Source organism: Macrobrachium nipponense, chromosome 7, assembly GCF_015104395.2.
Source record: "Macrobrachium nipponense isolate FS-2020 chromosome 7, ASM1510439v2, whole genome shotgun sequence".
Taxonomy (NCBI): domain Eukaryota; kingdom Metazoa; phylum Arthropoda; class Malacostraca; order Decapoda; family Palaemonidae; genus Macrobrachium; species Macrobrachium nipponense.
In genome coordinates, this window is record NC_061109.1 from 40,543,775 (window position 1) to 40,608,512 (window position 64,738).

General features: G+C 36.6%; 1 protein-coding gene across 3 annotated transcripts; it reads left to right on the forward strand.

The window, feature by feature from the left end:
• Positions 1-15,556: 15,556 nt before the first annotated feature.
• LOC135217336 (7SK snRNA methylphosphate capping enzyme-like) lies at positions 15,557-60,563 on the forward strand. Of its 3 annotated transcripts, XM_064253144.1 has the most exons (10): positions 15,586-15,705; positions 23,378-23,457; positions 27,834-27,983; positions 29,925-30,104; positions 42,731-42,902; positions 43,940-44,151; positions 49,003-49,606; positions 53,910-54,128; positions 57,708-57,863; positions 59,438-60,563. In XM_064253144.1, the coding sequence occupies exons 3-10, from the start codon at positions 27,847-27,849 to the stop codon at positions 60,233-60,235; spliced, it is 2,478 nt and encodes an 825-aa protein (XP_064109214.1). In that variant the 5' UTR covers positions 15,586-15,705; positions 23,378-23,457; positions 27,834-27,846; the 3' UTR covers positions 60,236-60,563. The 3 variants fall into 3 exon arrangements, with proteins under 3 accessions (XP_064109211.1, XP_064109214.1, XP_064109213.1); XM_064253141.1 differs by lacking the exon at positions 23,378-23,457 and having other exon boundaries at positions 15,557-15,705; XM_064253143.1 differs by lacking the exons at positions 15,586-15,705; positions 23,378-23,457 and adding an exon at positions 16,321-16,436.
• Positions 60,564-64,738: the final 4,175 nt, after the last annotated feature.

Below are 64,738 nucleotides of genomic sequence, written 5' to 3' on the forward strand. Positions count from 1 at the left end.
ATTCCTGTCTTGTAAACAGAAAAAAACTGTCTTGTTATTTGAATCGATAAAGAAAAAAAAAAAAAAAAAACAGAACGGAAATGGTTTTGAAATTCGAACGATTTTCTGCGCGCCTCCTACCGACAAGAATGTGCGAAGGGAAACGTCGATAATCGAGAGAAAATAGATAGTGCAGTTTTGCTCCAAAATCAGGTTTGAAAAAAATATGTTTTCTTACGAAATCAACAAATGATATGATGATTTTTCGTTTAAAACTGGCAGTTGAAGAGACAAGTCACCACAAATAGCAGCCAATGTAGTGGCAAGTTTCTCCAAAAAATAAACAATCGAAGCCAAGAATCGCCTTAAAAAAATTATATTCTAAAATGGGACGTTTGCTTGATTATTAGCCACCGAAGTTACAAATATTCCAACAAAATTAACTATTGAATGACAAGATTCCCCGCAGAATTAGGTATTAAAATGACATGTATCCCCACAGAATTAGCAACTGAAATGATGCATCTTCACCGAATTAGACAGAAATGACAAGTATTCCCCCAAAGCATTAGTTATTATAGACACACTACTATGAAAAAATAAGCTATTGAAATTATAAGTAGTCCTACAAATTTAGTAATCTAAATGGTAAATACCCAATAAAACTAGCTGCGACACGTTTTCTCCAAAGTTAGTTATCGGAGTGGTATGAGTCTCTAGTAGATGATTAGGCGAACAAGTGTTATGTTTAAACAAGTGCTGTTTCCTCACAAAATTACCATTCGGGCATGGCAATGAGTCACAAGCACGGGACTAGCATCCTCCTCGTAAAATCAACGCGCACAAACATGCAACAGGCATGAGGTGTGTGGTATGAGAGGGAATAGTTCTTTACATCCATAAAGCCACAAGATAGCAGGTAGGCCTGTGATTTAACCTCCCTCCTCAGCGTATGCACGGATGCCGGTCCCATTTGCAGTTGTTCTAATATTCTGTCTCTCTGAGGAACGCAGTTTCAGACAATGCAGTGATACGTGGTCAGCTGATGGCACCTGATCGCTGTAGAGGAAAAGGCCTAATCACTTCAGCACTGAGGGGCATAGTACTAAGCGAAAAAAAATTAAGTTACTACACTGTTCATTCCTACCAAATGCAGTCCATGAAAATATTGCGAGAGCTTGTCAGGTTGGGCTAGGGAAGCTGAAGGCCACTGTGAACAGTTAAACGCAAACGCGACTGTTGTCGTTACTGATTGATCGGTACGTCTTGATCTAACGGAGAACTTAGTGAGGTTGAAAAGCCACGTTACTGAGAGAGAAAGAGAGAGTCTGAACTTTACTAAGCTGTTAGTACGTGTTCATCGTTTTTATATTAAAAGAAAACAAAACATAGTTGTGGCAAAGAAACATTTTTCCTATTTGTGAGGTTAGACTCCCAAGAACATGGTCTCATGAACCATAATTATGAAATTGTTCTGAAGCGTTTCAGTAGTATTTTTTTTTTTTTTTCATAGTTACCAAATTCTTGTGAGTGTTTATTTAGAAAATATCTGAAGAATTATCATTGTAGGAATATGCCCTGGATACAGATACTCTACCACGGACTTTAAAAAAAAAAAAAAAAAAAAAAACAAAACTGAATATCTTCAAACTACTCTTATAACACTCATTTCTTTAGTGGAGGTGCTATATACTGATACTATAGCTGCAGAATAAAATGCAAGTGTGTCGCTTTGTATAGCTAAAAAGAAAAGAAAAGAAAAATAAAATGTTCCCATCTGTTTCTTGATTATGAACATCGGTTTTATGTATATATTATGACGTAGTCTTTCCCCTTTTTTAACTCTTCAACCTAGAAATATATTAGCCACTTTTCGCTTATATGATGATAATTTACTAGATTTTTATAACTGGTATTATTTCTCATAACGTCTTCCTTTCTCCCTCTCTATAACAATGTCTATACACATATTCCATTTCGGCATCTTCCACTTTCGCGTTCATATACGAACCATGAATGATACGAACTACATTCCACTCCTCGGTAATCTATCCTTACATAAGGTATTTCAGTTCCCATTCACACTTTTCTCGTTCTCCAGAACTTCTGCAGAACTCTTGTCGCCTTTTTTACCCATGCATACTCAGTGACCCATCTCTCCCCTCATTCTACAGTCATATTTTAATAGTTTGAGAGTAAATGGCGATATTAGTACTACTGGGTTTCGTTGGCACCCTAATGAATGACCAGCAATGAGAGCAGACGCCATAGGCGCACTACAACCTCTCGTAACTATCTGTGGACGAAGTGGGACACAGTAAGACCCTCGGGAAGCCAACAGAGAGAGAGAGAGAGAGAGTTAGGGCGACACTTCCATCCATCCTTCTCTCGTCCCTACAACATCCTATCTACCGGCATCCTGACCAGGACTTCCTCTTGCGATCGCTTTCAAAGTCTTTCGTTGGGTGCCTGTGAGCTCTGTAACCTGTCTACGGTTTTGCTAACCAGTGCTCTCCATTGTTTATAGTCTAGCATCTGTAGTTTATGCTCTTTCTCCAATCTTTCTCTTTACACACATTATATATTATATAATAATATATATATTATCTATATATATTATATTATAATAATAATATACATTATCTATAATATTATATATATATATATTTATATATATATGTGTGTGTGTGTTCATGTATGTATGTATAAATGTAATATTGTTACATTTATACATATATGCATGTGAAATGGATTTTCTTATAGTTTTTAACTATTCAAAACACAAAGGCACATTTTAGTTTTGCAAGTCACGTGATTCAAAAAGTAATAATGCAAAGGTTATTTATTCACTAATCCATTTATTTAACAGTGAACTGGCTGTGGTAACTACACTGGAGAGTGAGAATGAAGTGGCTTTTACATAGAAAGACAAGCGCCAAGAGAGGCTACAGGCAACAAGACAGAGAACATGTTCACAAAGACGTGGAATCGTAGATTTGATGCAAGAGGCAACTGGTCATATAAGGCCAAAAATTCACTCCAGTACTCATCAATTCTGGTGGCACGTATTTCGGTTCGTCAAGTTTGGTCGAATATTATTGCGGTGGCAACCGATCTAAGAAATCAAATGTTCTTTTGACAGGTAGCCTGCCAAGGAACCAATGGTGAACCCCTCAGATTCTTAGGCCACAACTCTGGCCGTTGCTATAAAGAACTTAACTACTGACACTTTATTCTTCATTATGAATTCCTTTCTAATCTCTCACGATTTTGGTTTAACAGAGACATATCCGCAAACTTTTACTCATTTAAGATTTCGGAGGCGACATTGCGAAAATAGTCTCCTATCCTTAAGTAGTGTTTTAAAAGGTATTCAACCCGATATACATCCACCTGCAAGTCACGGGGATGTCGTGTTTGGTACACGCACCTCAGGAATCAAAGATATCGTTTATTAATATAATTTGTCGACCACACAATATAGAAATGGGTGTATATAATACTTTGATCGCCGAGGGAGCTATTATTAAACACGGCGTCCCATTGAGCTTCTGTCATGTTTAGTATTAGTACTTTGGAGGTGACTCGTAGGTGGATACTACATACCGAGTTAATATCGTCTTTTAACTATAGTAGTTACATTAACTAGACTCATGGGTTAATACCGTGTATTAACTAGTAGTTACATTAACTAGATTCATATCTCTGAAAAGTATGACATCTAGTATTAATTAATATGAAATTACAAAGTTAGAATTCTCTCTAAAAAAAAAAAATTTGTAAGTGTATAATCTTTGAATCGATTTCTTTAATTATATCTGTTGTGTCATAATGAATCTACCTTGCTAATTAACTATCATTTATTAACATTCTGTGCCTGTATTATTTGCACAGGAAATCACTCAAGGCTTTTGGAAAGTCATGACGAATATAAAACCTTCACATTTTTGCTTGCTCATCAAGTCTGTGACGAGCACTTCAAGATAATTTTGCTGGAAGAATTAAAGTCTGCTCACACGCTATATGAACAGTGTAATATTCTCTTGCTTTCTTCGCAGTCATAAATCTTATTTATTCATTTATTTATTCGTGTATCTAATTATTTATCATTACTCTTCATATTTCACCTTGTCTGTGTGTGTGTGTGTGTGTGTGTATGAGGGTTGGTGCATATATTCTCGTTATGCGTGTCTACCCAGAGAAAGTAAAACCATAAAATTTGAAAATTATTATCCCCAGTGTGACAGATTCTGTTGCAAGTTCATATATCAAGTAAATGCACTACGGAAACTGTGTTTAATGCTGTGAACTAAGTCAGAGGCTGTATTGAGAACTGTGACATGAGAAAGCCTGAAGCTCTACCAATGACTGTGAAATTGTTTCACCCTTACAGTGAAGTGGCCATGGAAGTCCCAGGAATTTTAAGCCATCAAAATTCTGTAAGTGCTTGATAGCGTGCAAGAGTTACATGCATATATAGGTTTTAATTACGAATGATATTATCCATTTGACAATACTGTGGGAAATCTAGATCTAGGCTTACTGTCTCTTTCCTCTGGAACAATTGTTACAACATGCGACATTCATGAAGATGGACCGAGCCATAACATATCTTTACAAGTTGTACTGCAGATTAGATGTTACAACAACTTCCTACAATTTGTAGTTAATATAGATATGAGAGAGAGAGAGAGAGAGAGAGAGAGAGAGAGAATGGGTAAAATCAAGCTAAGTCAGTCTTGTTCATCGGAAGGGAAAAATGAAAAATGTAAAGGCGTCTGAAAAACCAATCTACTTACATTCGATAATGATCCATCCTCCTTCCACTTGTTCGAAGAAACGTCAGAGAACGTTGGAGCCATAGAGAGACAGATAACGACTAACAGGCCTCAAAGATAAAAAGACGATAGCGAGAAAGATAACGCGAGAGGCATACCACCAACAGCGAATGGAAGGCTGAGGTCTGGGTGAAAGTCTGTACGGGACAAATGTAACGAGCTCTGGGACCTTCCCTGAAAAAAAGGCGGGACGCCATATCTTAAAAACTAACCATAGAATCTTCTTGAAAATAATCTCCTTTTGGTTCCCTTACTGATTTCATCGATAATTTGTAAACTTAGCTCTAACCTTAATTAGGGGTAAGGCAAGAAAAACCAGGGCTTGTGCAATACTATAGTAGATTCACATCAACCGTGCTTTGATGTCTAGGCCAGTCCTTTACGACGCTCTTGGTTGGCTGTTGATGAACCAATCATAGGGTTGGAAACTCAGGCTCTCTCGAGAGTTCACATAGGTAGGATATATTTTCCACCTCTGAAAGACGTATCTCTCAGGAGAAGTGGAACATAGATCATACCCATGTGAACTCTCGAGAGAGACTAAGAGATTTCAGCCCTGTGATTGGGTTATCAACAGCCAATCAGGAGCGTCGTGAGGGACTGGCCTAGACGTCAAATGCACGGCTGATGGGAATCTAGTATAGTACACATCTCGGGAATGTGCAGTTTTACTTTATAAAGAAATTGATAGCCAAGACTGACTGAGTTCGGTGGATGCCAAGGCGATGCAGACCGAGGCACTGAATGGAAACTGATGAAAGGAAGGATAGAAAGTTGATGTTACTAACGGAAAAAGACTACAGTAGAAGAAGGCAGTGTAAGGGCTTAAACGAAAACAGCCACTCGGCATAATTTTCTAACGAAAATAAAGTCGAATAAGGCCAAAGTAAGACCGTAAAAGAGAAATTCATTGAGTAGAAATTTCTAACGAAGGTAGACATTTTCAGAACCGGAGGGATAAGTGGTGCTAACAGACATGATAATAATAAAAAGAGTAGCCATTGTAAGACCATGAAACAAAAGGCCATAAAACGTAACTGATGCAACATGAGCCTCTAACAGAATAGCACATCCGGATGAGAGAAGTGATGTTGCCATAAGTGTCTTGTAAGATATACAAAGGAATTCTCAAGAAAAGGAAATGGTCGTTAGTTTTCTAGTCAATCGTTCTCCTAATTCTGTAAATTAAGGATGCACTGTAATTCTCGATCGTAAAAACGCTATTAATATAATTGGGATTTTGCGTAAGGCAGAAAATGTAAGGTAAAAAGATTTTTAAATAATTAAATTTTTGTACAAAATTTTAAAGAAGTTTTTTTTCTAAATTTTTTATGACAGATTTTTGTTTTAAAATCTTTTAAACTTGGTTTAAAAATCTTTTTAACTTGGAGATCTGGTTTCAGTGGCCTTCCGAATGATGTTATAAGAATTTGAAGTGTTAATGAAATAAAAGAAACATTTATGGATAAATTTCTTCTGAGAAGTTTTTGAGAGGTACACAAAAATTCTCTAGAACCTATTTAATAAACAAAACATTAAAAACAGAGAAAAAGGGAACATCGGGTGTTCTAAGATCTAAAAAAGATAAACAAGACGAAGGCACTATCGAGCCAAACAATGTGGGGGAATATTGGCTACCAGGACTACGCCTAGCGGCAGATTTTTTTTTACGATCGTTTGTTGTGCTACTGTTGTTCTGCGCTGGTCGACGTTGTTGTGTTATCGCTTGAATTATGTTGACTGGTGTTGTTCTGAATTTACTGTAACTGAAATATGCCAATCTCTTATGAAAAACATGATGATTAGTTTTTCTATAAATTCGATGTTCCAGTGTTCACTAGGTGTGGAAATTAAATAGTCTGCCTCTATATATATATATATATATATATATATATATATATATATATATATATATATATATATATATGTGTGTTGTGTGTGTGTGTGTGTGTGTGTGTGTGTGTTGTGTGTGTGTGTGTGTGTGTGTGTGTGTCATTCACTACTAAAACCATTACGGATAATCATAAATGATAATACTCCATCGCTCCGGCCAGGATCAGATGCAATTATCAGTTCCAGCTGATAATTGCAAGTTACATTCCGCTTTGGCATTAAGTTAATCCTTCAGGTGTCAGCAGTATCAAAAGGGATTTAAAATTTCAGGAACTTTAACCGATTAAATATTTTATAAATTCTGAATTGAGGGTTTTGGCATCTTTAAAGAACGTGAGTTCAAACTTTGCAGTTTTGAACTATAAAGTAAATAGCTTCCCAGTTTGTAAAACTTAACCGATCAAAATACCTTGAAGTTGACATCCGAAGAAAGGAAAAATTCAAATGAGGGACAATACTCGATGATGCGAAGGGACTTATATTGATATTTGAACTTTACCACTGATTCCTCGGTTACTTCTTGGATAGTACTCTGAAAGATTTATAAGATGTAAGTCCACCAGTCATCATTATTTCCGATTATAAACACATACAGTCACGTTCACAAGGTCGCCACTGCTGGACGCCGCGTTTTTCATCTCCCCACTACGTTCTAATTCCTCACGTGAAAAATGACGCCCAAAACAAGAGTGGTCCTCGTGCACTGTGTGAACAAGGCTATGAAGGGAAAATAATCGTAAAATATGGGTGCATTAAATATACAACAGCAGATAACCACAAGATACATTTTACACTGTGTGCAAACTGAAAGTTGATGCGAAGTTCTTCAACTATTTAAAAAAAACAATTATCTAAGCTATTCTTCCTGAATAGACAAAATGAAGTGGCTAAACAAAACGTTTTGCTACTACTCTTTTGGGAGTATTCAAAGGGTTCGTCAATGTTTTCCTCGTATTAGTGAACATATTGTGAATTATGGACACCATCTAAAAACATTAATCAAACTAGATGAGTACATATGAGGCTCAAAAAACAGATTATTGGGTTTTATAACATAAACATAACCATCTTTTCAAAATAGCACCAGCTTCAAACAATGTGAGGGAAAGTAGACTGAGATGGTATAGACATATAAAGAGTCGAGAGGAAGACCATCCGATAAGGAAGAAGATGGAGATGGGACTACCAGGTGGGAGAAGGTTAGGTAGACCAAAATTGCGATGGATTGACTGTGTGAAGAGAGATATGAGGGAGTTGATATTGAGCGAGGAGGATGCACTGGTCCGAGGGAGATGGAAGTGTGTTGAGGAACCATTACAGAGACCCCAAATAGGGATAAGCTTGTAGAGAAAGAAGATCTTATGAAAAAATATATATTAACTTCTGCATAATGCAATGACAACTATAAATGCCTACGATTAACAATTTTTGGGATATATACAAAAAAATTGAACTCCTTCTCTGTTGGTAAATATGCTGATGTAGTACAATTGCAATGTATGAAAAATATATTATCCTTTCTGGGATTGAACAGTCGTAACTGTGAATGCTATATATACAACAATATTTGATTACAACAGACTTTGCAACATACTGAAATACATTTTTGCATATTGAAAACAAGGGGAGGAACTAGAATTGCAATCAACAATTACCCAATGGCGCTAATTGGAAATTAATCGTTCAAATGTGACCTTTAAATTTCTTAACTTGACAAGAGAAAAAGACTATTACAAATATTGATTTGGCTTCATAGTCCCTTTCTTTTTTAATGGTCATAAGGGCTGACAAGCCAAAAATAGGTCAAATCTGAGTCGATTTCGCTCAAAAGTTAATCATGTCAAGGGGATCACCTAATGAATATATTTGTCAAGTTTCATCTAAATCCATCAACCCGTTCTTGAGATATCCTGCACATACAAACACACGCACACGTACACACAAGAGGGTAACTCTCGCAAAATATCGCCGACGGAAGGAATTGCGGAATACATAAACCAAACTTTAAATAAGCAGTGCTGTGTCTATTTCAAATCTTTTATAGATAATTGTGTTCGTGAAAAGCATAAGTCCTTGAGGTGTGTGTGTGTGTGTAGTGGGGTTATAATATATATATATAATAATATAGATATAATATAGTACATATACATATATATAATATATAATAATATATCTATATATATATATATCATATATATATATATATTCTTCGGAGGTCCTTGAAGTATATATAAACACCATCCTTTGTGCAGTCTCAATTATGAACACGAAACACAAAAGATACAAACAGAGTGGAATAATGGTAAAAGATACTGAAACGGAATTCTCGGGAATTAACAATCAAACGGGACAATCATCAGGAAATTACATATAACAATTAGCAAACTTGGGAACTTCAGTGACGAAAGGCAGTTGCTAGGTATATTTAACATTCGAGTGGCAGAAATAAATGAAAGGGACTGGCAAAGGAGTGGCGTGATCTGTATGAACAGCGAGATATGATATAAGAAAAAATGTATGAAGAAAATATAATAGCAATCTAGGAAAGGTGTGAAATAAAACATAAACTAGGCATGACCCAATTTCCAGCTTATTTGGGACGTGTTCAACATTTGCCAAGACGCATAAGTTGTAAACATATTCCTAACTTAACGTGAAGTGGTCTTTGTAATTAATACTCACATTTAGTACTACTCATAATAACACCACCTATCAAATAATAAAAAAGGACACAAATTGAACATGTTCATATATTTTCAGTTATAAGTGGAAACACAAAATAATGAACAGAAATATAGCCTCTAAATTCAGTGCATCAAATAAATTAAAATGTGCTAAAATCTATGGACAGATAGCCCGTTGTTTCGCCAACGAAAATGAAAAAAAATTGATATTTTATTAGAAATAACTTTTCTGTACTTTTAATATGTACGTTATTCATTTATCTACATTTTAATTTTAATAAATAAATCATAAATATCCTATCCTAAAACTCATGCATTTAACTCATGCAAAACACCTTTTTTCTGGCCTTTATAGACCCTTCTTAACGTTTCCCCCCCACCACCAACAACAGAAAAAGTAATTTGTAGGTTTACTCCCCGAGTAAGCGAAAAGCACAACGAACAAGGAGCATACGTATGCTGCGTTTCATGGCATGATTTTTATTACATCATGCATGCAGGAAATTTCTTGTGATAAGCGCATACGCAAATTGAACCTCAGTATCCTGCTTATTACGGTACGTTTTTGTACAAACATCATTAGTTCTTTAATGAATGTAGACAATTCCATTAGAAAATATTTTGGAAATGTTTTCCCTTCTGTCTTTATTCGATAAAATACACAGAAAATTATCTTCTTTATTTATTTATTTCATTATTTTGAAATGCACCTCAGATGAACTCCGCCTTATTAACGTGTAAACGTCCATTTTATTGTTAGACTTAATTAAAGGATTTTTGAAATAGTTTCTCGCAGACATGCAAACTAATCATATCGTCGATATAACTGTACGGACGCGGTTAGTGTCTGTATTTGATACAAAACGCATCGTCAAAGGAAACATAAGTATGATGCCTTGTAGTACGTGGTGCTATTTTTACCTCACAACGGCTCATGAGTCGCCTTCTTCAAACAGAACGCAGCTGGACTCACTTGTACAAACATGTAAGAAAGCAACCGCACGCAGTGAACAGCATTGACTTCTCGATTACCTAATGTTTAATTATTAAAAAAATGTACACTGAAAACATTGAATCTGTGTGATTCTGGAAACGAAATTCAACAGAAGATAGATAGGGAGTCAAGACTCCATTTCGTGTGGCTGACTTGTAAAACTCTGATGGGTGTCACGTGAAGATTGAACGCGCACACATAGATATCAGGGAATGTGGTTCTTCTGTGAGAGTATTACAGAAGCCAAAATGCAGAATACAATTATTTCCAAGTTTGTTCCAAACTTCCACTGAGATTTCTAGCTCTGAAACGTTAATCAGGAAGGTTCAGTAGGACAAAACACATTGAATCCAGATGAGAGTGTACTACTGCTTGCATGTTGCGATGCATTTTCACATGTATTTACAAGGAAATGTGGCAGATTAATGAAAACAAAAAAGTCCTGAAAAGGATGAGTTACGAATACTTATTTTTGTCTGCATAGCGGAAGGCAAATTATGAGATGAATCAGATGATACGAATGAAGAATGAATTATTGAAATCACCAAAGGATGCTACGAAGTGCCGGTCAAACGACCAACGAGTTTACATTGACAAGACAACGTATGTACAACGTTGCGCCGCTTATGTTGAAACTTTAACCTATGATTACGAGCTGTGAGTTAAAAACGCTGTAGGTGCAACATTAAAAAGTTGATATGCATTTCACAGATACCTATGTAAGACATAGCTTTTAGGCTGTGATAATGTTTACTCCAGAGAGAGAGAGAGAGAGAGAATTTCATAGTACAGTACAGAATCCTTTCCATACTTAAATAACTTGAGTCTCAACGCCAGTAAATACACACACACACACACACACACACACACACACACACACACATATATATTATATATATATTATTATATATATATAATATATCTATATATATTGTTTTTTTAGTTTTATATATATATAGATATAGATATTGATATATACAATATATTTACATAAATCAATTGAATGTTGACCTTCCTATCATGCAACTTCCTTTTCTAGTTATCAGTGACCTTGTGTTTGTGTGCGTGTATGGCATTCCAGTAGAAAATGAGAGAATAGAACGCTTTATGTAAATATGTTTGGAATTTAGTTTAATTGCTGGATATAGTAGCTACATAGTTTCTGAAGACTAATATTCATATGCATACCTGGCAAAAGAGGAAAAAGGGTGTATATAACGGTGAAAAGAGAAGAGAGGTCGGAAGTATATCTGATCATCATTTAGTTGAGCCAAACTCAAGGTGAATATAAGTTTGGGAGGTTTCTGTGAAAAAGACAAGTAAGATGGACAAAGGGAAGTGAGGGGAGCATTCCAGGAGAAAACAAGTAACGGTTGACTGGAATTAAAGACACGGAGATGGAGGGGATATATGAGTAGGTCTAGTCTAAAATTAGTACTACAGGATGGCAGGAAGAGAGAATAAATTCATAAAGCGGTGGGATGGTGAAATAAAGGGTTTTTATAAAGAAAAACAATAAATGGTCTGATGTACAGAGTTACATGACAGCAGATTGCATCATCAGCAGTCAAGAATGATAGGGGGAAAAGAAGGCAAGTAATACATATGTAGAGAATGAGAATGGGAAGTTGTTCTGCATGAAATTAAGCACAAAGTTAAAATAAAAATGAGTGCGCAAAAATATCTTAGGACGAAAGTTGCAAATGGAGTGATTGTAGGAATTGCAAAACAATACTTGGTACACCAAGGAACGTGCCTAGAAGTATTATGACTGATTATGGCGGAGAGAGAGAGACTTACAAAAGTTAAAAGGTAGAGAAAAAAAAAAGCTGGTATGTGACATACATGGACAAAGAAATATAATATGATAAATTCTGTAATCAATGTGGAGGTTACTGATAATGCATGGTATGGAAGATAAGTTACTTAGAGCAATTATAAAGGGTTTTATGATGAAAGTGAAGTGTCTGTTACAGTGTGCAGGCAGGAGTGACTCGTTGGTTGTCAAAGTGGACCTGAGACATTGGGGTATCATATATCCATGGCTGCTAAATATCTTTATGGATGGAGGGAGGAAAGAAGTCAGAAGGGGAGAACAGTAGATTTATATGTGTAAAGTGTTGAGATAGAAAAAAAATCCATGAACAGGGTGTTTAATGGTAGTTGTTTAAAGGTGACAAAGAACCAGCTGGGAATAGTAGAGAGAAGCCCTAGAAACTAGTAAAGGAGCTTTAAAGCGCAAAAAGAAAGTTCAGTGAAAGTGAGCAAAAGTAAGGTCATACATGTAAATGAGATCTAGGAAGATGGAGCACAGAATTTCAATATGGGCACCTTAGAAATGAAATTACTTTATTCGTACAGTTTTTTGAGAGTGTAGATAATAGATGCAGTGGCGGATCACCCAATAGGCTAATCCTAAGTTCCCCCAAGCCGTGGGTGGCCCTGTCTCCCTCGATCTAGCCATAATATTAAAAATTGTATAACTGCAAAAAAGAGCGGCAGGCCAGGAAGGAACTAGAGGCCAATTTTGTGGAAATTTTTGTGTCAGGGTATTTGCATTACACAAGGTTAGGTTAATCTGCAAAGTACTATATAATCTCAAAATAAGCATAATTAACCGATAAGAGAGGTAACGACCAAAAATAAAGGCTTAGATAACTCCTCAGGGAAACTTAATTCTCGTGATATTCCTCACCAAAAGAAGTAAATAAACTAAATTGCATTCGAACAGAAATTAAACGAGATTAAAGTTCAAGGCACCTCAGCCATCAATAAAATTACAATAGTATTTTAATTTAAAAGAAGTTAAGAGAGGCTTGAAAAAGAATGACATAGATAACCTTTTTTTTTTTTAGAAAACTTAATACGAAAACGTTTACTAAAAAAGGGAATTCGAAATCAGTAGATGCAGTTAACACCAGAACCACACCTTTTAGGGTCAGAGTTCACGATGTAGGTCGTCCGATTAAGGGAGAGGCCATGGTCACAAATTTGCACGCTTGTGCCGAGGCCAAGGAGCCCAGGAGAACTAGACCAGTTGCTTAGACGATACCCCTGTACCGTAAAAACAAAAAAGAAAATGTAGGCCTATCCCCCGTTTACCCAAATTAAGAGGGAACCTGTCAGGAGGGTTATATCTGAAGATGACCATAGGGATATTTCCTAAAGTAAATAGGAGATACCTTACTGCATCTAGTATGACACTTCCGTTGAATGCTAACCCAAGAATTCTACAGGAATAAACTGGATAGGAATAAGGCCGTTAGTGCACCATGGACTTTGCAAGAGAAGATTGTAGGCAAGTAAAACAACATGTGCACGGAGAAATGTTTGAACTTCGCCTTTGTCTATACGTATGGAATTGTCTAAAAGGAAGAATTAAGATGGAAGTGGAAAAAGTAAAAATGTTCCGCAAGCATAATAAAAAGGATGACGAGAGATCGGTGAAAAGTGTATAATTCAGACGTATTAGCGGGTAGGAGGAGAGGAAGATTAAGGAAGGACTGGATAGATAGACTGTGTGAGACAGGTATTGGAAAGTAGGGGTCTTAATATCCAGGAAGTGCCAAGATTGCCTACAAGATCAAGGTAAATGGTGCAGGGTGTTTGTTTGTACGGTGTTTTTACGTTGCATGGAACCAGTGGTTTTCAGCAACGGGACCAACGGCTTTATGTGACTTCCGAACCACGTCGAGAATGAACTTCTATCACCAGAAATACACATCTCTAACACCTCAGGCAGGTCAAGACCATACCGATCACGCCACTGAGGCGCTTGGTGCAAGGTGTGTATAGCGTTTTATGCACAATGATGAGCCTTATATGTAGGTGGATGAAGCTAATAATGTAGTAGAAGTTTTATTGCACAGAGGATTCATCCATGATCCAGCAGTCTTAGTTCAAATATGGCAGTGAAAGTTGTGTATTTTATTCTTAGTAGCCACTTGTAATTATCGTCATCTCATACTGATACACCATATCCAAGATCGAAACTCGTCCGGGCATCAGAATATATTCATTTATTGCTTCATTTGAATTTAGGTTTAGTGGTGACAAGCGTTTCCAAAATGCGAAGAAATCGAGAAGTCAGGATGGAGTTGTTATCAATTAAAACTACATTCGTACGTAGTACCTGGCAAATAGTGACCAGTAGATTCTAAGTAATATAGATATATATATATATATATATAATATATCTATATATATATTATATTATTATATATATATGTGTGTGTGTGTGTCTATGATTCCATGGAAAGGATAGTGATCAGTGCCACATATGTAGCCTAACTCAACTGCTGAATTTAGGATGATAATGTCTTTGAGAAAACTTCCACAGCAATCACTACTTCATACACCTAACAAGGCAGGCTCATTAGCAGCGCGTCGAACCTCACTACGCGCACGCACACACACACACTCTCCATCCGCTCACCTCTATACTTACATTTTCAATCTTCCCGGTTATGAAGGACCTTTCACGACTCCTCTCTATTTCAATGTCATCCGCTCTTTCGGCACCTTGAAACTTTTTATCAGCCTATCGTCTTTCATTGTGTTACGCTTTGCGTTTGCATACACCTCATGATGCTCTTTGCAAGTTATATCAAGAATTACTATAGCAACCGTCTTATCTATTCGCTATCATTCGAAAACCTACATATTTTACTTTTTAGTCGCCCTGCCCAATCTAGTAAACACGTCTTTATTTGGTCCTAAAATTTAACTTTAATTTAGTTTCCCCTTTGGTAGATGGCGTAGACCTGTCACTCCCTTTAAGCGTTTAGTTTGATATTGGATCGTTCTAGAACGATTGCAACCTGTGTATGGTTAAAGTCAGGAACAGAGAAGAAAAGGAGCACCGAAAAACAACCAAATTTGTCGAACTCTTCTTCTCTTTCGCCCAGGAGGATGCAGTGTAGGATTTGTCAATGAACTTAGATTACTCGTTAAGTTGGCATGCCTAAGAAACCATATGAAGTTGCCTGTACTTTCTGGGTGTCATTTTCAAGATTTTTTTCTAATCATATTTTATAAATAATTGGACCCCATGACCTTTAATGAGTAGATCCGTTTTCTGTGTTGTATGTTTGTCCATCCTTTACAGTTTTCGGCCCCACTCCCTCCCCCATCAGTTAGGGAACCCCCGATGACCCCCAAGGAGCCCTCGAGCCCCTTCCCACCTCCCGCTGTCTATGTTGTGTTACGCAGATGGAACGTTCTCTTGTCACGAGCAACATCGAGACTCCACGGCCCCTAGACAAAATGACCAAATTCGCCCATTAGTCATCGACCATTCATCGCTGTCTACCTACAGGTAAGTGAGTGAAGGCAGTCTTCGTCGATATGGAGTGTAACGAAGGCCGCCTGCTTACGACTTACGTTCGAAACGAGAGTTGGAAATTGGATGTTTTGCTTCAGTCGGGAAGCGGAGGGATGAGACTGAGACTGTGTGACTTGTGCGCATGCGCCTCCGTGTGATGTGGGCCTCCGGAGCGGTAACTTCAAATGACATTGATGTAAATAAACCATCGTGCGCATGCGCCCCCATGTGATGTGGGCCAGGGGAGCGCTAACTTCAAAATGACAGATATGGAAATAAACCATCGATTAAATGGAAGACGACTGCCCAAGTTTTGAGGTGACTTGCTTTACAGATCACCCTGCAGGATGTGTAGATAGGCGGCAGGCAATATTTATCAAGGGCCAACGAGGAGACTGTCTGTGCCACCTGTGCGCATGCGCTTCGATGTGATGTGGGCCTAGGCAGCGCTAACTTCAAAATGATACTGATGTAAATAAACCATCGATTAATTCATGGACAACTTTCGGGTTTGCGAGGTGACATGCCTCGCACATCATCCTACGGGATGTAAATATACCTCGCAGGTGACATTCAATGAGGGACAACGCCTTCTCGCTCGAGGAGCAGCTGCAGCTGTACAAGTTGCAACTTGGATTCATCACTTGATGGAGCAGTTTCTTGTACGGTCGCTTATTGTAGGAAGTCATAACATATGGGACGCATCGTTGAAAGTCCTGCCCTATGTCAGTAAAGTTCTAATTTTCTGTAGGGATGTAAGGATATGGTGGATTTAAATAGGCCTAGGCTAGGTAACCCGTTCCAATCAGCTATCAGGGTAGACTGGAAGAGTAATATACCTATGCCTAAGCCAATTGTGGTCCCGCTGCAATAGGTTCGCCATGTTTAGACCTTTAGGTTAAACCTGTCTTAGCTGTAGGGTGATTGTGCAGCTGAAGTTTATTTTTGTTAATCTGAAGTTAGTCTGAAAATCGTGAGGCCTAAGACACATCTTTGTCACCACCTTCAGTAGGCCTACTTTGAGGGACCAATATACTGCTTCAGTGAAATTTTGAAACTTTAATTTTCTGTGTTTTCAATATAGGCTATTTCTTGATTTTCCTCTGATTAAGTATGGGTCTTCCAAACTCTTTTTGTTCGTTTGCGAGCCCAGCAGATGGAATCCTATGCTACCTAATCTTTCTAAAATTTCACCTTAAACCATTATCCTGTTGTAGAATTGAAAATATCATTGTCCTATGTTTTAATGTGTGGTTTGAATGCTTCTCTGATGTTAGTTTTGTCGGTAGATGACCTAATTAACCACACCTAACCTAACCCAAACTAGGGTACTACCAGGTCCTTAGTGTGGAAAAATGAACCTACCTTAATCTGAATGAGAACTATCAGTGAAAGTAAAGTCCTTGTATGTAAATCTTATTTGTGTTCCCCCACCCAAAAACACTGATTTCCCAATATGGTCTCCCAAATTGTAGGATATAAAGGTGTGGTCCACTATCTCAAAATGTACCAATTTGTAACAGAACAAATGTTCAAAATACTTTAGAAAACATATAAAAATAACATTCTTAATTATAAAATGCATAATGGGTTGTAGCTTCTTCTCAGAAACAAAAATTGTATAGGTTAGTTAAGTGATTATGCATCTTAAGTTTTTTTAAGTTATTGCAGACGTGTCTGGTACAATATAAACCATTTGAGAAATGGTAAAAAATATTGAGACACTCTGTGGAACATGTGGACAGTCATATTGTAAGATATCGTAATATGTGTGGAACTTGACACTTCTAGATGTACATACCTAGCATTTACTCAGTTGGGTCTAGATATACATAGCTAGCATTTACTCAGTTGGGTATTATACAATATACTACTGTCACAGAATTTGGAGAAGCATATGAAAGATACTGATAAGATCAAATATGCACTGGGGATCAAAACAGTCTGCTGCAGTTGTCCTGGGACTGTAATTTGAGTTCTGCTTTAAAGTGAGCCAAGTAGGTTATTTGCTCCTACATATCATGCCTTATTTGGCAGACTCAGCCTAGGCTTAAGATAATTGGAGTTACTCTCACCCTGTTGTTTGTGGAAATACATAGTATGTAAAATTAGTTAATCACCAAAAAAGTTAGGTAATAGTCACAGGAGACCACAGAGGGAAATTATGGAGTTTTACGGGGTGGAAAAATATATACCATTAGAATTATCAGTGCCATTCGGGAAATACAAGTACGTATACTGGGAGTGCATGGTTATAGTGTATGGTTCATATTCACCATCACTAGAGAGGAAACCCTGTCGCTGAATAACCACTGGTTCCATGCAATGTAAAAACACAATGCAAACAAACAAACTAAAGATGAAACAATGATCTAGGCCTTTGGCCTAAATTGTAAATTCCATTCAATGAAAAGTTCACTTGTTTTGCATTTTTTATTTTAATTTTCTTAGGTTGGTTGTAAAAAATATTTTTAGATCGATTAGCTCAGGGCACTATTTTTTTATTTAACATAGTACTTGTGCTATAATCTAACCGGTGAAAAAAACTTTCTGTAAACTGTACATGAAAAGGAAGAGGGCTTTGGTAGAAAATTTGTTTTATGCAAGAGCATGAGAGGTATAGAAGTACTATTAATAAAACAGTCAAGAAGTTTGTGGCCCAGTCAAGAAATGAAGCTAGCAAACAACTGAGAAACTGGTACCCCTGAAAGAGAACAGTGATTTATAGAATGTCCAAGGTGAAGGAAAGTTCAAAAAGAGATATGGAAGGGATGCAGTTAATTGGACAGCAATGGCCAACATACTGATAGAGGATGTACAATATAATGAGAAGAAGGAAAGAATACTTTGAAGAACTTCTGAATGTAGCGAATGAACAGAGAGCATTGGAGGCTCTCCCCATCTTAGCAGAACAGAAGTGAAGAATATGATCCAGAATATGAAGAAATACAAAGCAGGTGGTTTACTACGTCTATAAATAAAAGGATGATGTTATGGAATTGGCCGTGGAATATAGATGAAATATAGGTAGGCAGGCAGTAGAACATGCAGATGCCCATGAAAGGATTCTGCTAAGAAGGAAGACCCAAGTGGCTGACCCCACAGGAATATGGGGTAGGTTCATATGGAAAAGGAGAAGAGGATAAAATAATCATGATTATACATTCAAAGTTAATTTTTTTGTACTTGCATTATATTCCTAAGGTGTATCTGCATAACCTGAAGCCAGTGTTGCTATGGACTGAAGAAGGTGCAGTGGTGGTTGTGGTGATAGTTGCACAGCCAGTAGAGGATGACTTACCAAATGATGACTACTGTAGTAACAAATCCTGGGTCATCTTAAAGAAATCAAAATATGTTTGAATTGTGGCCCTCTTATGAAGATTTTTGTTCCCCCTCCCCTCCTCCCACCCCCCCAAATAGGCATGTATGAACATTTGGGTTCTATACTGGGAAATACACCGTATTGTGGTTCAATTTGCTATTCATCAGTCACATTATATTGATCATTATCTTCAACTTAAGATGCCTTACCTGCAGCTAAACCAACTTCTCTTGTTTTCACTAATATTAGCTTACAGTTTGAGGAAAATTTACTGTATATGTATTTAATTTTCGTCAGCACCTCAAATGTTTTACTTTTGTGAACGTGGGAAAAGCAAAATCAAGGTTCAAGTTCCTTGCTTCCTCAAACCTCATGCGAGGTTGTGCCTCTTCTGTCCTGGTTTTAGGAAGTGTCGTGATGTGTTGTGTGGTGTGGTGATGAGTTTGGTGTTTGTGATTTGGCCTTGGTTCATTGATTGTAGATATGTAAGGTGCCCTGTGCATTAACTGTATAAGTTAGTAGACAGAAATGAGAAAATGTTTAGGCTGTACATAATGGCGTAAGAAAGGTGTGAAAGGGTATATTATATAAAAGATGAAAACAGAAATTAAAGTACATACATACTATATCAGAAAACTTGATAAAGGAATAGACAAGACCAAGAGAGCTGGGAAAGGCGCTTATAGTGACAACATACAGAAAAAAAGGGGATACACTGCAGTGGGGACATAGCAGAAGAATAAGATTACTAAGGCTGAGGACATTTTTTTCCCATCAGTAATTGCGAGTTTGGCTACATGCCAGAGTTATCAATAATAGAATCAATGCTTATAATAAGGCAAGTACAAGAAAATTCATCACTCACATAAAGAGGAGATTGTACTACATATTTGTGGACCTTGAAAAGGCATATGACGAAGTAGTACCAAGACTATTGTACTGGCAGTCCCCGGGTTACGACGGGGGTTCCGTTCTTGAGAGGCGTCGTAAGCCGGAACATCGTCAAAAATCCTAAGAAAACCTTACTTTTAGTGCTTTGGGTGCATTGAAAACTATGTAAACTGCATTCTTATGGCATTTTTCATAAAAAAAAATTCTTCAAATATTGATTATTTTGCATTTTTGGTGTCATATTTCATCTGCCAGATGAGCGTTGTAGGTGTCGTAACCCTGGAAATAATGTCTGATGAATATAATTGAAAAGCGTCTAAACCTTGGAATGTCGTACCCCGGGAACGGCCTGTATTGGGATTATGAAGACAGAGGTACCAGAAAAAATCATTAGGCTAGTGATGCCACTCTGTTATAACACTACCATTAGAATGAAGACAGTGGCATGTGTATTAGAAGAATTTTAAGATAAATTTTGGTGTCCAACAAGGTTCAAAACTGCCCCCTGTGATGTTAATTTTTTGGTGTTTGGCAAAGCAAATGCAACCACTTGGAATGTGTACGTTATGAGACACGACATTTTTGTGCATTACATAACTGAAACAAGGGAAAGTGGTCAGTTTACCTGTAGCTGTCATTCAATGCACAACTCTAAAGTTTTTTTTTTTTATGTGATAGCATCGTTCCTTGTATAAATAAGGTATGGGACTTAAGCAAGTTAAAGGAACAGTAGATATTAAGGATTCTCAAAGTAGTGTGTTCATCACAGATCTTGCTATGATCTCTACAATACTACTACATAAAGAGATCATCAAAGGAGCTAATGTTGCTTTTGGGAGTGGTTGTGAAAGAAAGATCACAGACAGTTGAAGAAGTTGAAATGTTAACTTAGAAACAAAAACAGTTAACTGGTGTTAGTGTCTCTGAGGCCATCATCTGTGAAAAAGCAAAATATGTACTAGTTGCATGATGATCTCTTGAAAAATGCCTTAGTAGCAAGTGCTGATACAGGTAGTGAAGTGTTCAAAGCCAGTCATGGGTGGTTTAAGAAATTTAAGAAAGGCCTAAATAGTGTGGTGAGGCATAGGGAAGTTAGCAGTTCTGACAGTGATGTTGCCAAGAAACATGTTCAGAAGTTTAAAGACTAATGTATATGCTCAGTCTCTGAGCCTATTAGGCTGAGAGTTTTGGTCCTAACAAATGTTTAATCGTGATGAGAGGCTTACAAGAAAAATTAAAAAGACAAACAGGACCTATATCACTTAAGAGGAAAAATCATTGCTGGACACAAGCCAGTGAATGACTTACATGACTTACCCTTTTGTTGAGTGGGAATTCCAGTAGAAATTTGCAACTGAACCCTTGCTTGTCTACCTTTCAGAGAAACCAAGATTTTTGAGGAAAATAATGTCAAGAAAAATAAAATAAATGTGATGTGGAGATGTTATAATGATGCTGGGGTAACCAGGCAGTTTTTTTTTTTTTTTTTTTTTTTTTTTTTACTGAGGGGGTTGATGAAGAGGTTGGTTGTAGTGTTGAAAAATTTGCCTTGTGAGGCTCCAGTTCATCCTCCAGGCTTGAAAGCTGAGGTGTTACAGGCATTCAACTTCATATGTGTACATTGAATTTCTTGCACTCTAACAGGATGCCTCTTATCTATCCCATGGAATTGCAGATCATCTTAAATTTCACAAAAATATGTCATAGCACTTCCAGAAGTGCTTTGAAGGTACCTCTGATATGAATATCAGAGGTGACCTCAGGTGAAATCTGGATGAACCACTTCACCATCCATTACATAAACATGGGTGGAAATGCTTTACAAGACTGATAACACCTTCCTGGAGAAAATTCTGCCAAAATGCTGTAGCAAAAAGGGACTTTGAAGGCTTTGAGTCTAAGCCTGTTTTGGAGGATATTGGGTCACTGGGCAAATCCTTAGGCTTCAAGGTTAATAAAGATGATGTGGAGTTAGTGGAGGAGCATGAAGGAGCACTCACCTCAGAAGTGCAGGACCTTCAAAAGGGAGCAGTTGAGGAAGTGTCTGTAGAGGAGGAGGAGGATGTCTTTATTGCCCCTAAAGAAGAATTGTGTGCAAGATGGACTACAAATAGTCATTGATTAACTTCACCTTGACAAAGCTATAGCAAACCATGGTATGAACCAACTGAATGATGATATTCCTTATAGAAATGGTTTAAAATGTGGGCAAAACCAAACATCATTGGCCAGGTTTTTATTGAGACATAAACTCATTTAGTCTCCAAAAGAAAGTAGATTAGAGGAAGACAGAAAGGAGAATCCCAGAAGCACAGATACCTGCCATTTTCATGGTTTGGAAATCCCTTTTCTCAACACTACATCTCTCATCCACTTAACTTTTCTCACCACCTTTCACTTAAGGCATCAACTCCAAGTATAATTAAGAATAAAGTTGCATTTATTTAATCTGTTTTGGTTTAGGGGTTTGTATTTATGCATGCTAAGGTTGGAAACTTCAAGTTAAATTTAGTCAAAGAACTTTACACTATTCCTTATGGGAAAGCTAGTTCAGTACTCTAGTAAATTAGCACTCAACCAGCTTCCTGGAACTGAATATGTTGGGATTCCAAGGTACCACGGAACCTGTAACGGACCAATCTTTTAAGGTAATAGTCGTCTTACCTTTTTCTTTGATCGTAAATGAGAGGAGATTATCACCAGGGTAACATTGTAAAAGGATTTAGGTGACTGAGCAAAGGCTATAGCTTTCCCCAGTGGTGGGCAAACTTTTCTCAGAGCGAGGGCATCATCATTGGGCCATGAAAAGTTGAAGGGCCTCACCCTTTAATATTGGGTGGGGCTCTTAAGATCATACAACATATATTTGGCATGGTTAATAAAAACAAACAAATTCAGAACCCAGCACAAGCAGTTTTATGGGGAAAAGTGTTTCTGGTCATAATTCTGCTTTACGGTTCGTTTAAAGTTTGGCACAAGGTTGCTGGTAGAAGCTCTCATCACTGCATTAAATTTGTCTGACAACATGGACCTGTTCTTGGACTTATTTGTCTTCATGCAGGAGAAACACTGCTCACAGATGTAAGTGGAACCAAAAATATAGAATAACTCGTGCATATAGATTTATATTTTATAAACTGTATATTATATGTGTTCACTCAAAAAAAAATATTTGTTTCTAATTTGCTGTAGGCTACCTTGGGCTGCAGTTTGCCCACCAATGGTTTACTCCATTCCCGTGGCACTTGCCTTAGCGGAAACATAATCATCATCTTTGGTGCTTTGTGCCCATCCTTTATTTTTTTCTTCCTGAGATATGTATGTCCAATGTGGCATTATATGATAAAATAATCTTGTTCCATTTTAGAACTGTTAAACCCACCTTTGTTTGCCTTGAATGCCTATGCAGCACTTGACAATTGATAATTTTTCTGTCTGAATTTCCTTCAGATGGTGTTGTTTGCTAGCCTTTCTTGATGAACGTCATGAAGACGCTGTATATAGAGGCTGACTGGATTATTTCGACTAAGGTATTGCATGTCTTTGCTTAATGCAAATGCAGAGAGTGAGATAACTGTAGGCAGTTTGACGTATTCTCACAATTTGTGTAGTCTTACATTATTGTATAGTACTTTAAATCATTTGTGTGAAACTGCGTGTAGATTAGTTTAGGGTAGAATTATGGTTTTCGACCATTTTGGTACTGTGGCATATTTCTGGTATGTATTACAAATAATCTGGCCTCCTGTAGTTTAGATTTAGAATAGGATTTTAATAATAAATATAATCCAAACACAATACCTGTACTGTATACAGTGGACCCCCCGTATTCGCGTTCTCCAGATTCGCGGACTCACACATTCGCGGATTTCTCTGGGGAACGTTTCCCTGCATTATTCGCGGAAAATTCACGCATTCGCGGTATTTTTCTATGATAAATATCCACAAATTCCTGGGTTTTTTTTATGAATTTCATCATAAAATGCACTTTTTGTGATAAAACTATTAAAAAACCAAGTATGAAAATTTTTAGTGGGTTTTTCTTGAGTTTTAACTAACAAAATAGGCTGTTTTTAGCATTTTCATAGGGGTTCCAAACATTCGCAGATTCTAACTATTCACGGGGGGGTCTGGTACGCATCCCCCGCGAATACGGGGGGACCACTGTATGTCTTTTAATTGCTAGAGAACCAAATGTGTTCAGTCAAGTGTTCTTAATGAATTGCATTCTTGAAAACTAATGGGTATTGAAGTCAGTTGAGAAATTCTTGAGACATTGATAAATCTTACTGTAATTAGATCTCATGTATTTGAACCATTACCTTTAAAACCAGTGCCAAAGGACAAGTATACTAACAAATAAGACTACTATACTGAAGTATTTCTTAGGATAGGTGACAGCATCTGCTTATTTTTGGTAAGGATATTAATTCATGGGACTGTTGCAGTTAAATGTACTCTCTTAATGCATCACACTTAATCAATAGTATTACACTTCAAAGTCTAAAAGGTAATGAACTATAAATGTTGTTGCCTACAGCAATGCAACCTTTACATAATGAATAAGTACTACCTTTGATTTTTTTATAAAAAAAAAATATAGCTGATAATGACTAAAATCTCTATTTACTTTTCCTTATACGTAATATGTCAAAACTTTCTGCTGTATCAATACTAACCATGTCCTTGTAATCTTAATGGGAAATCATTGCCGCTCTACACATATCATAAGCACATCTTAACCACCTCAGACATACAGACCAAGGGGTGACAGAAGTGAAAGTTTAGTGGCCCCCCGTATTTGCGGGGGATGCGTACCAGTACCCCCTTGCAAGTAGCAGCTAGAATCCTTGAATAAATGAAACCCCTGTAAAAAGGCTTAAAACTGCCTATTTTGTTAGTTGAAACTCAAGAAAAACCCACTAACAATGTTTCTACCTGTTTTTTTTCAGATAGTTTTATCACAAAAAGTGCATTTTATGATGAAATTGATAAAGAACAGGAATGTGTGTACTCGTACAGTCCTTAGGTAAAAGAATCTGAAAATGCATAAGTTGCATCTAAATGGTTGCACATGAGTACAGTTGTTCAAAAGACCTCATCATAACAGGAGGTGAACATTTAATCACTGAATCCTTCAGTCATTGTATACACTTCAGGCTGTACACACTTCTAACATTGGCTTCAGGCCATTTAATCTACATATTTCTTCTTCATTAAACTGCATAGCATTTTTACAGGGCAAAATGACCAAATAAAGTCCATCTTGTCAACTTCTGAATGGATCTTTACAAGGTTGTCTGTCAATAACAGTATCTGATAGTTTGCAGTAAATCTTATTTAAATCCAAGGATTTTTTTAACCTCTCATGCTTGTGTTCATCTTTGCTGTTATTCTATTTACAACTTATTACAAGCTACAGTATAACCTTAGATACCAGATTTGAAAATGGGGAGCTTAAATATGTTGTTGGTTTCCCCATGTAGTTGTCAGAGAACTGACAAAGAATACATAATTAATGGAAAACTATTATGGAAAAAAAAAAACATGCAAACAAAAATGAAAAATTTTTCACGGGACATTTGTGGACAAGCTACAGTCCAAGTCTTTCATACCTCCAAATGATTTCTAAATTTGTTTCAGTGTGAAGAAAAGCCAGTCTTGTGAAATACATAGAACTGCAAGGCAAAGTGTTTTCTAAGAAGTTCTCATTTCTTCAGAGTATGATACTTCAACTTGGGCAAATTCCAGCAACGAAACTTTGTAGACATCTTTGATCTTGTTCAGTCTGGAACAAAATTAGGTTTTAAGACAAAATGATTTCTCATTGATGCCAGGTACATTTCTTCTGTATTTAGACCGGCCAGCAACTTCTTGCTTCAGATTTTGAAAGTGGTGGGTTATTTTTGTGCAGACATAGACATTGACATACTACTTTAGCAACTTCCCAGAAAGTCTCTTAAATTGTGAAATCATAAGTTCAAAAACAATTTAGAAAAGTATCTCTTTTTTTATAGTCATTGATCATTACTTTGGAATCCCAGAACTAGATGCTCTGAATCCAGGCTTTTGCAAAGCTATTTGAAAATACTACATTAGTTGACTAGCCTAGTAGATTATGCATCATTGACAGTTTATGTGGCATGGGCCAAGATAACTTGGAGTTCCCTGGTAAGGTGTCTGAATGAAAATGTTTGATGGTGGATCTTGTAATGTATCATCATAACCATAGGATTAGATTTAAACTCTGACCCAAACCTAAAATTATCTTAAAAAGTTCTTCCTCATTCAAATATTTAGTTAGTTACCTTTGGGTTATCTTCCCCAGTGATAGTCATCTCAGGTTAGGAATCAAAAAAGAAATTAAGTTTTTTAGTATGAAAATGAACAAATACAGTACAGGCAGCTGTGAACATATTGAAAAATTAGTTGACTTGCCTTACTCAAGTGAAAGTAATGTGAATGGAGGAGCTTTCATCTTACTACTCACTTCTTCGTTAATATCTAAAGGCATTTCTACAGAGAATTTCTGTACAGTGTTGTCAAAGTGGCAGATTTGCTGATTTCTTTTTTAGACATCCCCAAATTTTGTTTGAGTTGTTGTGATTTGTGTTTTTTCTCCAACAGCAGTCACTTCATGTAAAGTTTTTGAGTAAATATTTGTTGTGATTGACACCTGCCTACATCATAGTTTTAAACACTTCAGGCCATTTTTATTCTGCATAAAGAAATTTACATCTTTGTTTATGTCCAAAATGAGTGTCATTATGATTTTCAAGTTTTTAGGGTTTTAAAGACTCCTCATTCCCAAGCACTTTTAAAGACATTTGTGAGTGCTCTTTAACACAAAGCAAAAGGATGTATCTACTCATTGCTGTCATGATGTGAGATACTGAAGAGAGAGAAAAATGAATCAAACTAAGTAAACATACACAGCAGTAGGTATTCTATCAGATACCTTTTCTAAATTTATAATGGAGCTTCTGATTTCCTTCCAACTTATCTTCCTGTAATTGTTCCTTTATAAAGACAACATCAACTGCACCTCTCCCTCAAATGAAACCATACTGCTGTTCACCAGTCTTCACAGTTGCTTGTAATCTTTCATCAATTTTTCTTTCTAAACTGTCAACAAATATTCTGTTAGTCTGATTCTTCTGTAATGGCGGCACCATAAATATCTCCATTATAATTAAAACTGTACCATCAAATGTTCTTCCCAGTTGTTAGACATACATACTTCTTCCTTCCCTTTGGCTGAAGTACCTTCATTATATCAGCCCGTTGCTGAATAACCATTAGTTCCATGCAACTTAAAAACATACAAAATTCATTATATCAATTTACACCAGTGATCAACTTGATACATTGCCATTCTCAGTTTTACTCATAACCTTTGCTTCTATAGATTGTTTCCCCACCACCAAGTCCTCCACCCTCCCCACCTTCCCAGTATGCCCTCTTTCATTTTTTGTGTTTAAAAGTTATTTGTAATAATCCAACCATCTTCATTAAGGAATTAGCCCAGGGTATATCCATATAAAAGACTTCAGGGATTGTAATTCTAGTTAGAATTTGTATTCAAATTGATTTGAATTTGCAGACTTTTTCATTTTCATCTTGTTTGATTTTAACATTTCCTGTTCTGTATACATATTTGTATTTTATGTAATTAAGTTTTTGTTCCATATGTAATTACAAATACAGTGAGAATAATTATTACACTTGGAGTGGTGTGGAAAAAGCTAATGATATTTTTGTGTAGAAAATAAAAGAAAATTTTCTTTTAGCTCAGTAATGCTTGTACAAAATTTTCAAAGGTATCTGTATTCATCTAAGGGTGGTAACTTTTATTTTCTGAAAATGGGCAAATTTTAACAAAATTAATGAATTGTTTTTTATTTAGGGGACTTCTAAGCATGTCATCAGAGCTAGGTGTTGAACGACCCACTACTTTACCATTGGCTGACTCGCAGGAAGAAAGAAGAGTTCATTTTGGAAATGTGAGCAAATGTCTCATTACTGATGAGAGAAAACATGCTGCTGCTTTTGTGAGGTAAGGTTTTTCATGCCAAGAGTGGCAGTTCAAAAAATTTTTTATAAACAGGAACTATGCATGCTGAATGACTATTCATTTTGCTTTTTACCACACTGATTCATTTAAAGTTGTATGCTAAATTGTAAGAAACCTGTTTTTGCTGTTGCAGCATAGGCTGCAGAAGTGAAGTCATATGTACATAGGTAACTATGGAGGGTTTAAAAGGCATTAAATATGTGGATGAAATATATGAAACAGAAAAGGATGTCCGCTGACAGCAATGCAATAGGACAAAAGGACTAAAACCTTTATCAGGACTAAAAAAAAATACACCAGACAGCAAGCAAGGGTTGGTTGCATACATAGAGATGTAATCTGAAAAATATAGAATTTACTGGAAAGGTTGCATCTGCCTACAAGGGAATTTCTGCCACGTTTCAAGCAGGATTAAAGAAAATCATTGAATACGGAGGCTTCCTCATAGGAAAGTTTTTAATTATGACAAAATTTAACTGCTTTGGAAAAAATATACTGAATAGACCTGTACATGGATCTACAAAAGTGCAAAACAGGCAACAGAGTATAAAGCTAGGGAGGCAAGGTTAGCAGTTGTACAGTGCTAAGTGGTAATACAGATACGTAACAGTATGATAAAGTTTGGCATTGTTTTATGGGAAAAGAATTCTTGCATTCCCAAAAACAAAAAGAGTCATATCCCTGTTTTACGTCAACACATTCCAAGCAGTTATCATGCTAGCACGGCAGCCCCCTTGTTATCAGCAATCAATCTCCAGTTATTGGCACTGATAAGCGCCAAAAGTTATGAATTTTGGGTGGTTGGTGATTTTCGCTTGTCACGCTGTTGGAACGGAACCCCTGCTGATAGCTGGGGACTGCCTGTATTAATAACCGAGTACCTATAAAGTTCTATCCTTAGCATAGAAAAGTACCTGGAGAAGGAAGTGTTGCTGTTTGGGTAATTTCACTGCACATCATGACCTGACTTGCTTCAGGGACTCGGTCAAGTTATCATTGTGTTGAGGCCTTCTGCTGCAGGTACAGGTATTCAAGATGTTTCGAGCAGTAATTGATGCTAACCCTTGATGTCCAAGTCATGAATTGCTGGAATCATTCACCTTTACTGATTCAGCAACTTTAATCAAAGGAGTAATGGATGAATTATAGCTAGAAATGGTGAATGCATATAAGGCATTGTATCGAATCTTTGTACCATTATCATTATTATAGATCATTGCAACAGCAATGAGGTATTGGGGATTTTTGAGATACATGCAGTTGTCTAAAGATATCTGACAAATAAAATGACTCATATACTATTTTGTTGTAAAAAGTATTAAAGCATAATGCTTATTTTCACTGTTCTTTTGTCTTGAGAGCATAAAGATTCATTTTGATTCATCACTATACATTAATCATTAGGATTAGGCTAAAATTTAAGTATTATGCTCCTCATTAGAAAGAAGAGAGGGGGGAAAACATGTTACATTTAGGGTCTGCATATGATTGCTATTTTGGTGGTTTTTGCTTTTTGCAGTAGGTTCTGGAATATAATTATCATTGAGTAGATGTTACTTCTGTACTACTGTGTGTATACTGATTACAAAACACTAGTGACAGTTTACCATAAAACAGTATTGATTCTCATCTTTATTTCTTTATCTTTAATTCACAAAGGAGCATGTAAATGTAAGCTTAAGATAAATGAAACTTACTTTTTTTTTCTACACAAGTTATCATACTTATAAATTTTGCTTTACTAATTCAGAATAAGCCCGCTTCTGTTAATAAAAAGCTTTGATGGAAATGTATTAAGGTATTTTCTAGATTTATCTTAATTTTATTTTTAGAAACTTGTTTTGATCTGTGATTCTATACTATATTTTAAAAATTCTATTGTCTTATATTTTTTTTGTTGTGTTTCTCCTTTTCCCCTAATAGGGATCCAGAGTCTCGACCTAAACGTTTAAGATCTGCAAGTTTTTCAGCACCTGGTGAAGCCCGCTATGGAAATAAAAGGCGCAAGAGATATAGAGTTTTACCCTCAAAGTTTTTGCTTGGTGGTAATATTACGGATCCTTTGAATCTGGGTTCGTTAGAGGACAGAGAGGATGTGTCTCAGTAAGTACAGAAGTAGATAGTAGTCTGTTTTAACCAATGTGGTAGTTTTTTTGTATTATAGATTCCTAGAAGTTTTGATGCTGGTTGCTATCATTGTTTAGCTTTAAATCTGCAGATGTAATCAGGCTTACACTGATGATATACTAGATGTAACAGATGTTGTAAACCTCTTTTTTAGAGTGTGTAAAGGAAATGAAGAAAAGTCCACTTTTGTAATTTATGGGACTTATTAACCCTTTTGCTGCATGGGACTGATCTCATTAATGAAAAGGTCTCATCCATAACTTTTGGTATACCTCCTCGTAGTTATTTTGGCTCTAGTTATGGAACACGTAATAGATATTGCATTTCCCCTGTCGTTGTACAGGCCATCGTCTGTATTCTATTGGCAAATGGCAACATATAAAATTCCAGCTTGCAGGATGGTTTCCCTTTGTAACCATCAAAGTGCTGTGGAAAAAGGTTTCTCTCTGTGATGAAGTAGTTTAGAGATTCTTATTTGGAAATGCTGATGATAGTAGAGGATCTGAACTATCAGATGGTTGTAATAGTGACAATAGGTAATATGGTAAAGTTTGTTGTATTGTAGCTTTAGACAGTCCTATCGTAGAAAAACTTTTGTAATATCAGGTTTTATCAGATTTGATCATGTCTCAGGAAATGACAAAGGAGAAGCAGATTTGTTGAGCACCAGAGTTTGTGTGAGCAAACAAGAAGATATGAACAATATGTGAGTGGAAGACCAATTAAAATTCAATTGGAAAATTTTGTGCTCCGAAACTTTTATTGGAGATAATAAATACACATTGTTCATAGGCGAAACAAACCTTCATTCTTAATAATAGGATTATTTTCAAGCACCTAGCTGGAACCGGTTAAACAATCAAGAGATTGTAAAGCAAGGAATCTGTGAAATCTGGCAACGCATGCCCATTGGGTCTTTTTCTTAACCACCTTGGGGAATGACGCAGCTGCTTATTCTCTGTTCAAGCCAGTTGTTTTGCCTGTGTTTCGCTCTTTTTGTTGTGTGTGTCCGTATGGCTTCCTCTCCATCTTCATGGCCTCGTCAGCGTATGTGCCGGAGTGTTGAAGGTTTCCCATGTTCTCATTTCCTGGCTTCATCTGCTACGGACCCCGATTCAACTTGCAGTAGGTGCCCTCCTAATTTCTGCACAGTGACAGATCCCTCCCCGGAATGTCGTGCATGGCCTAGATCACAGTGGAAGTTATTTTATAGTAAGAGGGAGCATCGCAGAGTTTCGACTTCCTTCTTGGGAAGGGTTCTCTTCTCTTCGCCTAGATGCTTCATCTTCTCCCTCAGTCACACCCCATGATGCTAGTGTTTGTGTAACTGTCTCCTTCCTTTAACCCTTAGACTGCGTCAATATGCATTTGGAATACAGTAATCCCTCACCTATCGCTATTAATGGGGACCAGAACCGACCGCGATAAGTGAAAAACCGTGAAGTAGGGTCCCCCCTATTTTTTAAATGCGTAGTATACATTTTTTGTGTGTACATGTACATGTAAATAATAACTGTATTTTTAATACAAGATACATAACTCATCTCTATCAATGTTGGTATCGAATCATGTTGGTATCGAGACTAACCTTCTTTTCCCGACAGTCCGTTATCCACACTGATAACGCATTCTCCATTTGCACAATCCTCTTATTACGAGGAATCACAGCGCGCTTAGTGTTCTTGGAGAATGTTATTGAGGCAGTTTTACGGATTTTTAATTCGTCTTTTTTTATGTAGCGAACCGTTGATTCATTCAGTCTGTACATGCGGGCAACAGACGCATAGCTATTGTCTGCCTTAAACATGTCCAATAATTTTACTTTCGTTCACCGTCATCATTTTTCTTTTCTCCTTGGGTTCACCAGAGGATGTAGAGGGTGTAGGATGTTTAGGAGCCATTTTCAAGGGCATCACAAGCACTATTTTGCACAAAAAAAGCACAAAAGAACAGCTAAAACTTTCACGCAGCAAGAGTAATGGTTAAAAAAGCAAAACAACCTTTGGAGTGCATTATACACAATTCTTGACCCAGCATTTTGTTTGGGGAACTAAAACTAAAGAAAGGGCACGTGATTTGAATTTGCAACCATTTATTGATAAATAACTTTATACAAAAAAAAAAAATTTTTCTTTGGTTAAATAGGTACCTTTTACGTATCGCTTTTTTGAGATTTTGCAGTGTTGAAAGAAACTGGAAAAGAATTTGCAATATAACTTTTATTTTATACAGTTCAATTTTTATGATATGAAAATAAGAGAGAACCTTTTATATATGATATAAAGACAGGAATGAAATTGAAAAGTATTTAGTGCATTATATATGAAAAAAAATCTTTTCTGAAACGAAATTGGTATTTTCATTTAGGAAACTTTCAAAACAAAACTTCAGCTATCCACTGTTTTTGTATAGCTTTTTACATTCACAGGTATTTTTGTACTTGCCTACTATTAGGTACATTTTGAAGCATGGCAAAATGCACAAAGGTGGTTTGTTAGAAGAGGTTTCGCAGTGATATGTCATTTATCTCCTTTTGCACTGCCCTTTTTTCTTCAAGCAGCAGTCAGTACTTATAATGCAAAAAATACAATCAGGCATGTTATTTTTGTTTACAAATTGAGTAATGAAATGCCTACCTGTGAGTCTGTTTGATAATGGTGATTCCAGTCTCCTCTTACTAATCAGTGGCCTTTTTGAATAACCTTCCAAAAATCCATTTGCAAAACAATGTAAATTGGTACATGATCAGAGTTACTGTTTGATCAGTGGTAAATAACCATTGATCAAACGGTAACTCTTATTCAAACTTTTCCAGGCTGAAAACTAAGTTGACCTAAACAGCAAGCATAGGCTACATAGTTGTATGAGTGATACAAAAACAAATAAAACTATCATTATCTTAGATAAAAATGTAAAACTAGAGCAGAGAACCAAAAGTAATCTAACCTACACAACTGTGCATGTGAAGCAAAAGCAAGACAGGAAATGCAAGAATAAAAATAATAATGACTGGTGTTATGAGTTTAGCTTGCATTGGTCAGTCAGTACTAACTTTCAACACTTTCCAAATAAACTGGCTAAATCAATGAGTACTCATTTATGATTTCCCAAACAATGTCCACAAAGCCTAGCCCTCTAAAACGCATTTTTTCCTTTCCCAAACAATGTCCACAAATCCTAGCCTACCTAAAACACTAGCAAGTATGTCTTGACAAGGCAAATCCTCCTCTATCTTTTTCTCTCTCTACTTCTTCCTCTGTTTCTCTATATATATATATATATATATATATATATATATATATATATATATATATATATATATATATATATATATATAGATGTGCATATACATATATATAAAGAAAAGTATGTCTTTATATAGCCTAACATAAAAACATACATAGATTACTCATTCATATATTTGTGTACATTTACGATCAATTAAAAAGCTGGAAATTTAAAAGGCTGGTTAAAGGGCCAAACAATAACATTTAGATTCTGGCCATTATATTTGCTTCATTTTACTATTACATAAGCTTGTGGTAACTTATCAAAATATTACTTTCAACCAGCATTGATTCATAACACAAAAAATGCATTAATACGAATAAATGAACAAAATACAAATTATCTATTGCCTAGCTGGGCGTAAACATTGAGTTCTTTTGTTATTGTTATGTTCCAGGATGCCAGCAATAGATGGTGTTAGAATTGCCATCAGGTTTTCTATGATTGTAAATCAAAGAAAATGGACCAGTAATTTTAAGGGTAAACATTTTTCTATGGGGGTAAACCAGTGTCGATGCTCGCCCTTCTATAACAAGTGTCTGTCGTCGATCAGGGGCGATAGCCACACACTAAGGGTTAATTCCATCGATTCGTTGTTGGAAGTATCAGGAGGTCCCTAGGCTGATTTAATGAGTAATGTCGTCCCCTCTTCCTCGGGTGTTACTTTGCTTCCCGAGAGTTGAGGAGGCTGTCTCGTCTCTTTCTTTTGTTCCAGAGTTGGAGGCGTCCAAAATGGCGGTGCTCTGGGCATTGCTTGGTCTTTGGGGTTTTCACTCCTTGGAGGGGTTGATGCATTTCATGGAGGCTTGTTCCTGCTCTGCCCCCCCCCAACCTTTTTTGTGGCGTCACTCCCAACTACATCAGTGTCGTCGGTTGGGACTGCTGCGCTACCTCTTGCTCCTGTGTCATCATCGTTTGCTCCCATGATGAATCCTCTTACAACTATGACGTCTGCGTCCTCTCTCACAGATCCATCCAAGGCTTTATGTCAGGTTTTCTCAAGAGATTGGACTCTGTTTTAGAGGATAGGTGATGTATCCTCTTACAACTATGACGTCTGCGTCCTCTCTCGCAGATCCACCCAAGGCTTTATGTCAGGTTTTCTCAAGAGATTGGACTCTGTTTTAGAGGATAGGTTTGCTGCCTTCTCTGCTAAGAGGGCTGTGAGCAAGCGTGATGAGTCTCCTCCCTTTTCTCCTGCGAAGAGGGTGTATTAGGAAGGAGAGTTGTCTTCTGCCCCTGCGTCGCCGCCTCCTTCACCGTGTCTGCATATCGGGTTAAAGGATTAAGAACTTTGCATTTTTTTCATCGGCAGTTGGATTGCAGAAAGTTGGTGTTTCTTGAGAAACTTCTTCAGTGTTGTTACAGGATGTAGGTGATTTGGATAAGCCTGCCTCTTCTTCACGTCGTCGGTCTCTGTTGCTGAAGCAGGAGGAGGAAGAAACGTAGGAGTTTTTGTCTTTTTTTTGTTGAGGTTGTTGAGCTCATTTGTGGGTTCAACAAGGTTGTTGAGCTCATTCATGGGTTCAACAACCTGGAGTGCAGGTCAAGCTCAGTCTACTATTACTCTTACTTGCTTGGAAGCCTTGCTGGGGGCTACTCAAGATCCTAAGTCCTCTTTTCAGCTTCCCCTATCGGGACAAGTTCAGTTGGTCTTACAGCAGGTGAATGCCTCGGTGTCAGACCGGGACGGATCTCTTCGGTAAAGGGGTTCTTCCAAGGTGCTTCCTCCTCCTCTTACGAGGCATAGGAAATATGTTACCAACACTATCTGTTTGATGCCTTTACATCTCAACCCAGATGTCATACGTCTCAAGCCAGGGTTGACATTGGAGCAAGTGAGGCCAGTGGCCCTGTCCTTGTCACCACAGGATGCTTTGGCTATAGAGTCTACAGCAGCCTCCATGTTTCAGACAGTGTCATGGTTGGACTTGTGGTCGACGGCCATAGCCAAGATTTCGTCTGATAGATCTGCAGAAGGGTTGGTGAGTGCGTCTTCCCTTGCCAGTTTGTTGCAGTCTGGGGACAAGGCATTTTCTTATCTAGCTCATCTTAGTGTCAATTCCTGTTTCCGTGGACTGAGCTGGAAGACACGATAAACCGGCGTCAGGCTGACACGAAGGACAGGTTGGTGCATCAAGCCATCTCCAAGTCAGAGTCTCCTTCTTGTTGACCTCTTCTTCCCCCTCCAGCATAACAACAAATGCAAGGAGCATCCCCTAATAAGTCGGCTAGGAGTTCGGCTTTGGTTAGGCCCTCTCAATCTTCTTCTCAGACTAAGTCTGACAAACAACGTCCCTTTCAGCCCTGCTCTTACAAGCCAAGGAGGGGCTCCAGGGGTAGAGGCAGGGGAGGTCCCCAATAGGTTGGGCGCCCCTCCCTCTCCTTTGCCATGGGTAGGGGGTTGCCTGGCAGGCCAGTGGGCCCAGTGGCAGAGTTGTGGTGCGGAGAAGTGGGTAGTAGATGTTCTTCAGGTAGGATATCTACTACTGTTTGACTTCTCTCCCCCCACTCTAGAAGTTCTTAGCTCTCAGGGAGGAGGTGCAGAAAATGCTGGACAAGGGTGCATTAGGGGAAGTAGTGCATCTGTCTCCGGGGTTTTACAGTCACAACTTCTTGGTGCCGAAAGCGTCAGGTGGTTGGAGACGAGTGAATGATCTATCCTCCTTAAATCATTTTGTCAGGAAGACGAGGTTCAAGATGGAGATCCCGCGTGAGGGACGACTTCATGCTGTCGACTGATCTAAAGGACGCGTACTTCCAAATCCCTATTCATCCGTCGTCCAGGAAGTTCCTTCGCTTCTCTCTCAAAGAGAAAGTGTTCCAGTTCAAGTTCTTAGGCTTCGGGTTGACCATGTCCCCTTCTCCCTCGTCTCGACTTGGGTTCATTCTCAAGGAATGCATCCGTTGAGGTACCTCGATGATTGGTTGGTCTAGCGGGTTCCAAGGAGAAACTGCTGCAAGACGGATTGTCTACTTCAGTTTTGTCTGGAACTTGCCATTATGGTGAACTTGGAGAAATCAAATCTCGTCCCCGATCAGAGAATTCCTTTATCTAGGCATGGTCATCGATACAGCAGCATCGAGGTTTTTTTTCCATCAAACCAGAGGTTGGATAAGTTGCGGAAGGTGGCGCGCGATTTCCTGTCACGGCCGGATCAGTCAGCTCATCAGTAGCGGATTCTTCTGGGGATTTTATCTTCTCTGGAGGAGCCGGTCCCTCATGGGCAACTTCATCTTTGGTCTCTGCAATGGAGACTGAGGGAAGATCTTCGTTGGTGGTTAGACAATCAGAATCTTCTGGAAGGTGTTCCTCTGTGTTCTTTGCCTCCAGACTTCCGTCTGTTTTCAGATGCCTGCCTTGCAGGGTGGGGCACTCATTTAGGTGGCGCCTCATTACTTCAGGCGTTTTGGGTCTGGAGGACAAGCTGCAACTTATCAACGTGTTGGAGTTGAAGGCAGCCTTTCTGGGTCTGAAGGAATTTCGGGAGAAGGTAGAAGGTCATTCTGTGGTTCTCATGTCTTACAACACCATGGTGGTCGTTTATGTGAACAAGCAGGGGGATCTGGTTTCACATCAACTTTGTGCTTTGATGGTCAAGATTCACCAATGGGTGGTCAACAATTCGGTGGAGCTCTCAGCTAGGTATATCCCAGGCAAAAGTTGTCAGGACCAAGTTCTAAGCACAGAGTGGTCCCTACATCAAGTCATAGCCGACAGGTTTTTTCAGGTTTGGGGGAGGCCTATGCTGGATCTTTTTGCGACCCAGTTCAACAAGAAACTGGAAGTTTATTGATCGCTGGTTCCGGATCCTCTGGCATTAGCGGAGGGCTCTTTTCAGCATCCCTGGGACAACCTGGAACTGTATGCCTTCCTTCCGTTTTGTTTGATCCACTAGGTGCTGAACAGGATGGTGAATTCGCAATATCTCAAGATGACATTGGTAGCTCCTGTGTGGCCGCAAGCGGAATGGTTTCTGGATCTGCTGTTGTCGTTGTTAGAGGTTCCGAGGGAGATTCCCCCGTTGTGGCATCTTCTTTGCCAGCCACATGTAAAAAGATTTCACCAGTCAGTAGAATCCCTGTCTCTTCACGGTTGGAGACTATCAAGTATCTCCTCCGAGCGAGAGGTTTTCTCAAAAATCAGCAAGGCATATGTCCAGCAATCTCAGGAAATCTACCTCTGCAATTTACCAAGTCAAATGGGCAATCTACTGTGATTGGTGTCGTAGATGGGGTTTTTCTCCACTCAAAACCTCTGTTCAGTGCATAGCAGGGATGAGAAAGGCTAATCCATCTCTACTATTAGGGGCTACAGAGCAGCCCTGAGTTTAGTGTTACATCTTCAGAGGTGTTGACATCTCTTCTTCCTGGGAATTCTCCCTATTGTTCAAAGACTTTGAGCAGTCCTGTTCTCCAAGACAGCTTAGGCCTCCAACTATGAGCCTTTACATTGTTCATCGGACAGGAACTTGACACTCAAGACGGTTTTCCTCCTGGCCTTGGCTTCTTCAAAGAGAGTAGGGGAGCTACATGGCTTGAGTTATGATGTGAAACATACCAGAGGTTGGGGATCAGTGTCTTTCGAATTTGTCATGGAGTTTGGGGCTAAGATCCAGAATCCCTCGATACAAGATGACAGATTTGCCTCCTTTTCCATTCCATATTTGGATGGCTTTGTGGGCTGTGATCCTCAGGAGCTCTTGTTGTGTCCTGTCAGGGCCCTGCATTGCTATTTTAAGAGTACACGACATCTCAGACTAAGTTGTCATAGGCTTTTTGTTAGCACAGGGCATTCTAAGAAAGAGGTTTCCAGGAGTACAATCACTTTCTGGATACGTGAGGCTATCAGGCAGGTGTATTTGTCTTTTGACGATTCCGTCACTGAGTCTGTGCAGGCTAGAGCACATGACGTCAGAGGTATTAACTCCTCACTGGGATTCAAGAAAAATTTGGCTGTTCACAGAGTCCTGGACGCTGGTACTTGGTTACGTTAGTCAACGTTCACCTCTTTTTATCTTAAGGATGTTGCCCACAGGTCTATGGACACCTTTTCCGTAGGTCCTGTGGTGGCTGCCCAACAGATTATGTACAGGCAGTCCCCGGGTTACGACGGGGGTTCCGTTCTTAAGACGCGTCGTAACCCGAAAATCGTTGTAAGCCGGAACGACGTTGGAAAAATGTCTTAAACTAATAAAAGTTATAAAAAAAAAAAACTTACTTGTTAATCCTTTGGTTACACTACATGTGTTTCCTGTAGTTTTATGTACAACCTGGAGTTATTTTCATCAAAAAATGCTGGTTCTTGAAGGTAAAAACTATTGTAATCCTCTGGTGACACTACATTCTTGAAGTTTTATGTACAACCTGGAGTGATTTTGTCAAATCTTGAGGGCTACAAGAACAGTTGATTACTATTTACGTATCATATAGACTAATTAAAGTAAACGTATCTTTGAATAGGCTTATACATATATTAGTATCAACAAAACATTTACTGGCATGAGTCAGAGGCCGTTTAATGAAACGAACACTTCTCTGTCCTATCTGTTCAGAAAATAAACATTACGTCAATCCCCAAGACCATTGTTGTCAAGACGCCTCTCTCTCTCTCTCTCTCTCTCTCTCTCTCTCTCTCTCTCTCTCTCTCTCTCTCTCTCTCTCTCTCTCTCTCTCTGATCAAATTACTGGATAATGTCTCTCTTAGGATACTTCGATTTTGCCAAATCTTGAGGGCTACAAGAACAGTTGATTACTATTTACGTATCATATAGACTAATTAAAGTAAACTTATCTTTAAATAGGCTTATATTATTAGTATCAACAAAACATTTACTGGCATGAGTCAGAGGCCGTTAATGAAACGAAAACATTCTCTGTCCTATCTGCTCAGAAATAATCGTTACATCAATCCCCAAGGACCATTGGCAAATGACTCATTTGCCAAGACGCCTCTCTCTCTCTCTCATCCGCTCTCATCTCTCTCTCTCTATCTCTCTCTCTCTCTCTCTCTCTCTCTCTCTCTCAGATCAAATTACTGGATAATGTCTCTCTTTGGATACTTGGAATTTGCGTTGTAATCTAACCAGAAACTTAATTTTGTTATTATTACTGGAAACAAGCAATGATTTTTTCATTATTTGCGCCTTTGGACTGTTATAAACTTTGCGCATTGCAAGCTAGTATTCATTCGCTTGGAAACTAGTTCCGCATATGAGGCGTCACTAAAAAACATTGAAAAATACGACATAAAAAGTGTTGAAAATCATCATAACCTCAAAATTTTTGTTGTAATCTAACCAGAAACTTATTTGTATTAATATACTGTGCTAAACTATAAAGGATTTTTATCATAGTATGCGTTTTTTAAAAGCATCGTTAACTCGGAGCGTCGGAAGATGCCTCTCTCTCTCTCTCTCTCTCTCTCTCTCTCTCTCTCTCTCTCTCTCTCTCTCTCTCTCTCTCTCTCTCTCTCTCTCTGATCAAATTACTGGATAATGTCTCTCTTTGGATGCTTGGAATTTGCGTTGTAATCTATCCAGAAACTTAATTTTGTTATTATTACAGGAAACAAGCAATGATTTTTTCATTATTTGAGCTTTTGGACTGTTATAAACTTTGCGCATCCAAGCTAGTATTCATTCGCTTGGAAACTAGTTCCGCATATGAGGCGTCACTAAAAAACATTGAAAAATACGACATAAAAAGTGTCGAAAATCATCATAACCTCAAAATTTTTGTTGTAATCTAACCAGAAACTTATTTTTATTAATATACTGTGCTAAACTATAAAGGATATTTATCATAGTATGCGTTTTTTAAAGCGTCGTTAACTCGGAGCGCCGGAAGCATCAGCGTCGTAACGTCGGAACAAACATCGTAACCCAGGGCAGATTTTTCAATGAATATTTTAAAAAAAGCGCCGTAACCTTGGAACGTCGTAAGCCGGAGCCGTCGTAACCCGGGGACTGCCTGTAATTCATTGTTGCCCCTCACCGGGCAAATTTATATCTTACCTAAGATGTTTGTGTGGAAGAGAGAATGATTGGGCTGGTCTCTTTCTTTCTCTTATTCGTTTCTTCTTCCTGCTGGACTGGTCTAATACAAGTGAGTAAGGTAGTCATACTGGTAGTTTGTTTGCTCTGTGTTATCAAATAATCAAACCCTATACGTATTCAGTAGCAAATACTCCGCTCTCTAGCAATGGAGAATGAGGAGTGATAATGAATCTCTGGTTTATTTGGTTTGTTATTGAACAGTCAGAGTTTTTCTTTAGTTCCCTAATGCAGTGAATCTGCTCATACGTATATCATTGTATAAAACCCAGTTGGCTGAGTTGTTGGATATTGGTTTATCTATTTTCTCACGGGCATTGGTTCTTCACCTGTAGATATTTCGTCTTGGAGGTGGGTTATCCCCCAGCCGGTTTAGGATGTCTATACCTCCCACCAAATATAAGTCTATAATATTGTTAAGACCGAAGGTTTGTTTTGTGTATGAACAAATGACAAATTTTTAAAAACAATTTGTATTTTTCATAGCTAACAAACCTGAGGTCTTAAGGTTATCCGCCCCTCTGTCATCATACGAATCCTGGGTTGGGAAAGACTAACATGATGGCGTGGGTTGTGTAGTCTTTGACCAGCTTTCACCCAATATATGCAAGCATTGCCAGATTTCACAGGTTCCTTGCTTTACAATCTCTGATTGTTTAACCGGTTCCAGCAAGGTGCTTAAAAATTATCATATTGTTAAGACCTCAGGTTGTTAGCTATGAAAAATACAAATTGTTTTTAAAAATTTGTCGTTTTTCTACAGGTTGCCAAGCCAGTTTGATTTCTTGTGCGGGATTTGTCCAGATGAAGTTTTTTGCTTTACTCCATGCTTTGAGTGATATCACACTGAAATTAATTACTTATAAAAGCTGCGTAATTAATTATGATAATTACATATATACCCTTTGCATAATTTAGCATTCTGCTATAGCAAAGCATTATAATAATATAACAGTGCAATATGATACTGTAAAAGTAATGAAAATAACAAGCTTGATCATGTATAAATATAAAAGGAAAAAAATTAGTCAGTTATGTAATTACCTAGACACTGATCCTGTCACTATACGTAGTAGATTCACATCTGCTGTGCATTTGATGTCTAGGCCAGTCCCTTACGACGCTCCTGATTGACTGTAGATAAGCCAATCACTGGGCTGGAAACTCTGTCTCTCTCGAGAGTTCACATAGGCAGGATGTATGTTCCACCTCTCGTGAGGGATACTTTTGACAGACTGATCCCTCAGGAGAGGTGTAACATAGATCCTAACCATGTGAACTCTTGAGAGAGACTGTTTCCAGCCCTGTGACTGGCTTATCAACAGCCATCAGGAGCGTCATAAGGGACTGGCCTACACATCAAATGCACAGTTGATGTGAATCTACTATAGTGGCAACAACAGGCTTGCAGCCAAAGGGTTAAATATAGTATCCTACAGTTTCTCTACTAATAAAATCATTATTAGTTCATACACAAATACAAAACCGAATCTTATGTAAAGAATTTTAGGCTTGTATTTTAGGAAAAACACAAATTACTTTTAAAATTTTGCTATTAATTGTGGGCTCTAGTAGTATGTGACTAAAACTATCTGATTTACCAACATCTGATCTTGTATGGGATTGGTACTGTCTGTGTTCAATGCTTAAATGACAAAATATTATATTACAGAATTTGTTTGTGAGAGTAATATGTAAACCATTTTTACTTTACTGAAAGCCTTTTATTGGCAAGTACTGCTAATTATTTTTCCATCAAGTATTAATGGGAAAAATTAGTTGTTCTTTACTAATGAATTTGACATTGGGTGACTCAGAATGCATTGCTTGTAGGTATGTTGTTGTTATATGGTGGTGAGTTAAGTGTTTTCACACTACAGATATAAAGTGACTAATTTGGAATTTAGTTTTTCTTTTTGTTGAATATTATTTTATTTTTTGCTTTTATTATTGTATACAAATAGTCTGATTAAATTTTTTTTTCATACAGACTGGGTCTCCGTAAGGGGGTTTAGAGCCACCAGTGCATCTAACACGGTCCACTGTAGCCAATACTTAAGGTTTCTACACCCACTTTCATTCCTTTTACTGTACCTCCGTCCATTTTGTCTTTCTTCCATTGTACTCTCCACCCTTCTATCAGGTGTTTCATGGTGGAACTGCAAAGTTTTCCCCATTACACCATTAAAATCTTTTTATTCTCAATTTCTTTTCTAGCACTTGGTCTTTGGCCTAAATTTTATTATTCTTTCCATACAGACTTGGCCTTGTTGAAGCTGGTTCAGGAGCCATAAACAAGAAATCAGATGCTGTTAGAGTTATTATCCCACCAAATATCAATGATCCGCTCAATTTGGATGTGTCTTCTGAGAACGAAGATTCTCTGAGTGTAGCCCTCCTGAGGCAAATAAGAAGACGGAGAAGAAGCAGGGTATGTTTTGTTTTCCTTAATTTCATATCCATTGATTTTTTACTCTTAAAGAGAAATTGTTTGTATAAATGCTATCTTCTAAGTGAAATCCTTTTTACTTTTAAAGAGAAATTGCTTGTAAAAGTGCTAAAATATTTTCTAAGTGAATAGCAACAAGACAGTCAGCTCCATGAATATTTGAATTTAGATCAGTGGTTAAGAAATTAATTTGTTAATTGAAAGCCAACATCAGAACCACCAAAAAGTGAAATCTGGAAGAATTTCAAATCCCATCTACTTAGGAAGATAATTTTTACAGACTGAGACAGTCATACTTTGCTATTTTGGGACTCGCATTTTTTTGGCAAAAAGAATGCCATCTCCAGTTTATATGGATTTACTCTCAAAGCCATAACAGCTCTTAGTCTTGTTCTAATATATTGATTTGACTGAAAAGTTAGAAATGTTTAGAGCTCCAGTCCCCATTCTGTCCATGCATTCATTCTGGACTTGGAGTGGAAACATGATTTAAGTAATTATGTAAGGTATCATGTTTGTTTTTTTTATTCTTTACATCTAGCAGATACTGCAGTGGAAAAGCACATGAATGAGTGTGCCCATATGTTCATTCTTTTCTCATCACTATCCATAATTCTACAATACATTCACTTTTCCCCTTCGTTTGTACAGGATGACAAGACTGTTTTAAAAATGAATGGGATGAAAGTGTGCATATTGAAAGCCCTCAGGCCACTACCTTATCCTTAGTCCTGAGTTTCATATGTTCAAAGCACTTTTAGCATCCATGCCCTCGTATATGTACAGTATATTTCATTATACTACTGTAAGGTGTTAAAAATTGCTATAACGTTGATTGCTTACTTCTTCTCAAGCTTGAAATTTTACTTCTGTTGTTATTCTTCCTCTGACATTTTAATTCTGTTCTATGATTTTGTGTTACCTTATGTGTAATTATCTTTTTTATATATATATCAGATTATATGACAATATTTAAAAATGTTTTTCGAAATCCTAATTATTACAATTTACTTTCATAGAAAAGAAAGAGGCGTTTATCTGAACCAAGTGGAGATGAGTATGAACCCACCCATGGAGAACTTTTTGTTAGGTGTCAGAGTTTACAGGAAGAACGGCAACCAATTACTCCTGTTCTAGAAGAAGGACTAGCAAAGACCTCTCAAGAAACATTGAAACCTTTAACTGTAAATATCGAATTACCTCCACCAAGTGGAAGTGAAGAAGATCTGAGGTGAGTGTTTCTAGTTTTTGGAAATGTCTTGTGCACAGTTATATTAGAGTGTGCACTGCTGTACAGTAGTTGAAAATATAGTTTTGTTTCAGTTAGATATACAGGCGGCCTGCTGTTAACGGCACAATCGCTTAGCGGTGAATCGGTTTCTATGGCTGACGTCAAAAATATTCATTAAAAAAATAATGCATTTTAAGGTATGTTTATGGCACAATTTTTGGTCAACAGCGCCGCTAGCGCCGTTATGTCTAACGTGTTCATACATTTGTAGAAATGCCGTTCAGACCATAAAGGTTATGCAAATGATATTAAAAATTTTTATGGAGAGTTATTACATAGGTATTGGGTAAAATATATGCCTCTGACGCTGTTCTATGCCGAAAATATCGAGTTACAGAAGTCCAAATTTAGCTATGGATTTGTCGATTTATAAAAGTGCATGCTTTTATGTTTAAAATGTGTGTGAAGATGTATTACGCATAGGGTATTTTTATTTCTGCACAGAAATATGATACAAAGGCAGCTTTTGAAACTGCCTTTCATGTTATCAAAGAGGATGTTTTTTCATGTTCTTTCTTGTGAGCCGCCGCCTGCTGCTCTTCCGAAAATATCGAGTTAAAAAAAAGTGCAAATTTAGCGATCGATGTGTCGATTTTATAAATGTTTATGCTTATATGTTTAAAATGTGTATGAAAATGTATTTCATATAGGGTATTTTTATTTCTGTGTAGAAATATGATACAAAGGCAGCTTTTGAAACTGCCCTTCATGTTATCAAATACTACAATGTTTTTTCATGTTCGTTCTTGTAAGCCGCCGCCTGCCGCTCTTCCGAAAATATTGAGTTTAAAAGTGCAAATTTAGCGATCGATGTGTCGATTTTATAAATGTTCATGCTTGTAAGTTTAAAATGTGTATGAAAATATATTAGGTATAGAGTATTTTTATTTTTGTACATAAGTATCATACAAATTAAGGCAGCTTTTGTAACTACCCTCCACGTGGTCAGAGGATGTTTTTTCACATTCGTTCTGAAAAATGCATGGTGTTATTTTATTAATTATGCATCTTTTCTGTATGCATTCTCATATTATTGTATTATAAAATACTATGGCAAATCTAAGCCAGTATTCCGCCGAGCGGCCAATGTTTTGGTTTGAAATTAGCTGATGGCAAATACAAGTTTGTTTCGCCATATTTAACGCAATTCTGAGCTGATTTTCTTGCTTCTAATTAGCATAAACGAATATCTAGATACTTGACTTATATGAGACAAGGTTATTTTTCCTTATACAACATGTTTTTAGGTGGAAATATTAATTGAATAGGTCTCGTTATGATTGTGAACTAATTTTTTTTTCGTTAACAGATTACGTTGGCTGCATGTTTATTGCGTAAAAAAATTACGTGATTCCGTTTGGAATTTTCCTTTATATCATTGTAATACGAACTTTACGTTATTTATCTTATATCGGCGTGAAACCAACAGTAAAATGTGTTCTTTTAAGCACAGTAGTTTTGATTAAAATGATTTTATGTATCTCAATTTTATCTATGGTTGTGTATGGTGGCATACGTTTACTGGAGTTTTATCCTTGTTGCCGTTGCACGATAACAGCCATTAGCAGCTGGAACAGTTTTCTCACTTTCAGTTATAACTAGGTTTAAATTTAACAGTATATTTCCTGATTGATCTTTGATCTATAACGAATAAAGTTATTACATTAAGATATCTCAGTTCTGTTCTACATAACGTCATTTATAACAACTACAGTAATAGTGTACTTTAGTACGATAATTGAAATACAAGCCAAACGGATGTTATCCAATTCAGTTGTATACTTAGAAAAAAAAAATTGTTTCTCTTTCGGTTGTTCATGGCTGTACGTTTACTCAACGAGTATAACGTTAAAACCATACTTTCATCATTCTCATTTGCTGTTTTTGAACTTATGTTTTTGGACTTATGTAACTAGAAGATGGGATAAAGTTAGGCTATTGTATAATTTGGTCTCTCATAAAATCAGATTATTGTAAGACAAATCGTAACTTGAACACTACAGCTACCTGTACACTGTATAAAACCTTTTTATATCTTTACATACTCTAGACACCCAAAGGGTTAAAGCTAGGCTTTTTTCACTTTACAGTATTTGTAATACTATAATGTACTGTACAGTACTACTATACAGTAAATTCTATAGTACTATACTGCATAAATATAATTTTATTTATTGCGCCATTGCGGGATTACGGCGCCGTTTTGCTGGTCTAGGGCGCTGTTAACTTGTCTAGAATTTTGAAAGAAGGTGTGCGGCGGCTGTAGGCTTTTTAAAATCGCTTAGTGTCAAAAATCACGTAATGTCAGCAGGCAGGAACGGAACTCCTGCCGCCAACCGAGGGCCACCTGTATAGTTATCAGATGAAATATATTTAAAGTACTGAAGTTTTGTTTTGATTAAATATATGGTTATAAGATGCCTTGAATAATAAAATTACATACATACAATATAGTATGCATTGAAAAACCTCATTGTAGCCAGAATATTACACAGAATATATCCTTACTCCCTAGCTACATTGCTTTTCAACATTTAACACTTGTTAACATAATGTGTTCTTATCCAGCCACCCAACTTCTTTTAGTTTTACGTAATTTTTATTAATTAGCAACAAAACACTCCAATAGCTTGAAAATGTAACTTGGCCATGTTACAGTCATTTTGCTTGACTTGACACTTTAAATTTCATAAAATGATATTGGCCCTTATCAGTACCTCCAGTGCTGCCTCTCTTATCTTCCTTCGCTGTATCTTCCATAAACCTCTCCTGAACTCCAGCCCCACTCATAGTTCTCACCCATTTAGATCTGTGCCTTCCAAATCTTTTGGTGTCCATAGAAGCCTAGTCTACATTATCACATATATTTTCCTTGAGGTTATGTTTAGAACATATCCAATCCATTTCTATCTCCCTCTCATAATTATCTCATGAAGACAAATTCTCTAATGGTTTCCTAGGTCTTTTTGTACTCTGGCCATGAAGTTTAATATTCTATGGCACACCTTTTCATTATCTCCATTTTCCTGTTAGTACCCATTTTCAGGCTGTATAGTATCTTTAATATCCATCAAGAATCTTTGCTATTTACTAAAGAGACATTTTTGTTCCAATATAGCTATATTGATTTCATCATGATGCAACCACTCATTCTTACTGCTCTTTCTACCTCAGTTTCACATTACACTGTTGTCCCATAGATAACAGAAATGCACTACCTCTTGTAAAGCATTTCTGGTGTAAAAATCTCCTCTCCATTCATATTTTTTTAAATCTTGAGCTCCTCTTGTGATACCATCTGTTACATTGAGTATATTCTTCAGAGTTCATTCTATACCTTTGCCACCCCAACCGCTTAGCCACTTGCCTTCGTGTATTTGGTCGTTTGCTTCTTTCCAGTCACCATAAGCTTTGCTTTGCTGTGCTTATGTTGATTTTCAGTCCTTTTCTTTCCATTCCACTTTTTCACAATCCTATTAGTGATTGCTATTTGGACTCTGCAGTTTTGAAAATCTCAAGTATATATATATATATATATATATATATAGTATATAATATATATATATATTATTAAGCTTATCTGTGTTATTGTGTGCTCTGTACATTGTATTAATTCCACTTTCTTCTTATTGTATTAATTCCACTTTTGTTTCTTGACAACTCCTTTCTTTTTTATGAGCTCTGTGTTAGGTAGAAACTTTCCCTGGTGATCATTAAATCTTATAGAATTTGCATCTTTTATTGCTACTGAAAAGTAATTTATTTAGGTCACAAATTCACATTTCTTAGCTCGTTTGGGATTGTGTGAAGGATTTATTTAAAAAAAAAAAAAAAAAAAGGCTTGGAAATTGGAGCAAGATGAATAGAAAGAAGTGGGATAGCTAAGTCTGAAGGAACAGAAGGGATTGAATGAAAAGTAATTGTTGGGCATAAATTACCGTATTTGCCGGCGTAAAAGACGCACTCTCGCATAAGACACCCTATTTTACAAGATATTTTGTGGAAAAAACTAAATTAGTATTTTTCATCATACATTTATTGAAAAATATTTTAAAAGTATTTTTGTAGGGATAAGATGTATGAATCTGTGCATGAAATACAATAATGTGAGAGTACCATACTAGAATAAAGTATGGACTTTGTATGAAATTTACCTTAAATAAACAACAGGCAGAGCTATGCTTTAGTTTACATCCACTCATTGAAAATGGCTGACCTGCTAACTGCCGATGTATCGTAAGCAATTTTCGCAAGTGTGTGATAACAGACGGATAATTCAGCTTGTTTTCAATATTTTTTTATTAGTAACACAACTAATAATCAGTCTTATTTTTCAATATTTTATTATGAGCATAAATTTTTTTACCCACCAATTATGCTCGTTGTATGAAAGACATAGCCTAGCCTACAGTGGTTGGTTTCCCATCCATAATACGGCTGCATTGGATGCAGGGCAGTGTTTTGTGTGTGTATGTGTAAATTTAACAAAAGAAAAAAGTGTCTAATATGCTGGCAAATACGGTAAATGTATATGGATCTCGAGGGGTACATCAAAGATCCTTTAGTATCATGCACTCTGAGCTACACCAGGCACATTGTAAAATTTGTGCCTGTCCATAGGGTCCCACATCAATGGGAACTAGCGTAAAAAAATTAAAGTAGAGATGTGGTTGTGGTAAACTAAAACCAAAAGAAAAAAAAAAAAATATCATGTGACTTGTGCATAAATCAATAAAATGCATTCTCTTAAGGGTGTTATTAATTTTTCTTTTGTATACTATTATTTAACAGAGAGTCTGGAGGGCCAGTAACCCCAGTTGGAACCAAACCTTCAACAAGTGGAGGTTTTCAGAGACCTGCATTTAAGAAGCAACGCAATAAATCTGACAATAAAATTGTTAGCCCTGTCATCCCACAACCTGGTGTTGAACGTAAGCGTCATCCAAGCCATTCAAGACAATATTTAGAGAAGCCGCATTTGAGCCAGCAAAATTTAAAGTTGCCAAAGAAATTTAATCCCAAAAATGAATTGTTTCAGTATGGTAATTACAATAAATATTATGGTTATCGAAATCCTGACATGTCTCCCGATTTACGTCTGAATTATTTGAAACCTGATTGGTTTGACGGGAAAGCAGTGCTTGATGTTGGGTGCAACATTGGTCACGTTACGTTGACAATTGCTCGTGACTTTAATCCGAAGAGAGTTGTTGGCCTTGACATAGACAAAAAACTTGTTAATATTGCTCAGAAAAATATAAAGCATTATCTAAAACAGGGTGACCCCAAAGAAGCAGATTATCCTAAATCAATGCGATTATTGTATGGTCCTCTGAAGCCATCTGCAACGGTGGATGAAGCCCGCTGTTTTCCTCACAACATCAAATTTGTTCATGTAAGTATATTTAATTTTGTACGGCTCCTCAGTATTGACTGTTGGCATTTTATCTTGTTATTGTTGGTTAAGTTGAATCATAGTGACTTGTTATTGCTTGCAGTGAAAGTGTTTTAAGAATATTAAAATTATTTCGAGGGATGCGTTAATCTTAACTGAAATTGGTTGTGTCTGTTCACTGAGCAAATATTTTTATAAAAAAATTGTCAGTTCTTTGTTGCACTGTGAGCAAGTGCAACAAACTTCCTTTTCAGTGATACACTACTTTTGTCGAAATCTAAGATGCATTGGTATATAGGATGGTACCATATTTTGGAAAAATTGAAAGTAACCTTCACTTAAATTTTCCATCTCTCTACAGGTCATTTTGAAGTTTATTGCTTTTAAACTTAGAGGTATGCTAGGGGTTTGTCTTTCACAAAATTTGGTTGTTTCTGATGAGTTTGCCAAGTGCTATGATTAGCATAAGCTGAACCTATTATCTCTTCTCTTTCTTGGTGTTCTTATATGAGACTGTAAGCCTGTTAGATATATTACATCAATGTTATACATATATGGTGTTACTTATAAACATCTCATTTCAACATAATAAATACATAATAGGCATGTGGACTATCACAAGTTTACAAACCAAACAAATTTAAACCGAATGTCTGTCTGGCTAGTATAAAAATCTCTCTCTCCCCCCATACATAAAAATTACAGGCCAATGCTATCAGTTACTCTGGCAGCTCTACTGTTTGCCCTTTTCTTTGATTTTATGTTGATAAAAGTGGTTAGAGATTTTAGAGAAGGTTTAGGTTGGAGTAACGTTAAAAATTTGACAAACTTTGAATCTGCAAATATACAGTGTATTTTGATAAATGCATCACATATGTAGAGAGATGGGACCCAAATAAATCCGAGATAAACAGCAGTACAGTCAACCCCTGCCTATTCGTGGTTCTGGATTCGCAGATTTCTCTATGGTATATCATTCACAGAAAATTCACCTGTCTGCTGTATTTTTCACTAAGAATTATTCACTGATTACTGTATTTTCATATAATTTTCATGACCAAATGCACTTTTTGCAGTAAATATAAGATACTCGGTATAATTTTTTTTTTTTTTTAACTATCAAATTAGGCAGTTCTAAGCATTGTTAGAGAGGTTTAGATGAAAAAAGGATTTGTAATGTTGAATCAGATTGGATTTATTATAATGAACAATATGTACTGCATCAAAGAAAATTATTGTGCTATTTTACCAGATGAAGCTTTTTTAAGGACAGACTGTTGCTATCTAATTTAAAAATGAGGGATAGAAGATGAAAAATAGCCCAGAGATATTAATGTTATGGAAGAAGAATTTTGAAAACTTGAATGAAGAAGTGGAACATGGTTTGGGGGATGCTTACATATCAAAGAAACCGATAGAAAATGGGTAGAGGTTAAAAAGGTCCATGGAAAGATGAATAAAGGAAAAGGTCAAGAACTATTTGGAATAACAAAGGACTTCATAAAAGCAGCAGGAGAGTCAGTCATCCATGACCTTTCTATATTGTATAAGAATCTAATGAAGGAAGCGACATGGCCAAATGAGATGGAAAATTACCTCGCTGTAATATTAGATAAAAGGAAAGGGGATGTGAGTATGGTTACATATACAGTGGACCCCCCAAATTCGCGTTCTCCAGATTCGCGGACTCACACATTCGCGGATTTCTCTCGGGAACGTTTCCCTGCATTATTCGCGGAAAATTCGCGCATTCGCGGTATTTTTCAATGATAAATATCCACAAATTCATGTTTTTTTTATGAATTTCATCATAAAATGCACTTTTTGTGATAAAACTATTAAAAAAACCATTTATGAAAATTTTTAGTGGGTTTTTCTTGAGTTTTAACTAACAAAATAGGCTGTTTTTAGCATTTTTATAGGGGTTCCAAACATTCGCGGGTTCTAACTATTCACGGGGGGGTCTGGTACGCATCCCCCGCGAATACGGGGGGACCACTGTAGAGGTCAACAACAGGAACATTTTTATAATGAGGGCATAGATATAAAAAAAGAATTAATCTTTAAAGGCGGTAGAAAATTAACTGATAGGTCACGGGACGCCAGGGCATTCTGGGAACTACAATACCCAATATTCCCTGGATCACACAAGTTGTTTATTAATTTTACTGGTTTCCAGCTTGGCGCTAGTATTATCCTAATGTTAAGACGGAAAGCTTGTTATTTATGAAAAATACAAATTGATAAAAAATTTGTAATTTTTAATGAGGGAACTACAGGAAAAATAGAGATCAGAGATCATACTAAGCATTTGTAGATTTTAAAAAGATCTGTGGCAAAGAACTACTCAAACAGTTAACTGGCCATTTTGAAGGTAGAAGGTAGCAGAAAGATTCATTAAGGTATTGATACTATTCTTCCATAACATTAGTTATAGAGTGAAAACAGTGGCAGGTGTTTCAGAAAATTTTACATAAATGTAGGTACCCATCAGGGATCAGCAATAAGCCTTTTGCTATTTATCTTTGTAGTGGGAGAAGTGTAAAGAAGCTCAGTTATGTTAATGGTAAAGGGTGTTTGGACAGTAGGAAAAATAGATATTCAATGAAAAGGTAGTAAAGAATGTTGAGGACAAGTCTTAATTAGTACACTAAGCGACCAGGGTTTGGAAACCTGTGATCAGCTGAGCCACTCGAGTCGTCTCTTCATTACGGAGACAATGTAGTCTGAAAATTCATTAATAAGAGACGTAATTACTATCAAGAGCCTTTCAGAATACTGTAGATGAACAAAATATTGCCAACTAGGGTGTCCAAGGTTCTAAATATATAGTATAGTTACCCTTTCAAGCACTTGAAGCATGCCTTCAAGTTGAAGGTGATACTCCTATGCGTATACGAGTCAGTTATTGAGGTTATTGTGCACCAGATATGATGTTCAGAGGAATAAATAACTTTCCCAAATAGTTGGGTAATGCTGGATGTTTAAGCTTTGTTGTAGTATTTCCTTGTTACAATTATGATTTGATATTCATCACTTCAAGAGAAAATTTTCAGTGGGACCTGCAGTAGAATGTAGGCAAGTCATATCATCACCCACTTTTGTGCCTCTTTCTGTAATCAGTTGGTAGTTAGAAGCTTTGAAGGTCCCTTGCTACATTTTGTGGATTTTTTTTCTTTATCCACCAAGACTGTTCTAAAATTGTATCTTGTGACCAATTTTATAGATCTCCATTCCAATGAAGAGAGCTGGAGAACTAAGTATCACCACCTTGTTAGTAGCTTTTGAGGCTAGTGAATTATGTTCCTTGTATGTGCATCTGGAAAGTTGGAAGTAGTTTTCATATTTCATAAGTACTGTGCAGACATCCAAGTTTACTGACAATTTCCTTCATCTGGCAGCTGTGATTAGCTTTCTTCAATTTGTACCTCATCCAGTTTGCCTAAGAAGTAAAAGAGCCTAAATACAGGCAGTCCCCGGTTATCGCAGGATTCGGTTATTGGCGATCCTGTTTTGTGGGGCTTGTCAAGCGCCATAAAATCGGCGATTTATGGCACCATAATGGGCCAAGTTCTGGTTATTGGCCCCAGGTGCCAATAATGAGTTATGACGCCATAACATATCTAACAGAGGCGACATAATGGTGCTTATGGTGCTGATAACCAGTTAATGGTGCCATAAGTGCCATTATGGTACCATAAATCACTGAGTTTCAGTTAATGGTGGTTTTTGCTTAGCACCCTTCCGAGAATGGAACCCCTCTGACAACTAGTAGCAGAAAGCCTCAGCTCCTTTCATCAACAGTAAAATAGAATTAAAATGAGAGATATATACTTATGGAACATATTATTGTACATTTTTTTTATTTGTAATATTGCAATTATGTTTCTGGAACTTTGTTGTTTCTCATGTCTATTTGGTATCTTATTTGAAAAGGTTCCCTATTTTTTGTTTCTTGACAGCAACAGGGATATAGGTTGCAGGTTACTTTTTTAAGGTGATATCCTTGAATAACATTGCAACATTAGTGATAAAAGAATGCTACAAGGTTTGGATGTCATTGTTTCCACATTGATATATATGTGGTGAAGATGATTTTGTTTATTGAACATTACTTGTTCTTATACAAAACAAACCCTTGGTCTTAACATTAGGATTAAATTTTTTAGCGCCAACTGGAAACTGGTAAAGTTAGCAAGATTGTGTATCTTTGATTTTCTTAAATGAATGAATGCATTGGAAAATACTACATTCAGATGATTCTCATGTATTTTTAACTGTCTATTTTTATTATGTTTTGCAGGCAAATTATGTCTTGGAATCAGATGAATTGTTGGAGACTGTTAGACCAGAATTCGATGTTGTAATTTGCTTCAGTATCACAAAATGGATCCATCTTAACTGGGGAGATGCTGGTCTAAAGAGATTTTTTCGACGTATTTTCTATAATCTAAATCCAGGTGGCAGACTAATCTTGGAACCCCAGGCTTGGCCTTCGTACAACAAAAGAAGAAAACTCACAGTAAGATATATATCAATGAACTTTTCAGATACGTACTTTACAGTTTCAAATAGTCTTGTCTAGTGTGTTCATAAGAAAAACAAAGTCATGACAATTTTCGTATACTATGTATGGCATTCAGCTGTTTTGACAGTATTTCATCAGAATTTTCCTCACAAACTGAACTAAGATGGCACCTGTTTATACTTTAGTAATCAGGGAATAAAAGCTGTACTTGCTTGCAATTGTGATGCATCGGCCCATGATCATTCTCCAACTAAAGTAGAAGCTTTTATTTTGAAACACATGAAATTTTTTTAACCACTTTCATTATTCCTGATTGATGTCATAAGTTTTTTTTTTAATATAGTATAACTGAAAATGGTCAAAATTTGTAGTCTTTTTATGGGTGATGGTAAGAAAGAAAATTGATCATATATGCAATAGGTATTTACAGTTTGTAAGAAGATAAATGCTAAGGCAATTGTATCATTAGTTTCATTCATGTTCAGTATTTGGTGTAGGAGGAATAGGCAGTGGATATGCTCTGAATTTTAATAACTTTAAAGTTATGAAAAGTGAGAATTTCTGAATGGGTTTTTGGGTAAAGTCGATATGTATGGTGTTTTCTAGATTTCTAGATTTTGGTGTAAACATTACAACCAAATCCAAATAAATTAGTATTTTAACCCTCTTACGCCAACTGGACGTATTTTACGTCGACATTTTTTGTCTCCCGTGTGCCGACTGGACGTATTTTACGTCGACTTACAAAAGTTTTTTTTTAAATTCGCGGAAAAATACTTATAGGCCTACCAGCCTAAAACTTTTGAATCATGCGCCTTGGGGGATGCTGGGAGTTCACGGATCAAGGTGTTGTTTTGTTTACAATCGTTACCAAGGCGCGCAAGCGCGAATTTCTTTCTTGCCGCACTAAAAAGTATCTGTGACACATCTCTGAAATTATTTCGTCACTTTGACATAATTTTTGTACCATTGTAAATTAGCCGTTACATGAAGTATTATATATGAAAATGTGCGCATTTTTATGTAGAATACAACAATAAAACACTCATGATTGTAGCTTTTATCGGTTTTGAGATATTTTCATATAAATAACGATAATTGCCAAAATTTCAACCTTCGGTCAACTTTGACTCTACGAAATGGTCGAAAAACGCAATTGTAAGCTAAAACGCTTATATTCTAGTAATATGCAAGCATTTACCTTCATTTTGCAACAAATTGGAAGTCTCTAGCACAATATTTCGATTTATGGTGAATTTATGAAAAAAATAACATTTTCTTTATGTCCGCGCGGTAACTCTTCCGAAAAAATCATACGTGCGATTGTGGTAATGTTTGCACCATTGTAAATTAGCCGTTACATAAAGTTTTATATATGAAAATGTGCGCAATTTCATGTAGAATACAACGAAAAATAATTGAAGGTTGTAGCTTTTCTCATTTTTGAAATATTTGCATATAAATCTCGATAAATAGAAAAAAAACCACGTTCGGTCAACTTTGACTCTACCGAAATGGTCAAAAAACGCAATTGTAAGCTAAAACTCTTACAGTCTAGTAATATTCAGTCATTTATCTTCATCTTGAAACAAATTCGAAGTCTCTAGCAAAATATTTAGATTTATGGTGAATTTTAATTTCTCCGCCACAAATCTCCGAAATATGTACGTCCCATTCTCGGAATATTTGCTCCATTTCATATTAGGCATTTCATAGAGTTTTATATATGAAAATGTGCGCAATTTCATGTAGAATAAAACGAAAAATATTTGAAGGTTGTAGCTTTTCTTATTTCCAAAATAATTGCATATAAAAAAATTCTACTATCGGTCAACTTTAACTCGTCGGATATGGTCGAAAACTGCAATTGTAAGCTAATACTCTTACAGTATAGTAATATTCAATAATTTTTCTTAATTTTGAAAGAAATTTGAAGTCTCTAGGACAATATTTAGATTTATGGTGAATTTTTAAAAAAAATATTTGTTTACGTCCGTGCGTTACGAATTCATGCATTATTTTGTGATAATATTTTCTCAATGTTGCTTTTATCGTTTTACAATGTGTTATATACCAAAATGATCGCAATTTAGTGTACATTACAACGGAAAAAAAAGTAACTTGTTACCTTTAACCGTTTTGCGCACAGCGCAATTTGAAATGACAATTATATTATGAAGAAATTTCGTTTTTTGCGCTATTCATGATATCGCATTATTTATATATGATAATGATAATTTTTTTCATTTCTGATGGTTGCATACTAAACTTCAGGCAATGACAAAAAAAGGAGCCAAAAATGAACTTTTAATCTTGAAAACTAAGCGCGCTGTGATTTTTTGAAAAAAAAATATTTTTTCCGCCTCCGCGCTCACTCCGAAACCCCTCCGGCACACGGGAGACAATTTTTTGTTTACCGCTCTGGCGTAAGAGGGTTAATTCCTAAAACAACTGATCCCCCTCTCAGTGACTAATAGCCCTTTGAAATTGGAGCAGTAATGTTTATCTACATGTCTTTTGTGTTAAAAAGACTTAATATTCAGTTTTTTAGTCTCCATAAATTGCAAGAGATTGTTTGCAGTTTAGGAAATTGCTGTACTAGTCATGAGTTTATTGTGGCCTGTTATTTTGTCTGTCTCAAGCTGAAAAAGTCATTGCAGTATTGGTAGCAATAAAAATTAAGCTATACACTAGTCACGGTGGCCTGTAATTTTGTCCGTCTCAAGTCGTAAAAATGATTGGTTGTTGCAGTGTTGATAGCAATAAAAATTAAGCCCGACACTAGACTGTTAGAGAGCACTTAGAAAGAGGGGGTTGTTGAATAACCTGATGGTTTTAGTGATTGTCAGGTTGTAATAGTACATAGAAACTGTACTGTTTTATGACAGAATGCTGTAATTTCTTTACCAGCTAATAGAAACTTGGAAGTTGTGAGTGTGCAGTGATTATTATTTCATCATAAATTAGAGGTGTATAGGAAGCTGGAAATAGCATCTGCGATTTGCCTTGCTTTAGTAACAAATCATTTAATTTTGGGGTGTACCAAAAAAAAAAAAAAATTTTGTTTGTTTGTTTGTTAAAAACAGTATGTCAGAGCTCGGGAAGTACTTGCACACTAAGTTTACCAAAGTATATTTGTGAATGTGAAAGGTTAATAATGTATGGGTAGGAGATGGGTATTAAAAGTAGGAAGAACAGTCCAGATTTAGTTAGATACAAGCCTGATGTTTCAGTTTGAACCTTTGTGTGACGTTATTTTGTAATTTTCTTATAATATATGCATTATCAGTTTATATTTTTAAATGTTTGTGTTTTATTAGATTTTTTCAGAGATTAAAACAAAAGTTACCATAGTTTTTGTATCAAGAATACATGTCATTGTTCCCCTATCATTACTGTACTACAAGGGCTAACAGTTTTTCTTTTGTGAAAGCTAATGTAGATTTTAGGTAATTTTTAACAAATATGTACTTTACTTATCATTATAGTTGTGAATGTGTCACTGATGGAGCCTTATTTAATCAGTTGGAAAGATTAAGTCTGTAAATAACATTACTTTTATTTTACCTTCAGATGCGAATATTTGAGAATTACAAGAACATCAGATTGTTTCCTGATAAGTTCAACGATTATCTTCTTCACGAAGTTGGTTTCAGCACCAGTGAAAAGATGATAACACCTCAGCACACATCCCGTGGGTTTCAGAGACCCATAATTGTTTACACAAAGGTAATTATAATTTATTTGATTTATGGAAATATACCAATTATGTTTCAAAATTCTAGGTTTCTGGTTTTTCTTGGCAAGTATTGTACCACATATTCATGATTAGTTTTTGCTTTGGTTATTCCAAATAGTAAAGAAGCTATAAGAAAGCAAAGGAAAATTAGAAGATAAGTTCAGTAGAAATCTAGCCAAGAAGAAGAATAAAGTAATATATAATAATGATTTATTCTTGCAGTTAATAAGTTTTGGACTAGAGCAAAGTTGACAAAATTACATTGACATGAGGAGTAGGTTTAAGTCCTTCTTGGAGATCATCTCTATCTCTCCACACTTGCATGCATTATTGTGAATTAACTCAGCTTTTAATTGTTCTTCATGTTAGTTACTCAAGTGATTTAATAAGGTAGGATAGTTTTATCTATTCCCTCCACCTATAGGACAACCTTGAATATGTTGATGCACTGAGACCTTCCTTTGACATCATTTGTCCTTTCAAAACATTTGATGTCCCATTTGTACAGAAGGCCACAGGTTGCATTATTTATTATTGTTTTATTATTATTATTATTGTTATTATTATTGTCATCAAAGTCTCGCAAGATCTAAATAACATTTCTAGGCTCTTGAAGAGTATGTTCTAAATAAGGTTATATGTTAGGGAGTTGAGCAGTCAGGTAGGAAGACCATGCGTGACATGAAAAAGTGACGAAACAGTGCAGCTGAGGCTATAGTGATACTGCAGAGACCCTTTAGAATCATCTATAGTGCACCATGCAAGGTGCTCTTTGGTGGCAATTTGTATGAAGCTTACAAAATTGACCATTTCTTCATTGAACTAAAGACTAGAAATCTATCATAACCTGTAAGCTTTTTCTCTTTCATGTTAGACTTGTAATTAGCCTTTCAGGTTCATAATGGTCTTTTTTTATTTTTGAAAGAGTTGCACTGTAATTAGACCTCTTTGTCGTTTTCATCTTTGTAAGGAAATTCTTTGCATAAGCCCTATGAGAGTCTAGTAGATGTATGTTCTCTCGGAGGTTTTTCACAGTATCTCTTTGGTCCCAGTTGTATTGCTTATTTGAAAATTTCTTATTACTTTGCAGACTAAAATTTTAACTTCTTTCACTGATTTTCACCTGTAAGAGCACATTCTTTGGGTGAGCCTTTTGAGAATAGTTGAGGCATTTAGTCTCATTATACTACCATAATTTACAATAATAGTATGATGTGCAGGAATGTAATTCAGTATTCACGTACTGTACGGTGTAAAATGTATGTGGTTTTAAAGTATAAATAAAAATATGATATCTATACATAAATTACGATTAAACTCAGTGTTATTTAAAAAATGTTCAAGTAAATTTTTTTAGAGAGTTCTGAGTACAGTATTGGTAACTAAATGTGGAGTATGAATGTCTTTTCAGGTTATGAAACCCAGTAAAGAGATTAGTGTTATTGAATGAATTGATGCAATTCAAAGTTATAATAACTTTCTTAGTATACACTCACTTGTCATGAATAATTTAATGAAAAATATATTTGCAACATAATGATTGTGAACATTAATTGTTTTTCAGGCTGGCAATATCACAAAGTCAAACTATATGGAGGACAGCTATCCTAGGAATATCAGCACAACACCTGTCAGTGTGCCTCAGCAGTGTCATTCATCAGAAATGGAATGTGATAGTGTCAGTATTGTTAATAAGCATGATGCACAAGAAGTAAGTCAAAAAGAAACAGACACAGCTGCAAGTACTACAAATGAGTTTACAAACTTGTCAGAGAAGGTAAACAAAGATAGTGCAGATGGTCCTTCCATGGAGGATGATAAAGTTGCAGAGAAACAAGAAAATACACAAACCATGGGCCATATATCAAATAGTCTTGTTCATAAAGAACAAAGATTGGTCACTAAAAATGAGAGTGATGTTGTCTGTGATAGTACTGATACAAGTAAAACTTTGGGTGGTGAAGGTGATAAGCATTTGACACATTCCCACAACCATAGAAGTAATCAGTGTGTTCCTGAATCACATTTGCCTTCTCAGACTGACATTTCTATCGTTTCTGAATCGTGTACAAAAATAGAGATGCTTAAGCAACACACAAGTCCTGCTACTAGATCTGACAATAAGGTAAAGAACAAGGGCTGTCTGAATGATTGTATGCCTGGTAGTAGTGATGAGAAACAGAAAACTTCTGTAAAACCTGAAGATTCACATGGTTCAAATGCAGTAGTAATGAATAAGAATGAAGTGAATAATGAAGTCTGTGAAAACTCTAAAGGAGTGGACACTACCAATCACAATGGATCTTCATGTGCAACAAAACCAAGATCTCCAAACATAAATGAAACAAAAGATAGACCATGAAATTGTTACTGAATAGTGTGGTGGCTGTGTTTCATTGATCTGTCAGTGATCGAGGAGGGAATAATAATTTAACATCAGCGAGTTAATTCTATCCTGCTGGTGAAACTACTCATTCAAGTCATAACAGTAAGGAGCCGTGTACCATTTGGTATTCATCTGAAGAAAGTAAACCTGAGGTTTAACCTGCCACTTCTCCTTCCCTGATTTTATGGAATGCATTGTTTCATGAACAAGTTTTGCTTTATTTTATAGATTCTTTATTCTCTGAAGTATTTCAGACCGATGAAGAAATACATAAATGACATTATTATCTGACAATGATCAGTTCCTAACTGTGTTTGTTTATCCTTGTCTTAGCCATCCATTAGCCATTGTAGGATTGTGTTTTGATACTAAATATGCATGAAAACTGTTATATCTGTGTTGTATGTCTACTAAAGGGAAGCAGCAACAGCTATTGGGACCATTTTGATATACGTATGATGATTGTTGTTTTGATGTACACTGATGAAATCTTTTACATGATCTCAGACAAAAATTCTATTCAACCAGTTCTCTGTGCCACTCCTGATTTCAGATTGTATTAAAAGAATCTTGTTGAGTAGCCTATATTGATCATGTTTGTTTTTGTTCATAGTGAATGATGAACTCAAAATTGAATCAGATTTTTAAAATTTCAATTTAAACACATGATATTGATTTGTCATATTACAGGTACATATCCCTGCAAAGAGAGGCTGGAAGCTCAGGTCAGTTTACTTAGAATTATCATGTGAAATTAGATACTGAAGTAGTAGAGTCCATAGTTGGTTTCATGATGACTTAAACAATATCTTGAATTTTTTCATTTTTTCACATACTTAAATGTATATACTATATGGATATTTAAGTTTGATGGAGTTGGGTAGCCCAAGAGAGCCTTTATCAGGTTCAGAGGTCCAGGTAAACTAATCCTTTTTAATAATAATGAAGTTGGGTCGAGTCAGGTTGGTATCGAGTTAAAGCTGAAATTCATTGTAAATAGGCTGGCAATGGCACTAATTCTTGAGATACTGGCTAGGTGGGATTTTCCCCATGTCCATATGTAGACCAAAGAGTCTGGTATATTCGTTACAAGTAATATTCTTTCTAGACTAAACATTACTGAAAATACCATACTTTTGTTTTCGTCAGAATTCCCAACCTATGGAGTAGGAAGCTCAAAATGAGTGAGTGGCTTGTCAGAATCCAGTCCCCACCCAGGAAAGGTTTTGTAGGAAGTTTATCAGTAAGGTAATGTAGATGACATGCCCTAACTAAAAATTGGATGTTAAGTTGAGATGACTAGGTCTCCAGTAGGAATGTGAAGAATGCCAGATAAAACTGTAAATAAAGCAAAGTCAAGATGCTAGCTAGAAGAAACATTGTATACAGGTGGGGTATGACATCAAAGTAAATTAAAACAGTACTTGAATGGAGTAGTCATTCCTTGTGGAATTGACAAGAAAAGACGAATGGAATAGACATACTAGTAAAAAGTTATGGAAGTTGTATAGGTAGAAGAGGGAATAATAAAAAGGCTTTAGGAAAATGGGTAATGTAAAATTTCTCTATGAACTCTTCAAAATGAGAAAGACTAGATTAAAGGAAGCAGAAGGTTTTGGGAAATGTGAACAGATAATTGGACAAGTGCCATAACCTTGGGGGTTTAGTGGTGACAGTAGACCTAAGGTAAGTGGTTGCTGCAATTAACATTTTGTTTGAGGATACGAGAACAAGAAGCATGGGAGAAATTATTAAGTAGGTTTATCTACCGAGTTGCGATACTTACCTTTCATAGAAACCCCAATCTGGAAGAGAAAGTTCAGACAGTGCATAGGGATAGAATGGATAAACATCATTAAAGAACCCCAGAGGGAAGTTTATAACACGAGAAAGTACGTGTCGGATAAAAAAAACTATGCTGTAATTTTATACCGAGCGAAGAATGGTCCAAAAATTGGTATAAGCTTACGCAATATGTATTGAGATATAGAATGCATAATACAAACTGCTACTAGTTTATTCAATAATGAAATAAGTACAAAGATGACGGAAGTGACAGTCAAAAGAATGAGAATACAACGCTGAAATGGGAAGAGAAGAAACCCTTCAAGCTCTGACAGAATACAGACGGGGAAAAGGAAACGTATTTTACTATTAAGAGGAGGTAGGCTGAAGGCTGGTTGCAAGAAAGAGGAGTCAAAAGGAATGTAATCAGTATGTACAGCAGAGGGGAAAAATACACTGTACGGAATAGGGAAGTGGGTGATAAAAAAAAAAAAAATCCCGGAAGTGTCCTACCTCGGTGATCGCGGGTTCGATTCTCGGCCATTCCATTGAGAGGAGAGAGGTGTATATCTGGTGATAGAAGTTCACTCTCGACGTGGTTCGGAAGTCACATAAAGCCGTTGGTCCCGTTGCTGAATAACACTGGTTCCATGCAACGTAAAAGCACCATACAAACAAACGGAAGATTTGAAGAGGCCACTTATGGAAGATCATGATATAGGGATGAGATTTGAAAGAAGTACTATAAATGCCATTTCACAAGATAATTATCAATTATTAAGTAAATCTATAAGGCCAGATACGTATCCCAAAATCCATCTGCTGCTCAAATATGAAGAAGAAGAAAAAAAGATTCTCTTCGTCCTAAAGTTAAGGTATTAGATAATCATCCCCGGCGTACTACATATGCCAGAGCAAGTTTGACAAAAGCTAAGAAGTTTTAAACAGCCAAACATTTCGCAGGAACGGCAAGGATTCAAAAGCTAGCTAGACTGGAACGATGAAAGGTTTTACATACTACTCCATAAGTATAATCCAGTGGCTGTCTTTAAAAAGGAGATATCCTGTCAATGTGATTAGACAGTGCAATTTTTTCACATTTGTGACCGTGCTCCCAGAGGTTCTGTAATTATTGTTCATTATAGTCTAGGGGTCCTTACAATTAATTGTATGTATAGACTTGTAGAAGTAGTCGTACCCACTTCAACTTGGAAAGTAAAATTTTACCTTATAAAAATGAACGTACATTTTTATTTAATATGTCAGATTCTAAACTCACACTGATACTTTATAATAATTATTGAAGGTAAAGAAATTTCAAATGTTTGAAAATCTGTCTAGTCTTATTTGGAAGCAGCTAGATGTCATTGATGAAATACGATTCACTGTATACATGCCCCGTGACCTGGTATAGATGCCAATAGTCCCTGGATCTCACAAGTATAATTTTAATTCTACCGGTTTCCAGCTTGGCGCTAGTAAATCCTAATGTTAAGACCGAAGGTTTGTTAGTTATGAAAAATACAAATTAGTTACAAATTTGGTATATTTCAGCCTAATTTTAAGGAGGCCCGTAGCCAGAGTTTTTTTTTTTTTTTTTTTTTAAGGGGGTTTCGTTTTTCCCAAAACTGGACCTTTTCTTATATAAATGTCATTGCATATATAGGTATACGTATCCAGAATTTTGTCGTCCGACCCCGCCCATCGTACAGGCTTGTTAAGAATATTTGTCAAATATATGCGTCGATGCACTTAACCTGGTCTGTTGAGAACACTAATGTGGACACAAAGAATTATGAATATTCACCTGATTTGGAAGAGATTCATTGGTGTTTGTTCCTTACCTTAATAGTACTGAAAGAGATTGTAGATATGGTTAAAAAGAAAGAGGACGGTAATGTATAGGAGAGGATTAAAATCCACAAAATTAAAACAAAGTTTATGGGGGTCCAGGAAAGAAACAGAGGGGAAGTAAAGTATCCTTGTGGATGTTGTGGGAACTGTATGGAACTTAACCGAGGCCAGGATTACAATGCAGATGTCCGAAATTCATGAGAAATGCAAATGAGGAAGAGAGGTAGCGGGAGTAGCTACCATTGCATTGTTGGGGCAGAAGGGATGTTAGCGGGGAAAGAACATTTATGGTACCCTGCGGCTACACGGAAATGTGAATCAGGTATCGAATGCACAGCTAGAAAAAGTATCAAAGTGGTAAGTGATTACTGATAAATGAAAATATAACAGCTGCAAATACAGTACGAACTTAGGGTGTGCATTAAGGAGTCAAGGACTGTACTACTCAGTGTTGCAGGGCGCTGAAACTGACAAAGATTGTGAGCGTTTGAATAGGCACCAACTTTAGAATATACTAAGATATCATGCACGACAGTTAGAAAATCGTGTAGGGAATAGGACGTGAATTTAGATCAAAAGGTGTGGTGTCTAGCAGCAATAATATAGACAGCTCCATAAGGATGAGACGGTTTGGAGGTGATAAGAACGGTTAAAGAATAGTGAGTGGGAAATGTAGTTGTCGGAAACTTCGTCAGTAGTGTAGCCTAGTATACCCTACTGCTTGGCTTCCTACACCTCGCCAGTTTGTACGTATCCTGCTGCTCACATTACCATTCCAGTTCGCTAGGGATCACGTTTCTATTGTCTAACCTCTAAACACCACATCACTTTACCTCTATT

Coding starts and splice junctions, on each gene's coding strand:
- LOC135217336 (XM_064253141.1), top strand. CDS start 15,584: ATGTTGTGTTACGCAGATGGAACGTTCTCTTGTCACGAGCAACATCGA. Junction 44,152..49,002: donor GGAAGTGAAGAAGATCTGAG/GTGAGTGTTTCT, acceptor ATTATTTAACAG/AGAGTCTGGAGGGCCAGTAA. Junction 54,129..57,707: donor ACAAAAGAAGAAAACTCACA/GTAAGATATATA, acceptor TTTTACCTTCAG/ATGCGAATATTTGAGAATTA.